We start from the raw sequence: 72,089 nt of genomic DNA on the forward strand, positions 1-72,089 counted from the left end.
ATAAATACCCGATCTTTAAAATATTGTCTTATCATGTATGATTCAGTTGATGATTAATCTTTTTTTAATACATGAAGTAATCTTCAATGAAAGAGTTAACTTATCAAATTATTTAAATTACTTAAATTTATTTTATAGTTTCATACATTGTTGTTAATTCATATCTGTTTATCCAGCTTACATTGGAAGCCATCTTTTGTTAGTATATATTGTAACGTGCGGTGAAGGTGTGAAGAATCGTTTGCCATTGTTCCGTTTCCGGGGAGTGCTGCAAGTTTAACTGACTTGCAACCTGTCGATAGGCTGCGAATAGGATCAACTCCCCGAGAAATCAATAGTCAGTAACAATTCATGCCACTTTGGCGGCAAAAGCGAACTTCTTAGTTTGGACAAAGATTTAGGCAACTACTAGATCACCCCGCATTGTTCCGCTCAGTAGCTTAACCCATAGTCTGAACATAAACACAGGTGCTATCAGTACATACACTACATTGTACTGTCTTATGATGTAATATTCTTAAATCTTATAGCATGTATATAATAAGTAATAAATCAATAACCCTAAACTCAACGAAAAAAATGTAATTATGTTGATATTAGTCCTAACTATTATCAAAGATTACATGTTTTTGGACATTCTCTATCGTTATATGTTATAAGAATAGAACACTATGTTTAGTTTAGTACCATAATGAGGGAACACAGCGAAAGTATAAACCACGAATAGAATAAAATATACAATTTTGATTAAAAGTACAATTTAACACAACGGTGAATTTTTTACATTCCAGTCAAAAAAGTAGTTCATATCTCAAATTCAAGTTGTCCCGATTGGAGATTATGCATTAATTAGATATTTTATGTAACATTCTATGTGAAATATTTATTACATTATTAGTAAAGCAAGTATATAAATATTAACACACTACTTATATATAAATTTAATGATCAAATCTGAAATATAAATACTTCTATAATATTATTCATATAAGAAAGACATGTAAAGTCAGGAACCGTTGTAGACAATTTGAAGCTTACTTTAATTCTACTCGTATGCTTACACCGAGGTAACACCATTTAAAAGACATGCCTCTCCACGTGAGCAAATAAAAGAATAGTAATATATTTACTAGCAGTTGGCTGACTTGTATGTTTTGTGTTCCTTTGCTACAATATTTAAATGCACATGTGAATGACTGCATAAACAAGAACATAAAGAGCATAAAATGTTTTTAACGTGTAAAGAGCCTTTTGAATACAAACATAGTATAAAGACTCTTCTACATTTTAATTTTACATTGAAACCGCTGTTCCACACTGAACTGAAGCTAGTTCTTGTTGTCAACACAATTAATTTAATTCTTTTTGGTATTTTCAGGATGATTTCAGAATCTATCCTATAAAAAAGTAAATTTTAGTATAGAAATACTTAAATGCTTTTACTTAAATTACCTTATTTGGAATGAGACATGTACCCTTGTAAAACATATATATCTTGAAGATATGCATTATCAATGCAGTTTCTTTAATTGCCACGTAGTTCGCTAAAAATATTTACATTTCTTTAGGTATGTAATGTAAAATTAAAAAAACAAATTCATGAACATTTATCAGAATAATATTAATATTACTAATATTTATAATAAAAGAATATTTCCTGATTTATCGATTGCTTAATCAGAAGTTAGAAAAACTATTAAGAGCGAGATATTAAATTTGGTACATAAATTTTATGTTGAGCCCTATATGCTCACTAAGGAATGATTTATCTATCTTAACTTCATAGCTTCTTAGCTTCGCCTCACTGGGCTCTAAAGTTGCAGAAAGTCCCTCTAAAAGAAACGAAATGTAGCAAACGAAAGAGCCTATTGTTTCAACATTATAATATGACAAACAATTGTATGTTTAGTTAATTTAACTAACATATTAATTTTTTTTACCATATGGTAGTGAAATGATACAGTAAGCTTCTCATTTCACCTATTTCTGTTGAGCACATACTTTACCCACACCTTAAAATTGGAGGTTTTATTAAAAGTATATTTGTAACTGTAAATCCTCCAAATAATTAGTATGTAACGCAAGGCAGGTATTATAGACAAAGTAACTATTTACATTTTAATACAGAATTAAAGACCGTTATAAACTCCACCTTAGTTGTTTTATTTTAACAGAAGTATTTGACTCAGATCAGCGTAGCTATATACATTCTTAATTAGTGAAACAAGGCAACCTCAACGTTGGCGATGAAAATATAATAAAATTCCAAAATAAGATTTATTACCTAGTCACTTGAAATACGAAGCTGTTTATCAAAAATATTACAAATTATCTATGTAAAATATGCATCCGTTTCTAAACTACTAAGGGCCCATCACTTATTACTTCAAAGCTAAGAACTTCCGTATTAAGATTCCTTCACACTGGCCAAAAATAATTCAAAAGTTACTTTATATTAATATAGTTAAACAGATAAGATTATTTGGAATATCCTTCAGTGACTTTCAGTTCTATCTCAAGAGTCTTCACAATGTCGTTTAAAAAAGAATATACTCGTAGTGTCCGGTGTTTTTTCAACAAGTAATTGCGTGTGAATGCCGCAGGTAACTACTAGTAATAATATAATTACTAGATCTTGTTACAAGTAATGAATGTTTGTTGCAATGGATAAAAACACAATTACAGAAACGCCAGTGGAAAGTAAATATTGTTGTGGCGACAAATTAACAATTTGTAACGCTACACGGTTACCAGTGTCATTCGTCCCTCATATTGTGTATCATATTACTTGCAGACTAATTAGTTTAAAGTTTGATTAGTCTCGATGTTCTTGTATTTCATTATGGTAATGCGACTGAAAATAAATAGTTAAAGTTTGCCTTGAAAAATTATTTAATCTACAAACAAGATATTGTATTTTTACCAATGCAAAATGTTCATAAATATATAAAAAATTACAGAATTGAGCAATCTGTAAGGTAGGGATATCATTTGTGCCATTTTTGTTTCATCTGTTTTGCACGTAAATTAAACGTAAAAAAAAATTGTGCTGAGGTATTTAATATTTATTGCTAATTTTCTTTAAAGTCAGAAAATGTTAATATATCTCGTTATTTAAAAATATATTAATGACAAATGTAATTTATCATTTATAACTTTTAAATATACGTTTTAGATGTATGGTTATACTGTTAATAAAACATGTTTATTTACAAACGAATAAAAACTTTGGTAAAGTTAGTGCGTCTATTTAGAAAACTTTAGTTTAATTTTAAGTAATCAAAATATCAATAACTCCAAAATAACAATGTTTATAGCACTGTAACTACACGCGAATCAACAGTGGTCATCCACGTGCAACGCGAACTTAATTATTTGTAAAGGAGCGGGTAACTGCTAGCAGTGCTATGAGGAAATTTAGTATACTTTAATAATAGCTTTAACTTAAATTTATCTTTTAAAGATTGTTATAAAACCTAAACTAGGTGTTATTTAAAACGTAGGATTCCTAGAGCTGTGTAAACACACACACACACACACACACACACACACACACACACACACACACACACACACACACACACACACACACACACACACATACACATATATTCTTGTTCGTGAAAGAGGCAAGATCAGCTATGACAAAACTTAAGATAGGAATACATTAAAATGATTATAAATATGCACCCAACATATTTTCTTGGTCATTGGAAGAAGGCAAACTCAACATTGGCGTCTGAAATATAATTGACTTGAACCAGAAATGCTCTAACAGGTGAAAACCTACGAAATTGAGTACGAAACAGCGTGTCTCTACCACTTACAAATAAAAACCAAATACTTCACTGTGAAGTGGTATAAAATAATTGTTTGAATGTGTCTGAAAAAATTAAAACTAAACCTGCAAATTAGTAATTTTAAGCTAAATGAATAAGACTATCTAAATTCTAAAGAGTAACTATAAACATTGTTCTAGGTTTAATAAATTAACACACATTATTGAACGTTTAGAAACAGCATGGAGACAAAAATAGCACTTCGAGAATCAATAATTAAGCCTTAAACTAGTTAAAAACAAAGGCGACATTCTTTGATGAAATAAATATAGACATCATTACGTACCCGCCAGAGGCAAGTAAATATTGTTTCGACTGACAAATTAACAATTAGCAAAGTTAGCCAATTACCAATGTCAAACGCTAGGTACAACATTTCAGCGTATCACTAACACTTTCTGTTTTAAGTTATAATTTATTTCTCTGTTTTGCAACAAAGTGGTACTTCCTGTTCTTACACGTTTTATATACGAACGTATGTTGGTTTTTCAAACTATAGGTATAGTCTGATTTAAACTGCTTCAGTACTGGGAGGCGTTTGACGTAGGCTACCTGCGAATTGGCTAGGCCAATGACCGGGGGTAGTCTGCCGCGGTGTTGCCAAATTTAGTGAAAGTTTACAAGGGCTGTTCAGTGTCTCTTGAATAGCCTCGCCGTCAACAACAGCCTACAAGCTCCGTGTGTCCGTTTAAACTTAAGAGTGGTTGAGTTATTTATTTACTAAACTGTGCAATTAAGTTAATAAAAAACTTCAATTTTTAGCAACCAATTCAGTGATGTTTAGCTTTATTAAGTAAAGTTTAGTGAATTATTTTTAGAACTTATAAGCAGAATTTCATCTTTTATTATTTATTTACTGTAAAGTTTTTGATGGATGTGCAAGAAGAACCGCGGAAGAAGAGAGGGCGTCCTAGAATACATGAAAAACGCAGTACTCCCTACAAGAAAGTTGGACAAGGAGCTCCTTTAAGAAGCCAAGCTCGTGAGTTAGTCTTTAATGTAAGACAGTACTTTATTTCTGAAAAAGAAAACAAGGGCCCCTTACTGCCTCTTAATAAAGCAGTGGATAGAGCCGCAGCTGCACTGTGCATAAACAAAAACACTGTAGTCAGTATTTGCAAGGAAAAAGCAAGTAAAATCAGCGAAGGAGTATGTGTAAAATTAGGGACTCCTAATAAAAAAAGAAATATTGCTAGGAGAGTGACCAGAATTGATACTTTCCAACAAGATGCAATCCGACGGCATATTTATAATTACTATGCCAGAAAAGAACACCCTACTTTAAACAAGCTACATATCTCTCTGAGGGATGCAGACTTATTTCGTGGCAGCAGATCTTCATTACGAACGCTTCTCGGTGAAATTGGTTTTAAATATGAAAAAATCAATAAAAGAAGAATCTTACTGGAGAGAAATGACATTGTAGCTAAGCGTTGCCAGTTCCTTCGAAAAATCAAGAAAGAAAATTTTGAAAGTATTGTATGGATTGATGAGACATGGGTAAATGCGGGCCACTGCCCAACAAAAGGCTGGTCTGATGGTTCCACAACGGGAACGATGGCTGCACCTATAGGCAAGGGAGAAAGGCTGATCCTCCTCCATGCCGGGAGTTGCAATGGATTTATCCCGGGATGTTGCTTACTATTTAAATCTGGGGGTACTGGAGACTACCACGAAGAAATGGACGGTGTCACTTTTCAAGCCTGGTTCAAGGACACGCTGCTTCCACAACTCAGTACTCCATCTACAATTGTAATGGACAATGCGTCCTACCACTCGCAACTATTGGATAAAGTTCCGAATAAATCATCAAAAAAGGCTGAGATGCAGGAATGGCTTCAGCGACATCACATTACGTTCGAAGAAGAGATGACAAAGGCGGAGCTTTTAGAGCTAATAATTCAAAATAAACCCCCAAATCCCACTTACATAATTGATGATTTAGCTCGAAAAGCTGGCCACAAGGTTGTTCGACTGCCACCCTACCACTGTCATTTCAATAGCATTGAATTAATCTGGGCTCAGGTTAAGGGGTACGTCGCGAGGAACAATAAATTGTTCACCATTACAGAAACAAAAAGGTTAACTATGGAGGCAATCGAAAATGTTACCTCTGCTGAATGGAAGAAAGTCGTGGAACACACTAAGAAAGTCATTGATGAATCATGGAACAAAGAAGGCATCATCGAGCAGGATGTAGAACAGATGATAATCTCTATCACCGAAGCCGATGAAGACGACGAGGACAGCGACGAGGAGTCAGAAAACAATGACGGAGCCTGCTTCGTAGACGACATCACCCAGGAGTTTGAGTTATTGGAAGAAGGTGATATGGACATATCGTTAAGCGGAGTTTTTCCGCTTTCTCCTATTGAAGAAAATGTATTGAACTTTACAGAATATTGAAATTTAAGATTACCGTTTGTAATAAGTGTGATGTAGTGGTATGTTGGTATCCAATAAAGTACACAAGTACATCTATATTTAACGAAAAGTACGTTTTTGTTTTTACCTATATTATTATACTTCCACTACTATTTAAATTGATTGAAAATATTAATTCATTTCCATAAAACTATTTTCTTATAGAATTCCAACAGTTTTTTAAACTGGGATTTTTACTAAATTACGGAGGCCAAGATTTTAAGTTTAAAGTATTAAGATTAAAGTTATAGTTATAAACCCATTTTCATTCATGTAATTGGTTTAAATAGTTTTTATCAGTGATGTACGGCCAAATAAAACCTGTAATGCCTATGTTAAGTTTTGTACATTTGTAAGACAATTTTCAGTATTAGGATAAAACAGTATTTCTCAAGAATAATTAATTTTTGTCTCAATTTTCACCAACTTTTGTATTGTTTATATTTTGCGTATCTAAATGCAGAAGACAAGACAGCTGTACATACAATTTCTCATATTTAGCATAGGCCTATATGAGCAAAATGAATACCAATAAATAATGTGACGATCATTATATATGTTTTAATAAATTTCCCATTCATCTTCTTATGCGAAGAATGAGCGTAAACCATTCATGAGTGGCGAGGGACAAATCAGCTGTTTACTGTTTATAAGTGGCGTGGTAGGTTTCGTTCTCGGCGGCAACAATTTGGCAACACTGTCAGCCCCACCATCCCCACTGCCCGACCGTCCCAATACTAAAGCAGTTTTAAACAGACTATAATCTATACCGCCGAGACTGATTCATCAAATTGAATTTTAATTTCCCGAGTAAGTAGGCCACGTACTTTATATTTCCTTAGCAGTATACATTATACTAGTGAATCCCAATGTGCTTTCATTACACGATTTTAGTCTAATATTCCAAAATTTATTCTTGTTTACTTCGATTGCCCAATAATTAAAATCTTGAGTATAAGCGAGTGAAAAGATTCTTAACAGTCTATATATTTGTTAGTTATTTATTTTTTATCATACAAAAGATTAACCCATACACTGATGTAATTAACAATTCCTATTTTCTTAAATTAAATTATCCTTTATTGAGTACCCCATCTTAAAAAAACTAACTATAATATTCTGCTCTTGAAATTTTATCCATTCAAATTACATATCTCGGGGATTTTTTAAAGTGAACCAATAACTGCAAACACTAACATATTTTGACGTCCCATACGTCCATTCCGATCTCTTCACCTTCATTTACTAAGTACTTATTAAATTAGGTACGTATCAAATTAATCTCTTTTGTGTCAAACTTATTGTCAAGTTAATACATTTCTTACACTATTTTATCCCATTTAAATAAGCTATATAAGAATCTGTAAGTTCCAATCATAGTCTTTTTGGACAAGGAAACAATTCTTAACACTTACTGGCTATAAACACTTCATTGTATCCTACTGATAAGTTTCTGCTGACATACTGTGGCTCAAGACTGTAACAAAACACATATATAGCTCACCGTTGTAATAAGACAAATTATGTAGTTCAAGACAGTAACATGATACGAAGAAGATATTTCATTGCTTTGTGTAATATCTCTGACACAAATTGTAGGTAAGTAAATAGTTTTGGTGCAGATTGAGATATCTCAATATTAAACTAAACGCTTACGTAATATTACAGGTCACAAAGAGCGCAGTAACTGGTGACAGAACCGACACATTGTGTCGCGGAAACGTTTTGTTCCCATTGTGTTTTACAACACAACAGTCGGCACATATACCCATTAACATGGGCCGTGCAACCTACTGCGAGTCTAAACGCTTTTCTTAAAACCAGAATATTCGCAAGGATTTTGTTCCAGTAATACTAATATTTTACATAATAATTCACAATGAGACTTATTTTATTTTATGCTGTCCATTTTGGACTGTATATAAATGTTTCATTATTTCATTATTTTTAGTACAAGGTTTAATATGAATGGTCTCGCAAACTAAAATTGTACTCGTAATAAAACAATTTGAAATGTTTTGGCTTATTCTGAAAAACATTGACATCTCCGGTCAGAGTTATATTTTTGTTGAACTAGCAGTTAATAGATTTGTGAAAATATAAAGAATACCAAATAAATCATTTATGAAACAGTTATAATATATTGTATGATTAGTGTTAACTGTAATGAGTTTAAAATGACACTGATGGTTCACTATGATTCACATAAACAGGCGGATTATGCGTCTGCTACATTAAATACGAATATGAACTAAACACTCCAACGATATATAGTGGAAGTACAGTGTGCATTGTTGTAAGAGAACAACAAATAGTTTATCCGTGACAACTATTGTACCCAGCTAAGAGAGTCTAGAGACTCATATCAGAAACTCAACCATAATATATTACATACTGTATGAATATGAACTAAACACTCCAACGATATATAGTGGAAGTACAGTGTGCATTGTTGTAAGAGAACAACAAATAGTTTATCCGTGACAACTATTGTACCCAGCTAAGAGAGTCTAGAGACTCATATCAGAAACTCAATCATAATATATTACATACTGTATGAATATGAACTAAACACTCCAACGATATATAGTGGAAGTACAGTGTGCATTGTTGTAAGAGAACAACAAATAGTTTATCCGTGACAACTATTGTACCCAGCTAAGAGAGTCTAGAGACTCATATCAGAAACTCAACCATAATATATTGCATACTGTATGAATATGACTAATCACTTCAACGCAGTGTAATGTTCAATACTGAAAATGTTGTAAGGGAACAACAGAGAGTTTTATCTGTGACAGCTATTGAACCCAACTAAAAGAGACTAGAGACTGACAGCAGAAACTCCACCATAATTTATTACATACTGTATGAATATGACTAATCACTTCAACAGCGTGTAATGTTGAGTACAGTAAATATTGTAAGGGAACAACAGAGAGTTTTATCCGTGACAGCTGTTGTACCCATCTACGGGAGTCTAGAGACTGATAGCAGAACCTTCACCATAATATATTACATACTGTATGAATATGACTAATCACTTCAACGCCGTGTAATGTTGAGTATAGTAAATGTTGTAAAGGAACAACAGAGAGTTTTATGTGTGACAGCTATTGTACCCAACTAAGACTTTTTAAAGACTTCTGATATATGTATTATATTAAAAAGAATAAATAAAGATAACTTCGTTATTTTAAGGGTATACTACAAAGAAACAAATACTTCATTAAATTTTTTAAGTTTCCTGTTTGAGTTTGCTTAGTGATTTAACATAAACATAAGAAAATTCGTTACTATGTATTCTCTTTCTATTTACATTTTTATGTGTTGTGAATTTAATCAACTCAATTATGACATCTAAAACTAAGTAAAAACCAGTACTCAATCTGTGTTAAGATGGTGACCAGCGTGAGAAATCATTTCAGTTACATTTCCGACGCACGTCTCTAACATTGCTTTGAATTAAATAACATAAATAGTAACTCAAATGTGATATCTGAGACTGAGACCAAGTGACAGTCAGTAATCAATCTGTGTCAAGATGGTGACCAGCGTGATAAATCACTTCAGTTACTTTTCCGACACACGTCTCTAACATTGCATTGAATAAAATAATATAAATATAAGCTCAAATATGACATCTGAGACTGAGATCAAGTGAAAATCAGTAATCAATCTGTGTCAAGAAGGTGATCAGCGTGGATAACTCACTTAAATTACACGTCTCTAACATAGCTTTGAATAAAATAATATAAATATAAACTCAAATATGACATCTGAGACTGAGATCAAGTGAAAATCAGTAATCAATCTGTGTCAAGAAGGTGATCAGCGTGAATACGTCACTTCAGTTACTTTTGCGACACACGTCTCTAACATTGCTTTGAATAAAATATTATACATATAATCTCAAATATGACATCTAAGACTGAGACCAAGTGACAGTCAGTAATCAATCTGTGCCACGATGGTGACCAGCGGGGATAAATCACTTAAATTACACGTCTCTAACGTTGCTTTGAATGAAATATCCTAAAAATCGTATTTAAATGACATCTGAGATCAAGTGACACTCAGTATTCAGTCCCGTGTTTAAATAGTAAGTTTTCAATTGCCCCTTTTTAATAAGTATATACTTAAGATCATGCTTTCTGTAACCATGGTAATTGGTTTTAGTTTTGATATTCTTAATAGGCGTAAGCCCATGTTAATTTTATACTGAGAATTTTCATTAGTCTGCTAAATATTATGTGAATCAATATAAGTGGATAAAAATAGCCAAGCACTTACACCAGATATTACTCTCACTAGTATTTTGATGTTTTAGGGTTCCGTGTTTTGTTATGGTTTAAACATGCTTATGGTTTAAGTTATGCTAATATTAGAAGTCTAAATAAAAGTTTTTATAGTTTTTTTCCCAACAAATAAGATTTAACAAGGTATTATTTATTGTTTTGAGGGAAATTTGGATTAGTTCTGATGAATTAGAATCTTAAAACCCTCCTGATTACAAGTTTGCATGCTGTAACAGTAACTATAGACCTGGTGGCGTTATGTTCTGTGTTGATAAAAGTATTACTTCCTGCCAAATGGAAACTACTGTACAATGATATCATCAAATGTACTTCTATTAAAAATTAACTCAAAAATATCTCTTTATTATAAATAATAGTGGTTTAATTTTACTTCTTAATGTTGTACTCCAACTATAATTACTACTACCCAATCTAATACCTGTTTGAATCATGTATTTGTTAGGAATAGACATTTAAATAATTCAAATATTTCAGTTACTGATATTGGGCTAACTGATTGTTTCAAAAGCCTTAATATTTATTCGATTAGCAATATTAATATTAACAATCGTGCGTACCAGTAAGATTAAACGCCGGGGCGGCAAATCACGAATTTGACGTTACCAACGTATTCTGCTCACCCTGCTGAACAAAAAATATATATAGTACTAGGGGGTGCAAATGACAAATAACATGATTTTAGGGGGTATATTGATAAATGGTTAAGTTCCTAATGTTTTAATGTTCAGTTTGTGTGCTGTGTATGGATAATCTGTTTACTTGAATATTATCTGCGGCCGGGACTGATAGCAGCCTGATAACGTACCTGTTATCTGAGTTCTCCGGGGCATGGGTCAGTTCTACACAAGATATCGTGTTCAGTAGGTCGGATTGAGTGAGCGCGTTTACAATGATGAATCAACCATCCACTAGTTCAACCAACCCTAGTGAATTGTGTGTGTCGGAGTGTTTAGTAGGGCACGTAAAGAGTTTACGTTTTAACCGAAACGAAATTATCTCTTTTTTAATTGAACATGGAATTTTTAAAAATGAGTGTATGTGTTCATCGTGCGGTCGAGTGGTGTTTTTAAACCGGGAGACTTTGTCGTTTCGTTGTGATAGACCACTTTTTTGTTGCTGCTGTTTAGCTATAACCGCCAACACATTAATGGTAAGTGTTCTCTGTTAATATCCATCTATATATTTGAGTTTTTCATGATTTATTTAGTTTTTTAACTTTACATAATTGCCTTTGCATTACATTTCAATTTATATTTTTGATCAGCCCCTCTAGAATTTTATATTTTACTGATAGGTACTATCTCGAGGGATGTTTTTCTTTTATTGGCCGGAGGCACTCGTAATTAATTTTTTTCTCGAAATTAAGAAAAACATTATTAATTTTGATCAAAATTCTGCTCATTTCTGTATTATTTTTCATTTACGTTTGCAAAGATGGCGGCGCAACCGATGATGTCATCACGAGGTTCAATCATTGGCCACAAAAGGTCACGTGACGCTAGACGTGGATGTAGAACATGGAGTTATTACTGAAAAGTTATTTAATTTTTCATTTTCTAGAACTTCGTTATTTCTCATTTCCACCCCATCAAACCTTATACTTTTTTGTTCTATATGACGATTCCAATAAGTTTATAACGCAAAACTCGTATTTTTCCGCCCCGGCCGTTAATATGATAATTACCCAATCGTGTTATAAGTGTGTCTTCTCTGAATAATTGTATTATTGATTACGAAATGGTTAGGTATAAGTTGAGGGACATAGATGAAGAAGTCAGTTTAGCTTATGACAAACTTCATAATTGCATCGTTGAGATTCTTAATAGCAACAGATTAAACTCGACTAACAGCATAAAAATCACTAAGGGAAAAATAATCACCCCATTGATTAAAAAAACTAATTACTTTAAAGAGAAACCAAATTATGGAATATTACTAAAAAGAGATCGTACTGTATAAAATTTGCAGCTTATGGTAAAATTTATTGTAAAAATTTGCAATTAATGACAAAACCAAAAGTGAAATTTTTGGCAAAAAATTAATAATTGCACTGGTGATGTATCACATCAATGGAAAGTAATCAATGTTCTATTTGATGAGGCTTCAAACAAATGCGCTTATCGAATAGAGCTGTCATCAATCTGGTCAATGATCTTCGAACCAAGGGATAAGTAATTACCTGATTAGAGTACAGACTGATCTAGTCAGCGAGCGCTGAACCTTGTACAGTCCTAGCATCATATGCAACATTATTTAACATTCCAAACTCATTTTTCCTGATAACTACTACTGTTTTAGAGGTAATTGGAGTTGTAAACATACTTAAGAATAACAATTACGCTGGTATTGATGGTTTTAGTGTAGAATTCATTAGACATGTCATGAATTGTATTCCTTGTGCATTGGTACATATCACCAATTTAAGTTAACAAAATGCAGTTTTTAAAGAAAACCCAAAACACAGAGCACTGTAGTACCAATTCTCAAAAAATAAAACTCAATGAAATTAGACATTTTAAGGCTAATAAGTTTTTTCTCAGTTTGGCTAAAATTAATGAAATGCTACTCATAATTCGTCTAGACTCCTTCATAAATAATAAAAGACTTTCAATATACATCAGTTTGGGTGTACAAAGAGAAAATCAACAGAGGACGCTCAAATTTGACGTAACTAACGTGATATACAGTACGTTAGACAATAGTAAAATAACAACTGGTATTTTTGTTAATTTAAAAAGCTTTCGACTTGGTAATTCATAAAATAATTATAAATAAACTTGTAAGAGACGGTATCAGAGTCTCCGCCTTAAGCTGGTTCAATAGCTACTTAACTGGGAGAAAGCAGCTATTGAGAATAAGTAACCACAGTCTTAGTACTCTCTCAATAAGGATAGAAGTGCCTCAATGTTCCCTTATCTCTGAAGTTTTATCCTTATTTTTATAAATGATTTATTACAAACTGATTTTAAAGGAAAATTATTTGCATTTTGCTGATGATTTTGCTTCATTTTATTCTCATTCTGATGTAAATTGCTTGGGAGATATTATGGCACATAATATCGTAAAATAATAAAACTGGTGTGAAGTTAGCAGAATGATAGTCATGTTAATAACAAAGTATATTAATTTTAGCCTTTTAGATTACAACATTTCACTCATTTTAACATTTCATGATCATAATTGTAGTTATATTGATTGCAACTGTCAAAAAATAGAACAGTTCAATAACACTATATATATATATATATATATATATATATATATATATATATATATATATATATATATCTTTATATATATATTTCTTGTGTGCGTGTGTATGTTAATGAACTCCTCCTAAACGGGTGGACCGATTTTAATGAAACTTTTTGTGTGTCTTCAGTTGGATCCGAGAATGGTTTAGATTCATAATTCGGTCCAATTTTAATAGTTTATTTAATTAATTTTTTAATAATAAATTGTTGTTGATGGTGGAGTGTTTTACATTGGATCCGCCAGACTGCGCCACGACACGTAATACAAAGTGAACTGTTACTTAACAACTGTGAATATTTTCAGCTGAAGTTCATCAAAGAGGCAGAAACATTTGTTCACATTTAAAATTTAAAAAGTTCATATTTTAAATTTGTAAAGTGCTTGATCAGTAGTGTAATGCAGATTGCAAAGATGAAGTTTCACCAATTGTTCTACGTAAACATTATAATATTACAACACAGCCATAATGTTTTTCTATTTTAATTCCAGCCGACAGTTGGTGCTGCTATCAAATTTGTGCGTTGTTTTGTAACATTCTGTAATTATTGTGTGAGTGCTAATTGTTATAATACATTAATAGAGATTGAAGATGTTTGAAGTGCATAAAAAACTATAGTTATTTATTAAAGTTATTTAACTCATTTTGCAAATTTATTGAAGTGAGTACATTGGTCGCATAGGCCTACCTCAAATAACCTAAGTAGCATACAAATCAAAAGGTTGTGTTTCTGTGTGTGAATATTGTTAACAGTTTATATAATCAAGTTTTAAACTAATTGGATTTAAAATAATTTGTTGTAATTTACATTTTTTTATCTGCAGTCAGAATTGGTCACATAAGTTCAAATTAAGTAGCATACAAATCACATGTGTGAATAACTACTTATTGAATAGTGTAGCAATTGGTTTTAAATTAAATTCTGTTGGCCAGTTCCGATATTATACTGTAATTTTAAATTACTAATTTTATAACAAGTATATTTTTTTAATTTACAACTTAATTTATCGTAATGCTATTGAATGTCCAATATTTTTTGTTAATCCTTCAGGAATGTACATAAACAAATTAGATGGTTTTCCGATAGGGCTGAAGTATAATAAGTGGCCTCCATCACAATCGAATTATTGATATTTCTGAATAGCCTATCCAAACTACTATCCGAATTGGATTATAGTTATTTAAAGGCTGAAGTATAATAAGCAGCCACCATCACAATCGAATTATTGATATTTCTGAATAGCCTATCCAAACTACTGAATTTCATTATAGTTATTTATTCGGTCAAATATAATTAAATTTTTAATTATAAATTGTTGTTGGTGTTGGAGTGTTTTATATTGGATACGACAGACTGCGCTATGACACGTAATACAAAGTGAACTGATACTTAAAAGCTGTGAATATTTTCAGCTGAAGTTCACCAAAGAGGCAGAAACATTTGTTTACATTTAGATTACATTATTATAAAGTGCTTGATCAGTAGTCTAATGCAGATTGCAAAGTTAAATTTTCACCAATTGTTCTATGTAAACATTATAATATTACAACACAGTTTAATCAATAATAGTCTTGAAAGCATAGAGTAAGCATAAACATATAAAAATAACACCACTTCTTATTTCAATATATTCTGTACCCACTTTGGGGGATAGAGATTATCCAGATATAAAATTGGAAGTTTTAGCTTTTAACTGAAATTGACAGTTTGTGCTGCTATCAATGTGTGTGTGTTGTTTTGTAAGGTTCATGTTTCAAAAGTAAATACGGCAAATAACATTAAAATATAATAGAATGAAGTTTTAAAAAGTGTACTACGTGGCCACGTTATAAGTTTATAAAAGCCAACAGGCAAAAAGAAGAAAATAAAAAATTAAACATCGTGTAATTATTGTGTGAGTGCTAAAATTATAATAGTACATTAATAGAGATTATTGGTCGCATTACCTCAAATAACCTAAGTAGCATACAAATCAAAAGGTTGTGTTCCTATGTGTGAATAACTATTGTTAACATTTTAGATAATCTAAAGTTTTAAACTAATGGATTTAAAATAATTTGTTGTAATTTACATTTTTAATCTGCAGTCGAAATTGGTCAGATAAGTTCAAATTAAGTAGCATACAAATCACATGTGTGAATAACTATTGTTAATAGTGTAGGAATTGGTTTTAAATTAAATTCTGTTGGCCAGTTCTGATACTATACTGTAATTTTAAATAACTATAATGAAATTCGGTAGTTTAGATAGGCTAATCAGGAATATCAATAGATATAAAATTGGCAGTTTTAGTAAAATACACTTTTAACTGAAATTCTTAAATATTAAGTGTGCAGCGATTAATCAGTTAATTTTTTGTTTATAAATAAATTGCTTTTTATCTTGGTATGTTTTAAATTGGATCCAGCAGAATGTGCTACGATCGCAGTTTCAAATGTTTTTCTATTTTAATTCCTGGTTTTCCCGACTGTTTGTGCTGCTATCAAATTTGTGTGTTGTTTTGTATAATCGTATAATTATTGTGTGAGTGCTAATTGTAATATTAAATTAATAGAGAATCACATGTGTCAATAACTATTGTTAATAATGTAGGAATTGGTTTTAAATTAAATTCTGTTGGCCAGTTCTGATACTACACTGTAATTTAAAGTAACTATAATGAAATTCAGTAGTTTGTACTTCAGACCTATAGGGAATACTTATTTAGTATATTAGATAAATTAAATTCTGTTGGCCAGTTTCGATACTATACTGTCAGTAGTTTAGATAGACTAATCAGAAATATCAATAAGTTGATTGTGATGGTGGCCGCTTATTATACTTCAGCCTTTAAATAACTATAATCTAATTCGGATCGTCATTTTAGTAGTTTAGATAGGCTATTCAGAAATATCAATAATTCGATTGAGATGGTTACCGCTTATTGCACTTCAGCCTTTAAGTAACTATAATCTAATTCGGATCGTCATTTTAGTAGTTTAGATAGGCTATTCAGATATATCAATAATTCGATTGTGATGGTGGCCACTTATTGTACTTCAGACCTATAGGGAATACTTATCTAAGTATTTTAGATACCGTAGTCTACGTTGTTATACATTTTTATCTAGAAGTTACTTAATTAAAATTACATATTCAATAAGTTACTCATATTCATTGTGTACTATTATACAGAATTTTATTTTTACAGAAAAATGCCACGTCTTCGTGGAAGAGGACGAATAGTTATTCAATCATGTGATTTATATGCTACTTAATTTGAACTTATGTAACCAAACTGTTAACAATAGTTATTCACACATAGAAACACAACCTTTTGATTTGTATGCTACTTAGGTTATGCGACCAATATACTCACTTCGTTCAATAAATTTACAAAATTAGTTCAATAACTTCAATATATAACTATAGTTTTTTATATACTTCAAACATCTTCAATCTCTATCAATGTAATATTACAATTAGCACTCACACAATAATTACACGATGTTACAAAACAACACACATATTTGATAGCAGCACAAACTGTCAGGAAAATCTGGAATTAAAATAGAAAACATTTGAAACTGTGATCGTAGCGCATTCTGCTGGATACAATGTAAAACATTCCAAGATGGTCCACTCATTTAGGAGGAGTTCAGCTCCATACACACGCACACAAGAAATATAAATATAAAGATAATGAAATTCGTTAGTTTAGATAGGCTAATTAGAAATATCAATAATTTGATTGCGATGTTGGCCGCTAACTATAATTCAGCCTTTAAATAACTATAATCTAATTCAGTTCGTCATTTTAGTAGTTTAGATAGGCTATTCAGAAATATCTATAATTTGATTGTGATGGTGGCCACTTATTATACTTCAGCCCTATACGGAATACTTATTTAGTATTTTAGATAAGTTAAATTCTGTTGGCCAGTTCTGATACTATACTGTAGTTTTAAATAACTATAATGAAATTCGGTACTTTAGATAGACTATTCAGAAATATCGATAATTCGATTGTGATGGTGGCCGCTTATTATACTTCAGGCTTTACATAACTATAATCTAATTCGGATAGTAGTTATATAGGCTATTCAGAAATATCAATAATTCGATTGTGATGGAGGTCATTTATTATACTTCAGCCCTATCGGAAAATCATCTAATTTGTTTGTGTATACTCCTGAAGGATTAACAAAAAATATTGTACATTCAATGGCATTACGCTAAATTAAGTTGTAAATTGAAAAAATATACCTGTTATAAAATCGTTTGTTTCAACTTTTTTACCTTCAGATTAAGTAAGTTTTCATTTAAAACATCCTCTACATTTCACATCACTCATGTTATACTCACACACTATCGGTTGGTCGAAGTGTGATTAAATGTACATGTGATGAAGTTAGATATTGTAATAACTTTTTAATAGACATTTTTATCAAAACAGCCCAGATTGTTACAGATTAATCAAAGTTTAAAATTTTCGCATTAAAGACGTGTGTACAGGACAACGTCTGTCGGGTCTGCTAGTATATATATATATATATATTGTTTGACAGGTATTTGGTCTTCCGATCATATGTTAAGTTTAGTTATTAAAACGCATATGTGACAGATACGGCCAAATACAAAATAATTGAACCGTAAAAAGTGAGGGCTCTGTGGTGTAATGGTAGCACATTCACCCGGCAAGTGAGAGATCCGGGTTCGAGTCCCGGCGGAGCAAGTACTTTTTGCGATTCAATGTTTATTGATAAAAATAAAATAAGGCTATTGCCATTTATACGAACTTGATTAATGTAAACAAAAGTCGTTTGACAGGTATTTGGTCTTCCGATCATATGTTAAGTTTAGTTATTTAAACGCATATGTGACAGATACGGCCAAATACAAAATAATTGAACCGTAAAAAGTGAGGGCTCTGTGGTGTAATGGTAGCACATTCACCCGGCAAGTGAGAGATCCGGGTTCGAGTCCCGGCGGAGCAAGTACTTTTTGCGATTCAATGTTTATTGATAAAAATAAAATAAGGCTATTGCCATTTATACGAACTTGATTAATGTAAACAAAAGTCGTTTGACAGGTATTTGGTCTTCCGATCATATGTTAAGTTTAGTTATTTAAACGCATATGTGACAGATACGGCCAAATACAAAATAATTGAACCGTAAAAAGGGAGGGCTCTGTGGTGTAATGGTAGCACATTCACCCGGCAAGTGAGAGATCCGGGTTCGAGTCCCGGCGGAGCAAGTACTTTTTGCGATTCAATGTTTATTGATAAAAATAAAATAAGGCTATTGCCATTTATACGAACTTGATTAATGTAAACAAAAGTCGTTTGACAGGTATTTGGTCTTCCGATCATATGTTAAGTTTAGTTATTTAAACGCATATGTGACAGATACGGCCAAATACAAAATAATTGAACCGTAAAAAGTGAGGGCTCTGTGGTGTAATGGTAGCACATTCACCCGGCAAGTGAGAGATCCGGGTTCGAGTCCCGGCGGAGCAAGTACTTTTTGCGATTCAATGTTTATTGATAAAAATAAAATAAGGCTATTGCCATTTATACGAACTTGATTAATGTAAACAAAAGTCGTTTGACAGGTATTTGGTCTTCCGATCATATGTTAAGTTTAGTTATTTAAACGCATATGTGACAGATACGGCCAAATACAAAATAATTGAACCGTAAAAAGTGAGGGCTCTGTGGTGTAATGGTAGCACATTCACCCGGCAAGTGAGAGATCCGGGTTCGAGTCCCGGCGGAGCAAGTACTTTTTGCGATTCAATGTTTATTGATAAAAATAAAATAAGGCTATTGCCATTTATACGAACTTGATTAATGTAAACAAAAGTCGTTTGACAGGTATTTGGTCTTCCGATCATATGTTAAGTTTAGTTATTTAAACGCATATGTGACAGATACGGCCAAATACAAAATAATTGAACCGTAAAAAGTGAGGGCTCTGTGGTGTAATGGTAGCACATTCACCCGGCAAGTGAGAGATCCGGGTTCGAGTCCCGGCGGAGCAAGTACTTTTTGCGATTCAATGTTTATTGATAAAAATAAAATAAGGCTATTGCCATTTATACGAACTTGATTAATGTAAACAAAAGTCGTTTGACAGGTATTTGGTCTTCCGATCATATGTTAAGTTTAGTTATTTAAACGCATATGTGACAGATACGGCTAAATACAAAATAATTGAACCGTAAAAAGTGAGGGCTCTGTGGTGTAATGGTAGCACATTCACCCGGCAAGTGAGAGATCCGGGTTCGAGTCCCGGCGGAGCAAGTACTTTTTGCGATTCAATGTATATTGATAAAAATATATATATATATATATATATATATATATATATATATATATTTGGTATAGTCGTTTACAGTATGTTGACATGGGAAAAAACATTTAAACGACCTTCTTAGGAAATTATGATTGTCAATAAGAAAGTTCTATTTTTTGATAACTGTTGAGGTAAAGAACTTTTAACAACCTAATACTATGTACTAATCTAATCTAGGATGCAGTCTGGAATAAATGTTTTGGTTGGGCCGTTTAAATATTTACTAAATATATACATTTATCCAACACAGAAGAGATCAGAGTGAGGTGTTCTACTTTGGTTAAGTATCAAAATATATTGTAATCCAATACTGCGTAAGGTTGTACACAGAAACATTTATCCAACACAGAAGAGAGGTGTATCGTACAAGTCAGGATAAACTCGCTAGCTTGCGGCATTGTCAGTCGGTCCTTTGACATCACCTCACAGAAGCGGCTTGTCATGTGTTGTGTCTTTGTACCATCGATCCTTTTATACACTTGTGTCTTGTTTGATTACTTGTCCTTTTGCAAAGTACAATTTATTCTCTTCATATAGTTATACGCATAAAATGTATCTTATTACATCAATAACTAATAAATTAGATTTTTTTTAATCTTTAAAGAATTACAACCGTTACATAGGGTCAGGGGGTTAAATATAAAATCATTAATCTAATATTAAATAAAAAATGAATTTAATTACTTAAGGGTTAAAACATCTATAGGAGTAACAATGATTTTCTGCCTTAAGAAGGCTGTACCTGCTTTCTTTGAGAGTACGGAGTAGTTATGAGGAAATTGTGAATTTTACGATTTTACTTCGTAAATAAAGGGCCAAAGTTTAAAAAAGCTGTTTATTTTAGGATTTAACATACGAATAAATTTATTTTCAGACCAAAAAAATTTTTATTTCAGTCCTAGAATTAGTTATCTGGAAGAAAATTACTCAAATATTCTTTAAGAAAAATCCACGATTTGAGTCCTAGTTTGTTATGGTTACACAAATTCAATTTATAAGGAGATAATAAAACATGTAGAAACGATATGCATATGAGAATAACGCCCAACTAGAATCTCATAACCTGCTCCACCTTAACAAGAGAAGATGAAATGGGTAAGGTTAAATCCTAGTTGCAGCTTTTTGTATCAGACAAGATTAAAAATACACCATGATTTTGTTGTTTATTATTTGTTTTTGACGAGGGATGGTTTAAAAGGATAACAGGATTTCGGACATTTTTCATCGAAATATGTTTAAATATTTAAAGAAGTTTATTTCTAGGATTGAAATATATACTCTTTGTCAAAGTGTAAGACAGATAATACATACATAATAGTATACATGTACTGAAATCTGCAACGGGCAGCCATAAACTAAAATCTTAGTGTTTAGGTTTAGTCTCTTGCTATAATATTTTGGTAATAATTATCTTTAATGTAACGACGGCTTTATGGATGCATTATAATAAGTAATAATCTGTGATTTTTTTTCAAAGGAGATTCTGCTTCCATTTCAGATTTATTCTTGCGTCCTCATATGCCACCGGTGTGTAAAGAGTAACAAACAGAACAAGGAGGAGATTCGATAAAGTAAAAGGTTGATAGCACTGATAAAAATTTGCTACGTCCATAGACAGGATTTTAATCTGCGCTATATCAAACTCAGATTCAAAGTCCAAAATAGACCATACGGTCATTGTCTATTAGATGGCCACGATTTTATTCTCTTAGGACAAGAAGCTTATAAATGCATCTAGTCCTATATTATTTGCGCTGATTCAGGAGAAGACAAGCTATTTTTGATAGGTAAGGTTGGGAGTAGGTTCCCCCTCCTAATCAGATTCACGAGGAAAGTTTTAGGGCAATAATCTCGTCATGTCCCCTAAGAATAAGGGGAAGTCACCTCTGAACTATCCTCTTCAGTAGAAGAAAGCAGGGGGTAGCACACCCTTATGTATAGGCTGACAAGAAACTCTGAAGTTAGGGAACGCCCTAGTGATGTGCAGTATTAGTATAATATATAATATGATCATGTCGTAAAACTATTGCACGTGTTAATATATCATATATATGTATATATATAGTTTTTATATAGTTTTTTACATGATAATTAAACTACTAGATTAGATAACGCCAATAATTAAGGCTATAAATTTAATGATGCTGTGACCTTTCGTAACGTGCCATGACCTATCACATGACAATAACACGCCTATACCCTATGGACTTTACACTTCACATACTTGAATATAACATAAGCAGAATGACTCGAGAACTTCACAGGGAAATGCAAATCAAGTAGCTGCCAGAACTCTTGATTTCTCCAGAGGTTTACTTTCAGTTTATTTAGAAATTTGCTTTGGTTCAAAATGTGTGAGTGTAAGTTTGTATTTAACGTGCAAAACAAAATATACAAACACGAGAGAAAAATGTTTTAAAGCCAATGTTTGTATTTTTTAAACTATTCTCTCTATCACCTAACCACTAACAACAAACCATAGGTCATGAAGTGTAAAAAATCATAGCCCGTCATGTTTAATTCTTAATTAATTGCATACAACTTAAAATGTAAAAGCTACAAAAAACTAAAGAGAAAATTAGATCCGCATGATGTTAGGTTAATGCCAGGAGCAAAACCTTATAATTTCATGAATATTTTAATAGTATGTAAAGTTTTCAATATATTAAGCTAAAATGCACCAAAACCTTTTAGAGTGTTTTGGAGCTAACCCTAGTCCCTTTTTACAAGATAAAGAATTAAAGGTTTACTTTTCTTTTTAGTAGTGGAACTTATTTTAAGTATGGTATTTGTAAAAGTACTGAATCAAATGTAATAGAAAAGTGTGGAAACTATTTTGAAAAATCACTTGAAACCAAGGGAATTTTGCTTTAGACGTGGCAGTGATTTTCTTTTAAATAGCTGCAGTATTAATAAAACCCGGATGGGATTAAATAGGTTCCACAGTCTTCTAAGGCTGATTGTCCTGCAGAAAGATGACTTAAGGACGGCATTATGCTTGGTCAGGAAATGAAAATAATGCTGCCCGTAATCTAGGATATGATTCTGAGAACATCTTTAAACTTGACGTTAAATTCCAAAATAAATGCTGATATGGAGGTGAAAGACAAGATTAATAGTAGTTTCTCTTCCAGGAAATGTACAGCCAACGGTTTTAACAAGCCACTGAAACGAATCGGTAACATATTATTTAGAAAACTATCCGTCTGTAGAAAATTTCCCTATGAAAATCTACTGTGTATAAACAACTACTAAACTAGATAATGGTTAGATGATAGTGCATTTCATTAAAAAGATTTTGCTGAGCGTTAGCTAAAATCTTTAATTTTTTTATGGTTAAAAATGATAGAAACAAGAATATATCAAAAGACTTCATTTTTTACATACTGAGTAAAACCATATGAGATTGTAACATATGACACATTAACATGTGTTCCCCAAAACATTCATCATATCAAAACAGTCACTTGGTGGGTAGAATTTCCTTATTTTAATACTGTTAAACCAAACTTAATAAAGAATATGACTTCTATGAATGTGGATGTTGAACCATGGAATTATGCTCATCATTATTGAAGCCTATCAATCGGTATAATTTATTGTTTCTATGCCGGAAGTACAATCTTCTTTTATTTATTTTCTGTGTGATTTTCTGTCTTTATATTCACAGGACATCTCTAAAGTAAGGTGTTGTACCGTACTCTTACCGTCATTGACGTTTGGTATTGAAATCAGTAATCGTTGTTATTTTCAAAACTGTAATAGATCATTTATATATCTCCACGAGTAGATAACTGTCAATCATAACATGTGTACTTATAAAAATGTTTAATTGTAATAGTAACGGTTGATTTAACATTAACATAATGTAACCTATTTCATCTCACTGTTTAGTTACATTTCTAGAAATTTCTAATAGTTTTCATTCCTACGTGTTAAGTTTTAATATATAAATTGAGATACATTACAATAATATTTCCTTTCATTGCTGATAAAAATTTATCATCTCTAATAATAAATATAAAAGTATCGTATAATATTTTAATTTAGAAAATTTAAAACAATGATACGATAACTTTTTGTTACAAATTAAACATGTTAACCTTCATACAGTAATAATATCTTACATTATAACAATTACACTACGGAGTAATTGAATTCACTTTCCGAGAATGTTGTTACTTGTCACATATAACTTTCATGTACAAGTTGGAATGAAAAGTTAATGGCCTTTGTAGAAAGATAAATTGATACGAACCAATCAGCCTAAGTTGTTTATTTTCTTAAAATCAATACTTCAATTTAAAGTTTCCGAATTGAAGCGTATCTGAATCTAAAATCGATTCAATGTTTATTACTGATTCTAAGTAATTACTTTCTTGTTTACAAAGTTGTTAAATTGTCTGTAACTTGTAGCTTTTTTCACTTACCAGTTCTGTTGCTTTACTAATAGTAGATTGTAGACTACTCTCATTTATAGAAAGTATTAGATGAGACTCCCAGTCTACTTTGAGGAGCATTAAGCAGTACGATTAAACAGTTTTAACCAGTACGAGAAGAATTTATATACTATTGAGTGCTATTAAAAACATTTCGTTATTATTGCAAACCAGTAAGTTGAACAGTTATATAAAACTTCTTACAAAGTAAAAAACTTTAAATTTGTCGACAAGCTTTATAACTATAACTACATTTTGCATTAAATAGATCAGGGGATAGTGATTCTAGTCCAGTTCATAGTTCCCTCTCATCATAGAAGGATAGTCTTTGAGAGAAAGACGCATGAATTTGATTATAAGTATTGGATTTTTCTGTAATTTTTTGGATTGAAGAAGAAATACTGTATTACTATGTCTTGACTTACACTTTTAATGTTTTTATAGAAGTAATGATATTACCAAAATCATTTCACTGTTAAGAATGAACTTTATATTTTCTAAATAGATCACGCAGAAGGAAGTACTCTTCTTTCTTCTTGTAGAAATCACCTTATGTACTGGTTGGGGTTGACGATGATAATCTCATTTGCCTCTTCATTGGTCTCACGAAACTGTTACTGACTTGCTGCTAGTTGAAATGCACAGCAACACGTGCAAATGTATGATTAATTGTATTAGCGAATTGTATCATATCATAGTTGGAAAGCCTGCCCCAGGTGGTACACAATTCTATTGCGTGAACAAAATTTTGGTTCAAAGAATTATACTTTTGACTTTCATAATAATTTCAAGTATTCATTAAACTATCAAATATTTCATTACAATTCGGTATTGGATATTTGATGTTTCTATGTTGAAATAATCATCTAAATATTGGATAATATGAGTATAATACAACAATAAAGTTTGGAATTTTCAAGAAACAATATTACGATTATTGGAGTTTATATGTTTTATTTTTTTCTAGTTTGTTGGCGGGCTAATGGTAAAATAATGTACAGTATTTTATTTATAAATAAAGACATAAAATTGATAATTCTTTAAGAGTAGTGTTTTAAAATATTTATTTAATTACGAAACTAAAAATACTGTGTCTTATACATTAATAGATTGTATTGTATTTGTTTAAATAATTGGTTTTTATTATTCGCCTTCTATGATAATTTAAGCTCTCAAACCTATGTATTTATTTTTTTACGTGCAGATTAAGAAAATGGTAAACACTTTTTGGTTCACTACAAAGTTTTCAAGATATTGGAAGAAAATAAAGGAAACATATCTGCGAAAAATAAGGTTTCTAAGGGGGAACAGAAATTTCTGTTCTAGTATCCCTAAGACTAAATGGTAATTAGACTGACATTTTCAATATCTGGTGAGTGTTTTGGATACAGTATTCGAGGTATAGTACCGTTACGAGGACAGCTTCTGTGGAATAAATATTCATCTTTCTAAACGAAATAACGATTAATAGCCTTCTAAAATCCGGGAATTTCCAGAAGCTAGAAGTAAGGTTGCAATAAGTTCTTTTCCTCTTTATTCGCAACTAAAAATTTTGCCAATACAACATCTTTATGTTTTTAAAGTTTTGAGGGAGTTTTACTTGAGAAGTGGTAATAGAGGTAACAGTTTAATTTATTCTACCAGAAATATAAATCTTAAACTGTTTAGGTTACCAAAAGTCAATAAATCACAATTCAGACAATCTTTTTCCTACGCTGGTCCAAAAATATTTAATCAGTTGACTTTGCACATTAAGCAGATAGAAAACTTTCAGGCATTCTGTGCACAAGTAAAAAATTGGCTTTTTAGAAAACCAGAATTAAGTGGCTATATCTCTAAATGTTGATAACTGTATAATTTAATAAATTTTAACAAGATAATAAGTAAAATTAGTGTAAATAATTAACTATTAGTATAATATAATAATTGAATGATGGTGGATGCTGCAGAAGCTCATATTTTTAGATATGTTTTAAGAAGCTAGACACAGAAATTTATTTTGTTTTAAACCTGTAAGTAGGATATTAATTGTTGTATATATTTTAGATTTTTATTTATTTTTTTTTCTCGCTGACCTCACTACTTGTAAAAGAGGTCAGTGTATGTTTCCTCTCATAGTTAAATTAATTCAGTTTTGTAGGAGTATAGGAAATAAATTATTTATTCATTTATTCAATAAGCCGAAAGCTTTATGATTCTACAAGAATTTTCCAAACTAGGTAGGCTTCCAAAAACAAAAATCTCTGAAGGACAGGAATTCTGTCATTCCAGCTTCCAGAGGCCTTAAAATTGTCAATTTCATGAAACCCGATAAAAATGTATTTCCAAGGGATATGTGCATTTCAAGAAGCCGCACGCATGCTTCCAGAGGACATAAGGTATCCGGAGTCTTAGGATACTCAGAGGTCGAATGTTCCAATAGATAAAACATGTCGTTACGTCTTTAACTCTGGAAATCTAAGAGTACAGGAGCTAACTGATGTTGGAAGATTGCAAAATCGAGTGCTTCAAAACCTCCTACATGCTGAGAACACCGAACCCTCCTAGAAGGTTGAAGTTCTTAGACGTTTGTGAAGCTCTCGGTTAACACTTTCGAGAGCACCCAAATGTGTTTAGGAACTATAAAATTCCTTAAAATGGAAGGTATCCTATTTCTTGAGCTCCTTGAAGTCGCATATTATCATAACTAGCAGTTTTTAAGAGCACCCATGGCTCTAAAAGCTGGAATTTACATAGAACAAACATTAAAAGTAGCTTTACAAGTAGCATTAAGTGAAGCTTCATTATGTTTTGATGGAAGCATCAGAAATTTTAGGCCTTGGTCTTCTAGGTTCTAGGTGGAATTCTAGCTGGTTGACTGTAGTAAACTCTAGTTACTATAAATCGGGGCTTTAAAGGTTGGATTGCTCCAAATTTGGTGTACGATTACAGACTAGAGCGTTCAAAATTTACATATTTAAAAACCTGTAAATCTACAAATTCCCGGTTTTCTGCAAACTAAAGTGGACATCCGCCATGAGTTTGTGACTGTAAGGTAAGATGTCATAAACATGTTATGTATTATATTTATACAACGTATCCTAACCAAATATATCAAAGATATCAATGGGTTTGTCAGAGATTTATACTTAAACAAATTTAAATAATACGTTCAATTTGTGATGTTTCTATCTCAAAAACGTTGTTTTACCACTGTCCAAATGCAAAATATAGGGATATCCCATCGCAATACCAAATTGCTTCGTCTCGCACAACGTATAGAGTGTCTTGGCAACCGCACACGGAACTTTAGTGATTCCTTTGGCCTGAATTTACTCGAGATTTATGGGACTTTTGCGGCTGGGTCGTAAAAAGTTAAAATCAAAACTTATAAATACTGCGTAGAATAAAATAAACTCCGCCTGATGAAAACAGCGTCAACATAAACGCCTAAACTCAAACTTGTAATTGTATTAAAAATTGCATAAAGAGAAGTAATAACTTATACGACTACTCTGTTGCGTTCTGGATACAACTGCAGATTGTTCTGTAACTTTTCTGCTATTCAGTATTTTTTGGTTACTCATAAACTGTTTGAATTACATATTGAAATATTTCGTTAACATTTGTATTTGTAGAGCATTAACTGTTTCACTCAATTTAAAATACATTTAGCGATTTTAAATGTTTTAATACAAGTATTTTATAATCGATGTCAAACTAATAAAAATCGTTATACAATACTGCAATGATTAATATATCAAATTAGGCAATACGTACTCATAGCTCTACTGTCATATTTGTTTACCATATCAATAAACGTGATATTAATACTGTCACTAACAACGCCTGTACACGAACAAACACGTACAGACACTGTATGTCCAGATCCAACTGCTCTTATCAGTTTGTTATCAATTCGAGAACAACAAACACCCAGACACTATTATTATTATTATTATTATTATTATGTACGTGTATCCTAATTATACAACGTATCCTAAAAAATAACATTATATATACCAAATTGTCTTTGTTTGTTTGTTCTGTTTTCACGCGTAAACTATTCAATCGGTTATACTGAAATTTTACATGGACATACATACACCTGTTTGGATGAATATAGGTCTAATATTATTTCGAAAATCCCTGAGGGATATGTCCCAATGGTCTTTAGAGAAGCGAAAAATTCCATCTTAGTCACACGTACAGACAATGAACATCCAGGCTCAACTGCTCATATAGTATTATTCTCAATCTGAGGAAACCAACCATTCTGATAATATTGTAATTATGAATGTGCATTATTGCACACGTAGAATTGATTATTAGTGTAGAGCATTTGTTGTCTAGGAACTGTGATACACAGTTGTTTACTGTGTGGCTGGGAGACCTGTACCAAGCTTTTATAATTATTTTAAAGTTCCGATGTCAAAAAAATGTGTTACAAGTTGTCCATCTTAAACCTCGTTTTCCTTATTATATCGTTACAAGGCAGTTTGCGCCACACCACGCCTAAGAGCTTTCGCCGAAGTTGCATTTAAAATTTCAAAATGCAAAGTCTATAGCTCATTTAATTACCGAGATTATGGACTATCAAGCAGAAAAGGAAATTTACATACTTCAGTTAGGCAGAATGTAAAATATACTGCCTGAAACAATACTGAGTTGTAGAGTTCAATGCTCTTATGGGTGGATATGCACAATCATCGAACTCATTGTTGTCTACGTAAAGGCGAAGTAACATTACAAATTTAAAGTGCATACCTTGTATAGAAGAGCAAATAGCTATTATTCATTTAATGATTTAATATAGATTTTTTTCCCCCGCTGTATTCTACCATCTATGCTTGTCTTTGTAAATTGGCTGCTGCCGTTGGAAATAAATAAATGTGTCCTCAATTCTCTATTTGTTACCTTTCGCTACCGGTTATTAACTGACCATTTCTGGGAAGTAATCTCGGAGAGTAAACGGAGAATCATTATTATAATTATGATGTGGGTGGGTGGCTCTTTTGACAATATCTCAGGTCAGCTACACCAAAATTTATGTGATAAAGATTATGTAACTTCTAAGGGAGTGTACATTTATTTCATGTATGATTTGTTTAGGAACATAGTGAAAAGCAGGGCTCTTGTTTATGCAAGTCCTGGTCAATATTTTCCTTTGTACCAGGGAATAGTTGTAAAGTCCTGCCTTTTATATGTAAACTTAAACTTAATTTACTAATATTTATGTGGTAGTAATAAAAGTATGTAGGGGTAATTGAGTGGAAGATTGCAATCACCAGCTCTCTGCATTGCCGTAGACGACAATTTTAATTGCTCTGAAATGACATCATTCTATTGTCTCGATGTATACAGCTTTACATTAAGGTATAAGATAATTTTACATTTTCTTGCCTTAATGTAGTCAAACATTTGTGAGTTACCGTCGTATTTTAAACAGAACTGAAAGTTTTCGCACAATTTAACTTAAATACATTCAGTGTAGCTCAAAATAATTGAACAATAGCAAATATAAAAAACTGTTAATTTTACAACTATTCCATCGTTAAAAACCTCCCTCTCAGAACTGAAAACGATGCCTTACTGAAAAAAGTATGACTAGTGTGTCACGCAGATACAGTACATATGTACAGAATACATTCTACAATGTACAGAAAATTACTGTAAAGAGAATATCGATACTGTACTTCAGTAGTTTGGGAGTTTTGGACTTACTATTAATTCTACGATGGACTGGTTTGAGCATGTTTCACTACTGTAATTCCGTAGTTAATGACATAACTATGGTATTAAGCAACAAACGCCAAAGAACCTAAAGTTGTTGCATTATATTTTTGTTTGATTTACGAAAACATGATCATATCACCTCATACTATATTCAATATAAATGTCAATATAACAAGGATTGTAATCTTAAATATTTTATATTTCATCCTCAAAAGTCGGTTACCAAAATATTTTGTCAACTATTTCAAATTTATTTTTACCAATGGAACTGCAAAAATGCCCGCACTGGATCGTCTATAATGTGGATTCCATGTTACAGAACAGCAATATTTATTGAAACCTTAATTTATACCACAAGTAAAGCTTGGAATTGCCTTCCAGATAATATTAAAGAACTGTAAATCTGGAAACGGTTCAGTTTAGTTTTGGAAAGCGCGATGGCTTTTACTTGATTTTGCAGTTGCACTTATTCTAATTTCATGGAGAAGTGGAGGTTATTCATTCAAAACTATGCATAAATAAACAGAATTATATTTCTGTACAGATACGTATGTATCCCTGACTTTCGTTACTAATCAAGTAATAAAGTACAAACAATAATATATTATATGGATTTAAAAAATTTTGTTGAACAAATGATTTTATATATGCTCTGCTAAAAACGCTGTGGTATAAAAAAGGTAAATAACCAGATTCTAACGCAAATTTGTTAAAACATTTCTAACTATTGTGTGTTATTATTTATTGAGTTTCAAAACATTGACTTTTTGTTCAATACAATTTCACAGAGATTCTGTAACAATAAACTATTCAGTTGGGTAGAATTAGCTTTGTTCCGAAGTCTGTATGGACGCGAAAATAGCAGAATAAATCTGAGGTCTCCATTCAACTTTTCCCACAACGGTACCTTCAGAATGTATTCAAGTTGTTGCAGGGGATTTGATTTCCCTGCGGATCTACATAGTTTTTCAATCTATTGTATTTTTAAACGTAGTGTTTGCAGCTGCTTGACAATACAATAACTTCTCTTTGGCACCAGCCAGAGTAACAAATGGGATATTGTGAGATATATGTACAATTGGAATACTACAAGTAATAAATTCAATCACTTGTTCTAAACACAAGAACTATTGCATAGATTTCATACTAATAGAAGTAATATAAAACAATAAAAATAAATATTATATGGTATAAGGTGTATAATGTAAATATCTTTATTCTGTTAAATATAAAGATGATACTGTCAAATAAGTCAAAAATAAAAAAACTTGATTATACAATCCTATCTAGGTTTAAGCGTAACATATTTTTAAATAAAAAAGCTGTTTTTACAGTTACCTAAGCAACAAACAAGAATATTCGATTGTGAAAATGTCTTAAGTTTTCACAAGGCAGTACAAAATGACAGGGTAAGTAATGACTTCACTTGTTTCAGCAAGGGGCTAGATGAAAATTGACTATCAGGATCCTTCCGTCGCTTTCTTTCTTTCTTAGATGACCTTCAACTGATCTGGAACCTTTCAATTTTCCTCCTCTCAATTATTCACTCCATTCGAACCATACGATACATAGACTAGGCGGATATGGCCGTACAGACCTGCTGCTCTTTTAGTTATCTGTCGAGGTTTATTTGGTTAGTTCGTAGTAACATAGTCGCTATTAAACATTTCACTGAGAAATTTGCCTTTGAAAACACAATCACAAGCTACATCACTTCTTGACAGCAATTAACTAAAACTATAATAAACATTTGCCATTTCTTTGTATTATGTTTGTTAATGGCGTTGAATGATTTGAAAGGATAACAGGATTTCTGATATTTGCTATGGTTATAATATGTTCCAAAATTGAACACAGCGTTTCGAGGATTAGAGTATCTTCTGCTCCAGATAACCAATAATCTTAAAACTAGGAAACTTATTACTTTACACAAACTAATCGATTTCTAACAATGAATTTCGCAGAAGGTATCTTGACATTGGAACGAGTTGTAATAAAATCTCAAGCATACACTTTAGGCCCGGACTGAGGAGAATAAGCGCAACAAACTCACTGAAGCGAAACAGGCGCACTGCACATCACATGTCTAACGCACCAGGGAAGACGAGAGACGGACGTAAATCAATTTTGTCACTTGTGATATTACGACACATACTGTAAATTAAAGAGTACATAAACGCAACGGTTCGGATGGAGAGCGGTAAAAACGCCTTTTCCTTCCTTTTTTATTTTGAATCTCATAATCATGATGCGTGCTCAAATGTTTTTGGATGATGTTTTTTTTTTTTATTTATAAGATTTGTGTAGCTTTCCTAGTTAGCTATTTCCTTTTAAACTTCGAAACAAATGTGGCCTAAATTTAACGAAATGTTGAAATGGAGTCGGTCTGACGATTTGATTGATAATAAATAATAAGGTTAGGCCTCAACGAATGTACTTTTAATTATCCTCCTCGCGATGTATTATATTCGCTTCAACTTACTTGTGATGATTTTTCAGACCACTAATGTGAGCAACGTTTGCCATGTTGCATGTTCACACATCTACTGGCAGACAAAAGAGTTGTGGAACTGAGTCTTTCCTTTGGGAAATCAACAGACAGTAAACAATTCATGCATTTTGACAGCTGTTAGCCTCTTAGTTTACACATGCGCACTTGTATCCCTGCACAATAGTGTAGGTTGTTTCAGTGAAGTTAACTAAGCCATTGCGTATACTTAGCCGTTAGAGATAAAAAGTTACATATTTGACCAACCATGCAGTTATACCCTGAATGATAAAATCATTGGTACTTCTGGGCCATTGCAAATCTTTTGGTAATGGACAATCCAGCAATTTGGTGTAACTTATGTCAGTTTAATGAAATGAAATTCAAACAGAAACTTTTTGGTTCAGCAGCAACGTAATGCTTGAAATATGAAATTTTTTACATTTTAGTTCAATTTAATGATAACCCAATCGATCATTTTTTATATTTTTTTATAGCATTTCTGAATAGGAATATAACAGGACAGATTTCCCGAGTTTGTATTCAAAATGCAAATTACTGTATATTAATGCCCATAAAGAGTGCTCCGTCCTTAAAAGTCGATCAATGAGACTTGGAGACTAAATTTAACCTTTAGAAGCAAATAGCATTAATTGGGTACAAACGTTTAAAGTCAATTCCAAAATAAAAAGGTAACCACAAATGTATTTGTTCAGATCCGATTAAATCACACGTTTAATTAAGATTATTAGTAATTATTACAAATATTTTGTCTACTTTTATTAAAACGTTACAACACACCTATGAAATAGTGTTATATGTATTAATAATATATTTTCCAAACTAAAGGGCACTAATAAAGGCAATTTTATACTATGAATTTTTAGAGAAAATATAAACAAGATAATATTTAAACTATCAATCAGACCATCAATCTGTAAGAAGGATTGGCCTTACTCGTAAAGCCAAATGATTAAGGTGAGATAAAGATGGATTATAGGTTGAATTTTGAAAATTGAATCGAGTGTCAAACGCAATAAATTTATCATTCCGTAATAAGCAAGTGCATAAAAAATAGAAGAATTATTCCTGATTCAGTAAATCAGGAATTGTCGTTTATGTCAATCTCTTATAGGCCTGGAATGTCGGAGAAAATTAGAAGAGTAAATAGGAAATATATTAGGAACGGGTTTAAAACATACATCATTTTTAGACAAAGTCCCGTAAAAACAATCCAACAATAATAGTACAAAGGATGAAAAATTGAGTTTATATTATAAAATATAGTTATAATATGAAATAAATAAGCAAAAAGATATTTAACCGTCGGGATAAAACAACGGAAAGTTACGGAATAGATTTCATTTATGTTGGTCTGTTTGTTAGCGCGAAATCTTGAGAACGATCAGATCTATAACTTGAAATTGTGCCTGAAGCCTAATTTTTATTAAAGTAGTATCAAGTACGATAAAGGTGCATGTAACGAAATAAGATGTGGCTTAGCGTAAACGAAAAATTTTACATTGGTCTTATTATTAACCAGGATGGCAACGAGAAAATCGCTGGATAAAGAAATTTGTACATTAAAATGACATTTTATTTTGTGACCTAACAACACATGTAGACTAATGATATGAACAAAGAAATTTTATTCAAAACATTAAACTTTGGTTTAAAGTTTATCAATGTATAATGATGAGTTTATACATTACTTGGATATAAGGAGGAAAACTTTCAAATACGTAAAGTTTTAAGTGTTGAAGTATATCAATTTGAATAATAATTAAATTCACAGGAACAAACACAGGCACAAATGGAAAATAAGATATTGAAACATCACATGTGTTTCACAAGAGATAGCTCTAAGCCCTATCTCTTAATAACATAGGGAAATATTTTGCTTTAAATAAACTAGTGTTATTAGAAGTGATCCTAAAACGAACCTGTACAGAATTGATGCATTTAAATGGAAAATTTCACGCCCTTCGGTGTCAAACCTGGAACAATAAGGGCGAATTGATAGGTTTCTTTGTTCGGGTTCAGGTAATCAATCCTGTGCAAAACAATATTTCCGTAAAGGTCGTGTTGTAAAAAAAGACTATAAAAACTCTACCGTAGCTATAACAAGTTACGATGTTATTGTGTTATTGCACTTTTGTATTTAAAGATTGTATAGTATATAATAGAGAGAAAATATTACTCATAAATAAAGTAGCAAAATTTGTACCCATTTATATTAAACATATACAAGTTTCAGAAAATGAACCTGCTAAGTTTTTTTTTTAACTATTACTTCAATTTATTAGCATTCATTGTTCTATTTATTAAAGTATGATAAAGCCCGGACTAAATATTACATGAATAAGAAATACATATTGGTTGTTAGCGACTAAATGGAACAGCCCGAGGGAAAACATGACATGTCGGTGTATTACATTCTTTTGAAAATATTCGTAATAAAGTAAGTTAAACTTAATCCAAAAGCAAATTTAATTCAACTTGTTTTAGGAAAGGGAATTCAATAAGTCAGCGGCTAGATGATTTTAATAAGCTAATAGCTAAATATTTATTGGCCGAAATTGATAATAAAAATATTAAACGAAAACAAATGCAATATTGTTAATTGATTAATGTATACATTACAAACTAAGTAATATAAATTTAAATTATATCTGTTGTAATTTTTAAAACATTTTGCTTACCGGGGACTTCTTTTTTACTCCGAAACTATGGGCTTTTGTTCGTTTTTATACGTGAAATTACGTGCTAGTGTTGAAGGCTCATACCTCAAGAAAATCATGTTTTTAACTAAAATAAAATAACAAAGAATTAAAAACTCGTTTGATCAAAGATGTATTTATATAAAAGTAAACTATTAACTGTACTATGAGAAGTATAGGGGTCACTGATTTTCCGAGAACATACAAATGCTATTGTATTATGTCTGATATTCCTTTAATATTTCGATTGAAAAAATTATATACAGGGTGTCCAAAAAGTCTCGGGTCGGTTAAATATTTTTCAAAATATTTAAAATAGAGCTAAAAAACCTTACACAAAGTTACTGGACATATAGATCTATTTTATCACATATTCTGTGATCCGCTACTTCCTCAGGGAGGCGGCCCGCTAGGAGTCAGAAGAAAATCTTAAACGTAAGCATAGGTTGATATGCATATCAAATAAAAGGTCTTTATTATTAGAGTACAGAGGCGCAAATCCGACCTCAAACGGATAATCGAGTAAAAAATGACAGCCGTTCAAAGATGGCTAGAGTTTGCAACTTAGGTTAATGTAAAAAATACATCTGCCAAAATATATTACAGAAAATCCTTATCGGTGCTAAGCTAAAAGAAACGTCCAACTTTCCCACAAAAATTCGACTGAAAATGATGGATAACTGTGCCTTATTACTAAGTATTACTACACACCATTTACAACATGACAACACACCACACATCTAACCTCATTTGCTAGTACAAAAATTGCCTCAGTATTTTCATAATGAAGTAGCCATTGCTCAACGGCTTTTAACACTGTATTTTTTTCTTTTTCTTTCTTTTAGTTTTCTAGATGAAGGGTTGGACTCATGAGAAAAAGATTATTTTTTAATAGAATTTCACCTGTCCTCAATACCAACATTCCTATCAGTTAGTTGTTCGTAATAACTAAGCTGGTTTTCTCTACTTTCATTGAAGACGGGTGCGAAAATAAAATGAAATGTCAGCAGCATTTATAAAACTGGTACTAGAAACAGGAACTTCAACGTCATTAGATAAATACTTTTTACCACTTCTAGTAAGTAATTTGCAATTACAGCACTGCACCGTCACTAGTTAGGACAAATGTTGGGTTGTTCCCATTATCATCACTAATTACAGTATATTTGTTACTATTTCCAAATTTGGTTTTCTATTATAATCAAAGTGCAGATTAATTCTTATTTTTAATATTATAAAATTTTTTTGGTAATGGGCATTGTTAATTCAATGACATCGTATATAAAATTCTTGATTGTTTTATTTAGTTACAATTTGATTTCTTTAACATCATACTGGAAATCAGTCCAGAACTATATTTCAGAAGACATGTACGGTCATCAGACTAGACGATAGCCTGCTATAAGATGAGATTAATGTTATGACATTGATAACATTACTGTAACCTGTCAGACCATAATACAGCAGTTAGCGGAAGTTATTGCTTGTACCGTACACTGCTGCTGGGAGACACTTCCTCAGACATGTACGATCATCTGACTATCAGTAGCAACATACGATAGCCTGCTGTAAGATGGGTTGATAACATTACCGTGACATATCAGACCATAATACAGCAGTTAGTGGAAGTTATTGCTTGTACCGTACATTGCCGCTGGGAGACACTTCCTCAGACATGTACGGTCATCTGACTATCAGTAGCAACATACGATAGCCTGCTATAAGATGGGTTGATAACATTACCGTGACATGTCAGACCATAATACAGCAGTTAGAGGAAGTTATTGCTTGCACCGTACATTGCTGCTGGGAGACACTTCCTCAGACATGTACGGTCATCTGACTATCAGTAGCAACATACGATAGCCTACTATAAGATGGGTTGATAACATTACTGTGACATGTCAGACCATAATACAGCAGTTAGCGGAAGTTATTGCTTGCACCGTACATTGCTGCTGGGAGACACTTCCTCAGACATGTACGGTCATCTGACTATCAGTAGCAACATACGATAGCCTACTATAAGATGGGTTGATAACATTACTGTGACATGTCAGACCATAATACAGCAGTTAGCGGAAGTTATTGCTTGCACCGTACATTGCTGCTGGGAGACACTTCCTCAGACAGCACAATGAATGTCAGCACAACTACTGTACACTGTTCATATTCACCCACACACCAGGATGCTGCCTATTCATTGTGCAGCGTAATTAGCATTCTTGTACTTCCGTTACTTACTGTTTGTGGTGGAGCAAACATTTGTATCGATGGCAGCAGTGGTTCCATTCTTATCTAGAACATAGTCTATAATTATATGAGCAGATCACAAAGATTTCTGTGATTTCTGACTTTCACATGTCACAGCGCTGTACTATGGTTTGTTTATTTTAAGCTATATTGCATTTATTTATTAGGTTAGTTATCACCTGAGGCAGAGTTCAGACAGCAGATCTCGAAACGTAGTGTTACTGACTTTTTTATCTATGAAAGATGAAAAGTTCGGTTTCGCTGATGTCCATTGCGGGATGTCGACGTCAATAAAAAAAATTATAAAACGTTGAGAAGCCCTGTAATGATGGGAATGTTAGATGCGAGTTTAAGTTTATCTCCAGCTCAAGTTCCTCTTACATGCAGCACCTGAAATTTGAAGCTTTTGCAGATTTTATTCCTTATATCTGCGAGTTATGTTCGTCTGAATAAATCCAAAAGTAGTTGACGACGAAGAACGAAGTAGGTCAAAACGAACTTTTTGCATCGTTTTGCCAACAGATACACAAAAACAACAAAATGTAGTGTAATCTAGGTGAAGAGTTATTCTCATTGTCTCATCAGGTGCACAATTGAGTACACTACGATGTTAACTGGCACGATCCCAAAAAGATTCAGTGGAGCAACCGAGTCTTCTACACATGACTTTGCTATGGTGTCATGAATTGATTCAATGCGAATGTTGACTAACTCAGTTCACCATTAAATATAGTTTTTTAATGCCAAAGAAAATAAATATTCATATTGTGCTGGTCAAACTTGTAGTCCTTAAAATACCTAGCTAATCTTATAATACTGTTTTAGACAACCTGTAAAAAATTTACAAATATTTCACTTTATCATAATTATTTATTATTTTTCAGTCTGAGTGTACGGTGCATTCAAGATACAGTCAAGGGATGTGTTAACCATTAATAAGTTTGCATCAAGATAAAATTGTATAATATGATAAATTAATACTTGAATAGACCAATAAATTTCAATTTATATAAGGAATATGAATAAAATTTTAAAACATTTTAAATTTTTATTTGGAATATCAGTATTCTCTTTATTATTTTAGATTGTTTAAATGAGAGATTTTTAAAGACGTAGCCAGCAACGTGATGGATTATGCAGTTAATATGTTATATAATGTTAAATTAATTTTGTGGTTATACTGAAAGTAGTTGATATATATATATATATATATATATATATATAATATATATATGTAAAGGTCACAGGGCTATCTGCCAGTCTGTTTGGTTATCTTTTTGACAATTCGTTATAGGCAAGTCAAGATACTTGAAGCTAGTTACATATATTTCCCTTGGTAAAGGTATGAGTTTTATTGATTTTGAGGTAAAATCCGATACGTTCTAAAGGGTTTGTGAGTTATCCCCTATATCGCTTTATTAAGTTAATATTAATATTATTATATGCATGAGTATACTCTCTGTTATTCACCACTATGTTTTCTATTTTTTCGTCTTTCATTTTAAGAATAAAGCTTTAAATGTCATGCTGAGTAATACAAAACCAAAATGAAACTAAAACTACTTTAATTACTCTAGTGATCCATAAAACCACTTCACAATTGAAATACCCTTCACCACTTTACTATGTAGAGGGTAGAAACTGTACAAATACGTGGAGGATAGTCAAACCACAGACTTCATTGTTTGTTAACAAACAATGTCGTCGTACTCATTTGTCACCTTCATTAGTGACGTCAGAAATGTCCCTGTATCAAGGCCAAAGCACTGTACGATAATGGTGTATCCACCGCGAAGTAGTATCGTGGTTGTGTAGAATAACATACTAGGTATATGCTCTGCGAATCACGTGATAGGGTAAAAGAAGGACAAAAGATTTGTTAGAATAGCCTGAAATCAGCGAGTCAGGATCCATTCACCAATATGTGCTGCAGCAAGGTGTGTTAATATCATCAGCTCTGGGCTGCGACATTAATTAGACAATGTCATTAATGCGTCTATTCAAGTTCCTACAGGACTTAAAACCAGTACGGAAAACATTGCTGTCATTAACATCTTCTCCAGAACCTAATTGGGCCATTGGTCAATTAACGACATGTTAGGCTAACGGTATAATGTAATTCGTAAGTCTAGTTTTCTGCGGAGAAAGACAAAAGAAGTCGATGGTGTTTCCTTACTGTTTAAAATTGTATGACGCCTAAAACACTAGAAAGAACTCAACGAAGATGGGTTCTCTTGAAGACGAGTACTTGTTTATGGAAACAAGTGTGACCTTTATTTCTATTTATGATGGCTGTGCCATGGAATCCAGGCTTTTGGTAAACCCAAATCACCAACATATTTTCTTACTCCAAAGCCGTAAGAAGGCTTTCTTGGTTTAAACATAGTACGGGTTTCCTCAGCTTCATGTAGCTGTGAATAATATTGCTTTCGATCGCTAATAGAATTTAAATATACTTGGTCATAATTTCTTGAAATACTTCCGTTACGTTGAGCTTAACACATAAAAGAATATATCTAATTATATTTTGATCCCTTTAAAAGAAAGCCAGAGAATTTTAATAAGATTTCCTACGCACGCCTCTACTCTAAACATAATTAATCAATCATTGGTAAACAATAAGTATAAACTATCTATTCACATTTATAATATCCAACGAATAAATTATATACCTATACATCGATACTCTTTGTATCAATATTTTATTCCTTTTAATTATGTGTGAATACATTTAGGTGTTAATTATGCGATAAATCTACATATTAGCAATCTTTATCCATATATTTTCAGTGAAACCGTGAAGTAAAAATTGTTTCACTATATTTAATTCTGACTCTTTGTTACCTTGTGTTAAATTGGTTTATATAATGAACCTACATACCTACTGCTTTATATAACAAATTATAGTATCAAAATTGGTTGAAAACTGGAATGGAAATAAGGTATTTAGTTTGAATAAACATACAGAGGTACGGAATATTTTGATATTTTCACTGCATATCGAGTGTAATACTGCATCAATACTTGCAGACAATTTCACACTGACAGTCATATGTACAAATAGACAGAAAAACATAAACATCGAATTGATCTGTGTCATGTTGAATGTTTTACAACGTTACGCTTTGTCAATTCCATCAACAATTTCAACTAACTATAAATTTGTAGCCAAATATATATAATGAATATGGGTAAATGTGAATTAATTTTCATGACGATTATATCATTTACAGCAACCACCTTACTACTTATAGTTCTTAACCCGTCGGTATCAAGGAGCGTTAGAAACTGAAAAGGAAATAATTTAAGAGGTAAAATGTTCAACATAAATGTCAACTGTCCCTAATAGTCTGAGTCTAATACAAAAAACAGTAATTTTTACTGTATGACTATCTGTATGTCTATAATATCACAAAAACCCCAGATATTTGAACTTTAGTACAAAAATCACAATTTAGAGCCATTTTGTGAAGTAACGTTAAAAAATGTAAAAATTATCATATAACCTTAACTTTTTCTTATTTTTAGATTTCATTTTACCTTAGGATTCTGACCCCGGTCTACATACATGTTTCCTTCTAATCCTGATTTGCACATAAGTCATAGAATATTCATGTAATGTTTGAGTAACATCCTAACTATAATCATAAATCCACTGCTTCACCTTCCCAGGTAAGATTGAAATGGGGCCATAGTTTTGGACGAAAATATGCTTAATTGGTTAAGATGACTTCAATATACAAACCTTTCTGGTATACAAACCTTCAAAGGTATAAAATCAATGCTGAATACTTGTTTTACCGAGGGGCTAAGCCCAGTGGGTCCAATCGGGTTAAACAATGTACTTAAGATGTGGATTCTCAACATGAAACGTTATACAATTTTAGAGAACATTGGACTAATATGCGGTCGCTATAGTGATTACAGACAGACAGACAGATGGATAGCAAACTTAAAAATTAGTCCGCACTACGTTAAGACATTAACAAACTATGCATTCCCGGTTAATCCTATATTAGGACCAAGTCTCTTTATTACACATATTAGGACACCAATTATTTTGCAAAGAACTGTTTCCTGTTGTAATATAATACCCTGTCAATACTGTTACAAACCGTCACATAGAAACCGACCCGTAGGTAAACAACGAATAGTGTTGGAGTGACCAAAAACCAATTACTACGGTTGCCAGTTCTCGAGTTCCGAGACAATCAGGGAGAATAATTGGATTCTGACAGTGAATGCAAAAGTCAAATGAATAAATCAATTACTGAATTACTAATGTCTACACATGAGACGCAAATTACAACACGGTGGTTTACAAATGTGATTAAATTAATGTGTTTACCCTAATTTCGGATTCTTACGCATATCATTGCAGAGGATGAGGGTCTTTATAGTTGGAGTGAGTTGAGATGAGTTATATTCCTACTTACGTCTTTAGGTGCTTCAAAATAGTTGAATTTATGTAGATAAATAGACGCGCCATGACTATATAAGAAGTATCGTAAAACTTCATAGAGCTATACTTTTTTGGCAATCTTCAAACTTCGCTAGACCTTATGAGTTGATTTTGAATTCGTCATGTTCAGCGCTAAGTAGCCCTATATTCTCAGAACACAAGCTCTCTGTAGAGGTAATTTAAAATATAACTTGATGTCCATCCAAAAATGAAATGTCTCGGGATGTAGGCCTACACCAGGAAATAGACCTTAACCTTCACAGCTGACAATCATTTATTGTAAAAGTTGCTATTATTAGCTAAACACGTGTCTCATTAAGTGGATTAATAATTACCTTGTAGGTATCATAGTCCTATTGCCTTTTACACGTCCTTTATATCAACGCAATGTCAATGGTCGCAAAATGGTGCTGCCAGAAATGATAACCACGAAATTTTGCTCACAATCCTGCCTAAAACAAACCCAAATTAATTAGCATTAAGCCGAGATATTAATCAATAGCATAAATCAATATATCACCATAAAGGTTAATCACGTCCAGATACACTACTAGCTAAAATTAAAAAAAAAATATAACAACTTATATAGTTGTACTTTTATCACTGACTGTACAACACTTTATTATTGATATTTACAACTATCGACTTAATACATATTAATTGTACCCAAAATCAATACCTGTAACTGTATATTTTAAAGTAGTATTTGTAAATGCTTTGTGTATTCCAATCTCAATTCTTCCAGTCTTCAGCAAAATTTTTGAAAAAATTTTCTATGAAAAGCTTGCAAGCTTTCTAGAAAATAACAATATCCTAAATCCGGAACAATTTGGATTTAGGAAAAACAGATCCACAATAGACGCGGTGAACAATCTTTTGGACAATGTTGTCGATGGATTGGAAGGACGAGAACATGTGCTCAGTATATTCCTCGACCTATCCAAAGCGTTTGACTGTGTGCATCATGAAACACTTTTGCTCCAGTTGGATAAATGCGGCGTTCGGGGTCTCTCGCACTTATGGCTCACTTCTTACCTCAAGGATCGAGACCAGTGCGTTGAGGTATCGAACGTCGTCTCAAACAAAATTAAAATGACCCATGGTGTCCCTCAGGGCTCCATCCTTGGGCCTCTTTTGTTCCTAGTTTACGTCTGCAGACTGAATTCAGTGATCCAGCATGGAAAACTGGTTCAGTATGCTGACGACACAACTCTCTGTATCAAAAACAAATCAACTCAAGACCTGGAAATCACATCCTTCATGGAACTGAATGCATGCATTCAGTATTTTGCTGAATTGAACCTGAAAACAAATCATTCAAAAACAAATGTCATGTGTTTTAGCCTCCGACAAAATGATCACGAAGTTCAGCCTGCCGTGTTTGTGGATGATGTGCTTTTAGAGGAAACTAACTCCACAAAGTTTCTGGGAATGTTCCTAGACAGAGGACTGACCTGGGCTGATCATGTTGACAATGTATGTGCTAGAGTGGCCTCAGGCATATATGCCTTGCGGCACCTGGCAAAGTTCTGTTCCCCCAGAGTTCTGAAAATGGCATATTTCGGCCTGATTCATCCACACTTTACGTATGGAGTGAGACTCTGGGGAGGTTGTGCCAAAAACAAAATGGAAAGAGTTTTCAAGCTCCAAAAAAAGGCAATCAGAATCATTGCAAATTTAAATTACAGAGAGTCGTGTAGGGAATCTTTCAGGGAGTTAGAATTGCTGACTTTGCCCTGCCTTTATGTTCTGGAGGTGATCATGTACTGCAAATCAAAGTGTGATTTGGTTCGTGGCGGTAGCGTTCACCACTATGAGACGAGAGGCAGGGACAACTTCCGAACTCGGCAATACAGACTGACATTATCACAACATCTCCCTCAACAAGTTGGTGTCAGACTAATAAACAAGCTCCCTGAAAGTGTCAAACTTTCCGCCAATCAACATCAATTCAAAACTCGTCTTAAACGCCTTTTGGTGTCCAAAGCGTTTTATTCTGTCGATGAATTCATGGTCAGCCGCTGGGATGTCTAAATCTAAATTTAACTTGGATCTGAAGTCAGTTTGAATGTGTTTGAGTGAATGCATGAATTGTAAGTATGAATGTGTTTTAAACGTCTAAGCCTGTGGTTTATCTTACTTACTTCTGACTTTTGCAATACAATGTCCATTGTCAAAATGCAATAAAGAGATTGATTTGATTTGATTTGATTTGTATTAATTTAACTTCAGCTTGTCTGTGTTACCATTAAAATCACTGCCACTCATTAAAGCATATTAATATGTAAGAAATACAAATTTATAATAATTAGTATTATGTAGAACCAAATATTATCCAGTAGAAGAATACCGTTTTCTAGTTTTAGATGGATTAAAAAATATTTCAATATGTTACAGTTTTTATACCTCACGGCATTATTTATCAGTATTCATATCTTGTCACGTTTGTTGAATATTGAACAGTATTATGTAAATCTTAAGTAAAGCACTATACAACGATATTACTATGAGGTACAGAAGTAAGAGCAGATATAACAGACATGTTGTGTGTGAATGGTCTAACAGTGAACACACCACATGCTACAGATGGGCTCTATACAGCACTATATCATAACACAATGATATTACTATGAGGTACAGAAGTAAGAGCAGACATAACAGACATGTTGTGTGTGAATGGGCTAACAGTGAACACACCACATGCTACATATGGGCTCTCGGGGGCGACGTTGTGTGTTGTTGTGAATAACAAGATCACTCTTCAAACCACGGAATTTTAAACCGACATGAAAGAGGAGGGACTCATTTCGCATCTAACTTGTACTGAATTTTTACGATTTTGTTTACTGGACTGAAAATATACACGACTAACTTCTCGGTCTGGGACTGAATGAAATATTCATCTTGTAGCTAATAAAATAATAATATTTAATTATCAAAATTTAGAAAATGAAAAAGTATACATCATAAATTTGCATATACCATTGCATATAGCTTGTGTGTGCATATTTATATAGTTAAGATAATTTTGAGTACTCTTTATCCACCGTTGATTTCAAAAAAATAATATTTTTTTAAATTTCTGTTTAACAGGAATTAATCATTTTGACATTTGTTTAATCGGTACGGATAAGTAATTAGTGTACAAAGTATTTCGTTTATAACTATTACAAAATGGCTCTAAAGCATGCCTGTTTTCTACAGGAAATATTTCTATATGGGAATTTGACATCCCAATTTTGGAGATACAAATTTAACACAAGTGTACAATCTGCAATATTCTGAAATTAAACTAAATCTAATTATTTTAGTTTCTACTAGAAATCGACGGACATATTATTAAGTTATTTGCCATTTAATTAAATACTATTTTTCGATTAATTACAGAATTTTCACTAAAAAATTTGTTTCTTACATTTTAAATACTTTATTCACTTTCCAACATTCAACAATGTAAAATGTAACTAACTCAATACTTGAAGCGTTTTAGGATTAAATAATTTTACTTCGTATGTTAGCATCTCTGAAAGTTTGTGCAAAACGCATCAACTCTGCCATTTAATTAGAGAAATATTTTATTCGCCATCCGCTGCTTATACATTTCAAATTCCATGGTTATAATCTTATGGCTACATTTGCTCCAACGGCAAAGACTTGTAGCTACTAAAAGTCTGAATTTTTATAATTTAGTTAAGTAACGAAACATGAAGAATCGTGTTATCCTATCAGGCACATTAATAATTGCCAGTATATACTACTTCTCTCTCTGTATATTTGCATAAAACTTTTTAACAGTCCAGAAGATTTCATTGAAGGTAATTGAATTGATTAATTATAAATTGTTTCACATATTGAAATTTCTAGACGTGAATATGTTTTTCCAACTGAATATGTTCCTCATTCCGACCCTAAAATGCTGTACAATTTATCCTATAATGTTAGAGTCATTAATAACCACCATGTATATACGGCATACAAAATAAATATTGACTATACCCCAAATTAATTTCAGTTCCAAGAAGTATTAATGAACAAATATTACTGAAACAACGAGGAGTCATATGTTTATAAGTACACCGTTACAGCGGTGTATCGAAGCTCACAACAAAACATAACGCAAAATCATACCAAACAATCCAACAAAGTAGTTTTATTGTACGTTTTATCTTGCCACGCGACGAAATGGTGATATTATTGTCTTCCATTTGTTTACTCAGCGATTTTCTTGTTGGCATCAGTGTTACTTATAATGTAGATGTAAAATTTTATAATTATATTTTCACCTTGAACTTTGATTTTTGGTCCCAAAATCATTACAGCTCCTCTTTGGATCAAGAGGAACCTATGTACCAAATTTGAAGTTTCTAGGACCTTCCTATTAAGAGTAATCGCTAGGACGGATAGGTAGATGATCAGAGAACGGCATTGTTTAAAGAGGACCGACCCTGTGGATCTGTAATAGAAATACATTATTTGTTCATTTAAACACGTGTCAGATGTTTATCCAACATGCTCGATCAGACAGCGTGGGATGTACCTTTTAAATATGGGAATTAGTTATTCATCAGCCAATTCTGAGGCAGAGGAAACGCCAGAATTTCAGGTGAGGTGTGTATCTCAATTTCTGCTCCTTTTCTTTTAATGTGGAACTGTGTTATAGATGTGATTTTCATGAGAGACTGAAAAAATAAAGGTTTCCAAAACATACAATGACGGAATGTTGAGCAGAGGAAGGTCTTTTAATACCCGTTTGTATTCTTGGCCGTTCCTTATTCATAAAATTAACTTTAAAGAAACTTTCTAAATTGTTAGGTTTCCTCATTTGTTCCAAAGAATATTTATCCAAACAATCCATATATCAATCTTAATTTTATGAAGAACTTGTTCGCCTGTAAATACCAAAGAAGTTTATGGTAGTCGTCTCATTAGGAATGGAATGATTTTATTTTGGAACATTAAAAATTAATGTGAGTGCTCTATTTCGAATTTATTAGATGATTATCCTTAAATTCCTTTAATTATGACGAATTTTAACCCCATTATAGTAGAAAATACATGTTCAAATACATGTCTATTGTATCAGAAATTATGTTTACTACGATTGGCACAATTCATATGGCTATAACACCTTTCAAGATATTCATAAAGATGGCACAGTTTAATATATGACGTTATTTAAAGGTGTCAAAATCATAACAACTAACTCTTGTGTGACTTGTTCCAGAGATATACGATTGGATCTTAATTCATGAGTTAAGTAAATATATATATTGATGGATTTTACATAAAGTAAGTAAGTTAGGAATTTATGAATGATGTACTCTTGCAAAATGTTAAGCTATGAAAGAACATTTAATATTCTTCTAAGTTTAGCTTGAGAAAATTATATGCAGCTTCCCAAGCAAGTCGATTAAGTAAGGCAAGAGTAATGAATAACTCGTTTGAAAGGATTAATTAAAACTAATGGGCATCCAGCTCTGCTGAGTTGTCCTTACGATTTCAGATGAGATATAGTAAGTAGCTATTCCTTATTAAACGGCAAACGCAATAGCAGATACCACATTTAAATAACTAAATTATGATTTATATTTAATAATTTTATTAACGAATTATCTTACTAAAATAAAACGAATAAACTTATACCACACCGATGTATAGGTTTTTAATCCAATAAGTACATTAATAACTAGACACTCGTAGTTTACTCAAGAACTTGTTTTAAAACTTAAAAAAAATTATACAACACTATATGGTTCTGTACTCAGATCTTCAGAAAGCAGAATAAGAATATGAATGAAAAATACACACAACAAATTAAAAATAACCAAAAAAACACGCAACTAAAACTTTCAAAGACATTTGTTAGATCATTAATGGCAAGAAGAAAATTTTGAAAAGTTATTTTTATCTTAAATTTAAACCAATTGGATATTTAGATTTTAAAACTAACTGATGGGCTTGTTTGAGATTTTTTTAATTTTTACCTATTCAAATTTCTTCAGAACAATGGAAGACTTTAATATTCCATTATGATTATAACACTCTTCAATTTCGTCTTTTTTGTGCTCAGCAGTATTTTTGCCCAATGGCTTCTCCTTGTTCTTATGAAAAATATCAACTCTGTGCCACGTTACTCTGACTCTAATGTGATTATATATTTTCCTAATATTATTTGTTACAAAATTTAAAATTAATTATATAAATTACATTCTTAGAGCCACAGATTATTTTGCTAATGATCTGAAGTGTTCAACCAGTTACGCTGTTTTTGAATTCCCTAGAGTTTTCCGTAATTTTGAAAGAACCGCAACGTGGTTTGTTGCACGGTTTATATCCATTAGTAACGGGTTGTTGTTCTTTAGATAATTTAGGCTGGACAGGTTTGTTTTTAGAATGTGGAGTTTTGTGAAATATTAATTTAGGTGCTTTAGCCATACAATTTTGAGTGTCTGAAGAGGAGAGTAAGGCCTTATGGGTTTAGTTTTCTATCCGCTGTGTCAATCATCTCGTTAGTGTCCTTGATCTGTTGACTCAGGATTTAACAATTAAGGACTTAAAAAGACTTCAAGCAAAATGTTTATTGTCTGTGTTTGTTTGCTACAGCCTAAAACAAGAATTACCTGAGAATGGAAATTATAATCTTACTACTTTCCCTATTAGTATAGGTTTTTGTTATACATTACATATAACCTAATTTTGGCGAAAAGAAGAAAATAGCTACTAAATTGTGTACTTAATATTTTAAATGAGGTACAGGGAAATTTAATTTAAAACTGATAAAACCTTCAGGACCAGAATGTAAAATACAATTGTAATGGACGTTTTGTTTATTTTGACAGGAAAATAATGAGTTTTCTTTATTTGTTCACTAAATGTACATATGAAATGGTTGCAAATATTGCCTTCTGATCCATTATAAAACAGTATCTAGTTTTAAGCGCTAAATACCGTTTTAATTACTATGTGAGGACTCTACTAACGTGACATAAATTTTAGATAGTTCCTACCCATGTGAACATATATGGACAATGTGCGTCTGATGGTGGAATAGTCCTCAGAACAATCAACTAAAGTCTACTCTAGAATTGATGTATATGAGGTTTATAACATTTTACGTTTTTTATATATATATATATATAATCATTTAATGTTACAAAAACAAATCAGAGAGTCAGGTAGGTAAGCTTTAGAAGAAATTGCAGTGTTGACTTTGCCATGTCTCTGCATATTGGAAACGACATTGGTTTCCATGAACAAATGTTCCTCGACCAGAGGTCAAGATATAAACATGTATGAGACACGTGGCAGATCAAACTACCGGAACTTTGTTTAGACACAGAACGGTGGTTTATGAACGCCTGTCATCACAAGCGGGTGTTCAATTTCTCAACAGACCACCCAATTCAATCAAAGATGCTCCAACGCATAGGGTGTTACAGACTCGCCTAAAACGCTTCTTGGTGTCTTAGGCTTTTTTAAATGAAGGTGAGTTTTCTGCTTTCAACTGGGAGGCTGCCCAATCAGATGACCCTACTGTTCGATGTCGGTTGCATTGGTGATGAATGAAAGAGACGTAATTGTAAAGACTGTATGTTTGATGTGTATTGTTCTATGAATGACAGAAATTGTAGGATATCCATATTAATTTACGTTTGCCATACGATGTAATTATTGTCACAGCAATAAAAATGATTTGATTTTATCTGAATGAGAACTCTGGAATTATAGAATACAATTTTGGGCAGAATCACTTAAAGTTATTAGTATCAACAAACTCACTATTGAAAACATCTAATTATAGATTTAAACAGTATTTTTCGTTCAAACAGAGTAATACAAAGGAGTATCTGCCAGAACGCAATGAAAGAGTTATCACTCGGTCGGACAGAGAGAGGGACGGTCATTTTTTACCTTTGACCCTAAAAATAAGTACAGTTTTTTTTTAGAAGAAGAGCAGCCTATGTAAGAACTTTCAAGTAAAAATAACGTAGCTATGGTCGGAAAGGTTGGTTTAGTAACATTGCATCAAGTTTCAAATATTAGAACTTTTCTATAAGGATTTAATGCAGAGGTGAGCAGACACATAGACTGGCGGACAACAAAAGTACTTTTAGAAGTTCCTGTTGGGTCTTTATTAAATCATGGGTATAAAAGAACACAGGACACATATGTGTTTGACTAAAATATACTGTGGTACCAAGTGTCAATAACGAGCATCCAAATGTGTCAAATAACCAATCAACATTCATATTTCAAAAACAACTATTAGTAATTTATCATAGATCCTTGATGAAAGTTACACTAAGATTAATAATTAGTATTATCATAAAAAGACGTATTGTTTACCTCAGATAGTATCTTTTCTCAATGCCGGTTAGGAACAGTACCATTACGTTACATCGCGGCTATGTGTCATTTTTAATGGTAACAGGTAGCGATCTGTACAGCTATAATGGTAGTAGAGAGTGCAACTATTGTAGCTGTTTCGTTACACTTTACCTCCGTGCCATTGTTAACAGCGGAAAGGGTGTTATCATTGCAGCAATCAAGTTACACCGTGACTTTATTCACTTTTGAGTGGAATAAATGTTGCAGTTGATGCTGTGTAAAGTTTTATAGTGATAAGGGAGGGTGTTTTGATTGCAATTGTGTTTAGTTCAATTGCAACTATGAGCTTTTGAAAATTTAGACTCTAGCAGCAATGCTTTCCATGCGTTTTACTTCAAAAAGTACATAAGTTTTCAGTAGTACGATTATAACTCATAATATGCCTAATTCTATTCAGCAAGCGGACTCGGTTATCTGCAAGTCAGCGGTTGGTGTATCGCTCTCGAGTGGATGGAAAATAACTATAAATATTCAGAAAATTGTTTTTGTTTGTTACAAACACGGTAATTGTTGCACTATTTTCACGATGCTTCCTTAGATAAATTAATGATAAATGCTATCTAGCTTGAGCACTGCTCACAACAATAGACGTTAGAGTTTAAACGACAAAATATATTTTTAAAGTACGTGATAAGTAAATATCTATTTGAGCTCATTTGGTGGAGTTTGAAGATGAAATTTCATATGATTGTATAGTTTAAGCAAGGCAGGGCGATGTCATTAAAGCCAATTTTATTATAACTTATGAACCGTGTTTTTTTATAATATCTTACCCATACATTAATTTGGAATTTGATGGTAATGAACAATATGCTTTGCTTTTGTTAATAATCTTATCAAATTTGTAAAAATTTAAATTACTTTAAGTAGACACCACGTGAAAGTGTTCAATCTAACTTATTGTTCGTGTTTATCTTTTACGATAGCTCTTAAGTTTAATAATAAACTAGCAGTTACCTGCGGCTTCGCACGAAATTTCCTTCTGGAAAGCAGGGACATCAAGTGAATGTTCTTTTTAAATAACATTCTAAACACACATGGGATAAGTTATATTCACTGAAAGCCATTCAACCTTCAGATCCATTTTATATTTAAGTTTAAAGCTCGGAGAGGGAAACCGTTTTGAGTAACTGTAAAATTACTGTAATTTCTCTACAATAGTCCATGATATTTGATTGAAGAGCTGCTATAATTGTAGTAACGATGGGCTCGTTGAGGAATCCTAAGGTTGAAGTCCTTAACTTGTCAGCTAACACACTTGTCATGAATTAAATGATGGGGATCTAACGTAACTTATAAACAAAAGTAGATATTATTTAGGAAACTATGATTTCAAATCTCTCTAGAGAGAGAGAGATGATAACATATAATATTAAACAAGAGTTATATTTTTGGTTCATCACATATTTTAGTGATGACGCCGCTACATAAGATAGCTACCTTGAGGTTTCTTTGAACAAATCACTCATACTTTATCTTGGCAATACACTCATATTTTGAAAGATTATGATCAAAGTATGACGGTTCCGATTACAAATGAGAGAGGAAATGCACTGCTAAGACCGTTCTCGGATCTTAATGCAAATTCAGCTGAACTGAACGTCCATTAGTTTTAATTAAGTCTTTCAAACGAGTTATTCATTCATTACTCTTGCTGAATTGACTTGCTAAGGGCGAGTGACATTCTGGTTCTAATTGGACTGAGATTCACTCAATCACTCTGCGTGTAAAAATACTGCTTGCTTGTTTAGCAAAATGTTGTCAGCGAACTAAAGCAAACATAGTGAAATATTTTCAGGACGTTACTGAGTTCATCTACAGTATTTTTAATATGAATCTTTTAGATACGGTTTCAATTTTAAGTGCAATGCTTAACTATTTTATACAAATAAAATATATAAATAAATAAAAATTGTAAAGTAATTTACGGTTCTAAAATTATATTATACATATAAATTTGTTTCTTCCTTATAAAATAAATATTATATAGAAAATAGATTAACTACAGGAACAAACACGTAGTAATGTTAGAATTTCAAATTTAAATCTTCAATGATACGATATTTTTCTGTGAATTATGATAAAGACTCTGGGGTGATGTTGCAATATTGTTGCAATAGAGGTGTAATAATTAAACATTCTCATTTTGTATTAGGTAAAATAATTAACAAACATAGTAAAAAAATATATATAGTTGGTTCAAACCTTAAAGGAAAAGGAAGAAAAATGGTGTTATTTGCAATGTAAAGAAGACAATAAACACACTTTATCACAATCCGGTGAACGGGCTGGACGCGCTTTCGATTTACAGTTCACCAAACAGTGGACTTTTCATTCACAGAGGAGGCTTTTACACCGGTCAACACATCTCGAGGGTTTGGGTGTCGAAAATTGTATTATACTTTGTGAACTGTGGAATAAGGTGATTTTTTAGTTTTATTGTTTTCCTTTCAACCTTCATAACTTTTGATATTGAGTAGATTTAGGCTTAGGGCATAGAATCCTTCAATTGAATGAAGATAAAATCGAAATTTGGTGTGTGTGTGTGTGTGTGTGTGTGTGTGTGTGTGTGTGTGTGTGTGTGTGTGTGTGTGTGTGTGTGTGTGTGTGTGTGTGTGTGTGTGTGTGTGTACGTGGTGCTAGAACTGGTTCAATGGATTAGCCGGTATGTGTCTATGTTTATATAAATATTCTCAACTACAAAATGAAGTAGTCGTGTGATTTAATACAGTCAAATGTAGCGTTTATGAAAATTATAATTTCCAATTTTTTATGTTGTAGAATATACCACAGTAAATTATTAAATAACAGTAGTAAATATATTACAAGTTTTACAAGTTTGGTTTTCCTTTGAAAGAATGAAGAATGGGAGTGTTTACAGTATAGAAGAAGACAAAACATACTGCGAAGAGAGATTGTTACCTATCAAATACTATGTGTATTATTATTTATTTATTCGTTATATTTTGCATTTTTCTTGTGAATTATAATCTGAAGACTCTACATGGATAGTTTTCGTGTTTTAATACATCTAACTCCACGGTGACTCATTATAAGTAGAAACTGTAGTATTACTATTATGTAACTAAGGTGTGCTTTATTTATATGTGTATACACATTCACAATTTTGTTCATTAAGTAAAATCCTGGATAAATTAATTGGTTTGTCTTGTTGCCACGATGTTGTAATAAAAAGTTTATTTACTTTATAATTAATGCAAGCCAATTGATATTAGTGGTTAAATTAATGAACCACGTGGTTGTGCGGTTACAATACAATATTCACACAGAACAATTGATTACATTTAACAGGCTTTCCCAATTAATATTTCGCAACTTTAGAGACCGAGATCGGATTTTTAACTACTGTAGAGACTATCGGGGCGTAGCCTGGAAGGAGTTTTGAAATAAGAATAGGCTTGTCCTATCCATCCCACGTACCTAAGAATGTCCATGTAAATGTTCAGTACAATCCGTTGAGTAATTTACGCTTGAAATCAAAATAAGCAAATAAAGGCACTTCCGAATTTATAATATTATTAGGATTAGAATGTAATGTATTGTATCGACAGTGTGGTAGAGAACTATTGAGTATTTCACTGGTTTTGCGTAATACGGCTTCAATTCCGGGGAATGGAGACTGAGATTGGAGAAAGGAGGGTATTACGAAGGGAAAGGGAGGATTAATTAGCATTAGAACATTTATTCGGGATGAGATTTAGTTTTTTTATTTCAGGGCGGGCTCGAACATCCTCACGACGTGAGTTAATTACTGTATTTCTCCATTACTGTAGGAAAGCATGTAAAGGAAAATGCTAAATTTCACATTACTTTCTCTTTTTCTTACTCAAATTTACTTCATATATTCTTAAACTTTTAAGTACGAGACACAACATGAAACACACTTTTCGTCTCATATACATTTATATACTTACAAGTATAAATGTGGGTGTTCAAAAAGTTCGGGAACGGTTAAGTATTTTTGAAACAATTTAATATAGATCTAAAACCCTGGTACAGACTTACTGGACAGAAAAGTCTAATTTTAAACATATCCAGGGACCCGCTACTTCTTGAGGGGTACGGCCTGCAAGAAGTCAGTAAAACATTTCAATTGCAAGCATAGGTTAGTGTGCACATCAAATTAAAGATCTTTGTTAGCCGGAAATGGCAGCCGTTTAAAAATGACCAGTTTACATATAATTAGCAAATATAATCAGCCAACTGTATGTAAACTGGTTATAGGCCAACAAGCCATCTAATACAGTGGGCGATATCTCTAATTTTAAACAGCCCTGTACCATGTCGGCAACAGCATAGGGCAATTCTCACGTGGAAATATGATTGTTTTCGTGTCCCTGCTTACTTAATTAGATATCTCATATCTTTATATTATACAAAAATGGTGTCATTATAATCGTTTACGATAATCACAGAAACTACTGAACCGATTTCAATGCAATGTTGTAGATATGTAGTGTTTGGTCCCAACTTAAAATATAGTGTATCTCGATTAATAAACGTGCATTTTTATTGCTAATTGAAACTTTGACTTGAAGTTTTAGTGTAATAAGGTTGGATCCACTTCTAGAGCTTGTAAAATGTATTGTATTTACAGTCTTGAAAGCATTGACATCACTTCTTATATCAATCTTTCCTGCCACCGTTGTTTAGTATGTAGTAAAAAGATTAGTACAAAATATATGTTATATTTATATAAAATATATAATATTTTATGTTTTAGAAAATAATAAGTATGCATTAATTGGTTAGATTGCATTACCTAATGTCTATTATAAAAGCCATCTTATTTTCTTTTGACAGAAGTAGCCTTCTCTTTTATGTGTATGTATTTTTTTTCTTGATCGGAAAAACATTCAAAATTTACTATGGAACAAAAAATTCAATTACACAGTGGTCATAAATATACACATTAGACAGATTTTTAGATTGTGGCAACAAGGCAATCTCAAAATTGGCGAACGAAATATAATTCACTCGAACCAGAAATGATCATACACGTCCAAAGTCTGTGAAATTTCGGGCGGAGCTGCGGGTAACTGATAGAATGTAAATATATTTAGAGAAATAGACTTAAAAAGCAGAAAATCAGCCGCGCAATTCTTTATATTAATCCTATAATAACCAAGCCACAGCGAAGCATGGCCGGGTAAGCTAGGTTTGGTTATAAATATGCAACATAAATATTATGAAATTCGTAAAAAAAAGCAATAACATTATTTTACTGGATATATAAACAGAAATTTGAAAACAGCATCATTACCTCCTAAGAGCGGGGAACCTGTTGTTGGATCAAGTAATATCCGAGCAAATCAATACTCGCTGGTTTGAAAGGAGTTGAGTGGAAGTGACATATATTAGCCCTTTCATGCCCTAGGTAATAGTTCACGTTCATAATTTCGACAAATTGTGCCTCCACGGCTTGCTCAGAATAGCTCTTTGTGTTTCCGAGAATATACGATTTAATAATACCTAATTGAAGGCATTATGGTTTTACCCTGTAATAGATACATTGCGGTCAAATTATTGGAAGTTTAATATTACCTAACCATAGGAATTTTAGAATACAGGATCACTATTCAGTGATAAAACTTTAAGTCTACTTCACACCATCGTTAAATTACGCTACGTTAATTGATGCAGCCTTTTAATCGCTTCCTGTTTTATAAATTATGCAAACTAAATGGACTATTTGCAGAAGATCGCTTCCTGAACTATCTTTAAAAACGCGTTTCGTGGGCCGCGCATGCGCACTGAGACATCTGCCACACATGCTCTGTGTTGTTCATTGTTTGTTCAGTTGGCTTTCAGTTTGGCTTTTTATGCCGGTTAACTTATGAATTTACATGCTCGTCTGTAAATACGTAGTTACTGGTGTAACTAACACTTCATTATCACTAATAGAACTGTCACCGTTTTTCAACTAAGGTTTACTTTTGGAAGATAATGTTTTACCCTACGATAAACTTTGCAAAATGGTCACTTAGCGGGCTAAAAATTTTCTCCTTAAAGTTTAAAATGACAAATGAAATAGTAGTGATCAGTACCAACGTCAATTGATGAATGAATAGATTATGTAAAGTGTAAAATTTCTTTGTCACGTGACAGATATTGTGTGTAAAGCTCTACCGGCGAGCAGGCAAGATAGAGACTAATTAACCCTTATCACTTACAAGGGGTGGTGGAATTCCGTCATCTCACAGGTATTCGGTCTCAAAGATAGTTTATTCTTAACTCTTGGTGTTAGGGAGAATATTAAAATAAGTTCGGTTACTAAAATATGTATTGTTTAAATTTAAGTATTTTCTCAGGTGCGATCATTAAGGAATACACCCCACTGTAGTTGGCAACCAGGCTCTTTCATATCGTGATTATTATCTAACTTATTTCTCATACGAGTGGTCAAAATTACGGTTCAATGATGTTAGACTGAGTAGACTATCTGGTAAAATTAACCCTCTTATTATTATTACCAAATTTAATATATAATTAATAGATTATTATTATTTACTTTGGTCTCTAGCACTGAAAAAGACGTGGTGAAAGTAACAATTTTAGTGGTTAAAAATTCCTTTATTCCAGTACTTCTCATATGAAAATTGAGAACATGGAATAAATTGCATTGATTACAAACAATCAAAAAATACATACTTGATAGCGAACTGATGATAACAAAAAAATAACAGTTTTTCCATTATACAGAGCTCACCCTAATGCGTCTTCTACAGACAGTAGAGAGATGTAACCTGTAAGCAGTTCTACTCTGTGATTAAAATCAATATACTCTTAATTGCAAGTTAACCTGTTTAAGCTTGTTATTTACGATATATGGCTTGAAATGATAATAGATTTTTGGAAATTTTCAACTGTTAAATGTTACAAAATCCATAAAACTAAGTTTCGGGGATTGAAATCTACCTTCTTTCTTAGGTTTAGAAACATAAACCAGTACTTAATTCCAACATCAAGGGACAATGGAATGCCACTCAATAAGTTTTGTATTATACCTGACAAAAACCAATCTAAGGGTTTTTCATAATACAGAAGTCATGAGTAATAAATAAACATCACACCCGCACTAGCGAATGTGGGACACTAGACAGAAGAACAATGTCGGCATTTCCTGTGGTACCGAGGTGCATCTTCTGAAACAATGCGATAGTAAAGTCAGACGACTCCGGCCTAATAATTTGGTCCTAAACATCGTCTTGGTGTTTGTAAAAATTTTATTGATTGAGGCTTGTTTGATCATCAAACTCTTTTTAGTTTCCTAGTTAACACTTTTTAAATATTGCTACCCAAAGTGGCCTAATCTCAACCAAAGGACTTAGGGTTTATATATTACATTTTTAAACCTAATTAGGAGGGTAGTTTTTAATGCCTGTACATAGTGTAATGCATTTTGTAACATATAACGATGGCAATGTCCAAAATAAGTTTTTTGTTGTTTTCTTTTTAATTTGAAACAATGAAAGAAAAAATAATCCGCAATTAAAACGGAAATAAAATGTAAAAATATAAGTATACTTAGCTAAAAAGCTGAATGGAATGTTAGACACAATTAGCCGTGTCAGTACAATCAAGTAGCAGAAGCCCGGTATTCGTTCATTCAATCTTTTTACTGTATTTACTTTGGTGGCCATGTCAGTCGACCATTCCATATTACATTCTAAAAAGTTTTAGTAGTTAGATAAATATATACAAATCTAGTACTAGAAAGCTCTCTTATAATACACGTGTTAAAATTATATTATATGGTTCAATCTACTGTTAGTATTACTTAATACTATAATTTATAGTTATTATTTGTTATAAAATGTTATATGCAAAAAATACAAGTAACACAATAAAGGTTTATTCAAAGACTCTGTGATTTTTATTACATTTTGACTCCAATATTCCGTTATGTTCTAAGTGGGGTAAAACCAGTAGCAATGTGCAAAGATCTAAGAATTTAAATATATTTTTTGCAACTTAGAAAGCGTTAGAAAAGTATTTTTTATGAATATATTAATACGTTTTTAATTCCACTTTTTGTGAATCAAATTACTTGTTTAAATTGAGGAATAAATATATGAAACACACAAACACATTTGAATATGTACCTCATGTAATATCCCACATACAATGTAGGAGCTAAACCTTATAATTTAATCGAATATATGTAATAATAATTTTTATTTATTCTATTATTACTACTGTGATCATACACTCAGTCCAAAAGTATAAAACTTAAAATATTGAAAGGTACAGTAACAATTAAAATACAGTTTTTTAATATATTCATAGTATGGCAATTAATTAATTTAATTAATTAAGCAACTTTATACGTGCATAATATATGAGTGTGTAAAATTATACATGTTTTAAATTATTAAACATAGCGACCTGTAATAGCGTACAATAAATATACATCGTTCAATATTTATTCAAATCCGCATCATATTTAAATTTGCGGATTACTTTGAAAGGGTGACTAATATATGATAATGTGATGCCTGCCAGTTTCAAGCTACGTCATGCCCCTAATGGAAATGTAAATACGTTACATTGAAATGTAGATATTGCGGCCCATATTTACCACGGTGTCTGCGTCTGCCAACTCCCACATTTCTTTTGTACAGATGTTATGTAATGTTACAATATAGAATTAGTGCCTCAGAAACATAACCATACAATATATGTATAGTAATACTAATAAATGTTTATATTTAAATATATTACAATTATTGGCTTTATTGGATTTGACCACACAATACCGCTGGTACAATGGCAATCCATATATTTCCTAAATATAATTCCGGTCTCATTTGTTACGTAATATATGAGATGTTTCAAATACCATATGACAATTTGGATGTGTAAGGTATTCTGTATATTTTAAGAAATGCGATAATGGCTCGGCCTAAGTTAATTTTACCGTTCTCCAGTAATTATTTTATCAGCTGGAACCTAAATTTAAATTAATACATCGTCTCATATGTTTACATCAAGTTGGAAAATCTTAATAAGAACTGCTTTGATTTAGTTTATATTTACCGCATTTTAACGAAACGAATATAACTTTGAGGATATTTAATAACTCGAAATATTTGTTGTGATGTCAAACATATTATTGTAGAAACTTAAGAAAGCTGATGTAAGTGTAAGAATTGTTTTTTTTATTTTTATTATTTAAGGAGAAGCGGATTCCCCATTTAAGCCTTATTCTGTCCGTTCTCATGGGCCACTTGCCTGTGCGAAAATCTTATCGAACAGAATAAAGGGGAGTGTCCATACAGTACAATAAAAAGTGCTTCGGTCACAGACAGGATTTGTACTTGCGCTATCTCTAACTCAGACCCAAAATCCAACGTCTTAGACCACTCGGCCATCTGCACTCCCATTTATATTCCTTGATGTATAGTCACGGCTCTTGTATTTGTAATCTTACTCGATTTTAATCGTTTTGTTTATTCTTGCTGTAGGCACTTAAAAGTTTTCCTTTTAGAATGATAAATTTTTGTGATAAAACAGTTTTTCAGTGAAAAATTAACAGCTACAAGGAGCAAAGAAAAATTAACAAAATTAACATATGAAATTAATATGGGGAGGACGTTGCTTTGATCATTAAATCCCGTTTCTGAATTGTCTGAAATTGTTTTTGTTAGCATAATACGTTATGGTTCATGATGAAAAGGATTGGTATAGAACAAGTGGAAATATCAAAGAACTAAACGGAAACGAACACAAGTAACACCTTCAATAAATATGCTGAGCAGATCACTCACCATTAGGGAAATTTTCTCCATTATTAGATTCCCTTTCTGATTTCCCAGCGAATCGTCTCTGAAAATCCTTGTTTCTTTTATTACCTTGTCAAAGTTTGTTTATAGTGTTTCACTGTAAATTCATGTCCATTATTAATTTTGTTTAACAAATAATCCATTTACATTTTTAAATACAAAAAAATTCTCCTTGTTCGGTATACGTATTTGCAAAAAACTTTAACTTGGTTTTTTTTATTAAAGCGCATTTAATGATTAATTTCATCAAAGGGCATTTTTTACAATTTTAAAATACATAAAGATTATTTAAACAATCAGCTGAAGGGACAATTTACTTTTTATTAATATAAAGTACGGAACTCATGCATTAAACAGCCAGACAGTATATGTGCACTTGAACGATGTAGAAATGGGGAAAATTTGAACGTTTTACTTTTGTAAATTTAAGAAAGATATATTGAACAATAATATCAATTTTTAATTGAAAACATAAAAATTATAAATATTTTATAGATGGTTATTGTAGTTCTGCATAGTACAGAACAGTTATCAAACAACGATTTTGATTATTCAGACCTGCTGTGAATAGCTTACGTCTGGCCGGTACCGGAGCCTCCGGCGTCGACCGGATATCGTCCCAAGGGATAGTTCCTGCAAAATCCTGGAATGTGATCACACACTCACCTAACCATATATTCCTAGAAAAATCCAGATTACTGAACCTTTTTTGTATGAAACTTTCATTTACAGATGTAAAAATTTGAAGGCACGGAGTAAAACATTAGGTGACACCAGTCTGTACCTTAGGTAATAGCAATAAAAATTTAGAATAAATAGTTGCAAATACTAAATATACTGCAATAAAATTAAAGACGTCTTATTTCACCAGGCGAAGTTAGGGCTCTCTCTAACACTTAACCTGGGGACCAACGGCTTACCAAACCACGGCCAACGGCAGGGCAGGCGGGCTGCTCGCAAGGACAGGATCACTCAGCGGTCACCCATCCAAGCAGCAGCCACGCTTGACGTTGCTTGATCCGGTTATCTTGCGATAACCGTTGTTCCAGCAACACTGCGCCATTGGCAAATGTTATGGTTGCAAGTTGTGTGTATAATTTGCAAGCATTTGAGGTACATTGAAAACCGACAGTTGTGTTGGATAAAGATTAATGTAAAAATACCGCCTACTGATGTTAAAGCAATACATTTATAATACACTAATTATCATATTATTACAGAGACATGTGAACACCTTAAGAACGTTTTATTCAGCAGTAGCATACCAGTTTACGATAAAATGAGTTACGGTACATACGATTTTACAAATATATAACTAACTGTGAAGGAAACAGATTTTTTCGGGACATTTGGCACTGTTCAGTGAAACAATAAATCAGTAACACTACGTTTCGAGATCTGAAATCTGATCTCTTCTTCAGGTAATAACTAACCTAACAAATAATTACAAACTAGGTTAAAATAAACAAATCATACCAAAGCGTTGTGGCACGCCTAAGTCAGGAATCACAACCACCATGTTGTTTGTCAACTTCACTAACTCTAAAAACATGCACTTATTAAAAAACTATACACAACACTAATAATTAAAACTGAACTACAGAATACAGGTCACAATACGTCTGCATTCGTCTACCAACAGCCTACGAATGACCATAGGGCACTAGTCAATGGCAATCGGCACGGCAGACAAAAATAAGATGGCAGAAATAAAAAGGAAGGGGGACAGGAATGGGCCCTTTTATTATTATTATTGGTTCATGCTAGATGAAATTCTTAAAACCATATTGTGACTCCGCATAACCAATTGGTCGTTGATATGGGTTTCTCACATTTTTTAATATATTAAAAATTAAACCTCAATTGTAACATTACATTCCTTAAAGTCCAGCTAAGTATGAAACCTTTGCATATATAAAGTTGAAAAATTCAAAATCGAAATACAAATAGAGCAACCTTGGTTAAAGACCTCAAATTATATCAAGAAAATCTTTATTTCCAATACAATAATTATTATTCGTCTTTAGTTCATAAAGGTCCTATTCTTATTCTGTACTGAAAATAAAAATAATTGTTTCGTAGGTTGATTATTAGATCGCTGAATTCTTGGTGTTATTTTAAAATTTTTCCTTATTTTTAAAATTGGGGAAATAAGTCAACTCAAAAGATTAGGTGGCATATCCTAGTTTGCGATCCTTAAGATAAAGTAATACAAAAATAATAATAAAAAGAAATCTTAATACTAGGAGCACAATCTTTATATAATAGTACTCTAAAATTTACAACTAACAAATATTCAAAATATTAAATATAACTACATGTTTTTATAGCTAGTTATTGCAGTTGGTTTAAAGGTATTTCTAACAAACATTTCTAAAATTTCTTCATTTATATCAGAATAGGTTTTTGAATAAACGTGTTCTTTTTAATTTTGGCCTTTAGAGAAATTAATAATTCTCATACAAGTTTTTTTACGTGGCATTGGTTTCTATTTTTTATTTTTATTAGGTACGATTGCCCATATGCTCCTATTTTGTGAAAATTTGGAACATTAAAAAAATAAAAAAGTCTAATAAACGCGCATTAAAACATCTGAACTAATTTCAAATTCTAAACAGATTCTATGGGTTAGTTATTTTATTACAACCAGTTCCATGTTATTATTTCACTTCGCACATATTGTAAGAATGAAATAAAAGTTAATAATTTTGTACTATTTATGTTTTACAAGTTATCAAAATATGTCTACAGAAAACTCCTTTAACAGACACCTACAGCAAGCCGTCTGACACCAAAAGATACGCAAATTCAATTTGTGATCTCACAAAAGCCTCCATTTCCCAAGAGCGTCTGTAGCTCGACATCCCAGCTCCCAAAGTGACGACTTTGACTTTATAGCTCTGCAAAACCAGAAGTAGAATATAAAATGTCTGTATCAGAAAGAGACTGAGATTCCTTTCGCCTTTGAAACCTTTAAATATTTAACGATTTTCGAATTGTAATATTATACTGGGTAATTGCAAACTGTTGTTATAACATTGATTGATTGAGTGATTCATTCACCACAGAGGATTTAATCAAATTAAGGGTGATATATTAAATTATATATGAGTTTGATTGTGTAAACAGAGATTTATTAATACACTTTGGTTGTGTAAATAATTACTAATGATATTAAAAATATACACAAAAAACCCCTAAATCAGATTATTCGTAAAAACATTGTGTCTGAAAGATAAAAAATAATGTTTTATACAGAATGAGGTAGTTTACTATTATTTTTTCTTAAGAACTCATATCATCCTAATCAACAACTGTGACAGCGTGTGGTATTAGTTTCATTGAAGGACTGTATTACTAGAGCTGAGAAAACAATAGTTAATTATTACTAGTTAAGAGAATTACTCGTTGCTGTCATGATGCCCATTAGACCGTTGTAATTATTCGATAAATTCCAGCTAAACCTATGAAATGTATTACACCATACTCAAACTCGATACTGTTTATATAGAATGAAGTTTTATTCAAAATTTCAATTTTATGGGTAATTTCGTTCTAGAAATAAACTTCAGGCTGACAGACAGGCCGGAGGAAAACTTTGCCAGCCTCCATTAATGACAGGCTTTGCTAACGCTCAGCCAATAATAATACAAATATTTCGACTATTTGAGTGTAACAGACATCAAGGGTTTATGGTTGAACATCTACAGCATTAAGACATGTTAAGATACGAAAATGAGCGTTTTTTCCCAGTAATCATCATTGACTCAGATTACTGAAGTTAGTGAATTAAAGTTTAAGAGTTACCTCCGAAACAATGAATCAGTAAAAGTCAGACTCCTAAGCAAATATTTTGGATTGTAAGAGACCTAAAGTTAGGAGAAGGACCCTTTTAGAGGCTTTTCTTAAATGATTTTTACCACAAAATGTATTGATACGGCAGAATATAGTGCGGTCAGTCAGAAAAATGAACTTTTTCAGCCCCTCGACTAGTAGGCTTCACTAACGCTTGTAAGACATATGTATTATTAGTAAAATAAAATTCATAGAATAGATGTACAGATAGTTGCTGGAAAGGAAGTATCGTATTGCAATTCGAGACAAACATCCTCCGGATGTAAGTAGATACGCACATCCGCCCAGACGCCGATGGTGAACAAACAGGAAATGCTTATTTGTAAAAACCGTGCGACAATGTAAGGGACAGCCATGCTGATATGGAAAATTGTTACTCACCAATTATGATGGAGAGATTTGGCAGAGGCGTGGTCAATGAGCTGGCGGGAGAAGAACATCAAAACTGAAGAACAAGGAGGAGAGGTGGAAGTCGAGGCCGGGAATTCGAAAAGTGAAGTTCGGGAGTGTTTGTGTTCGTGTGCGGAAAAATATCTCTAGGCGTAATAAGTGTGATGTGAAATAAAATGTAAGTAATTTTAAGAACTTAGTATATTTTAGGGTTCATTAATCATTTCCAATTCCATATCTATTTAAATGTTCACAATTTCGAAAATGTAAATTTATGTAAATGTTTAGCTATTTTAAAGAAAGTTTCTCATGTTAGTCCATGAACTCATTATTATTGCAACACTACAAAATTACTAGTAAATGTTATAATGAATTAAATTTAAAATAAATTGTAATGAATAATTTAATATCAAACATGTTTTCAAAGTATTAAGGTATTAAGGTTTGTGTTTAATATGTCGATTGACGCAATCAATTAATCAAATTAATGAAATGTTGTCACAAATAAATGTGTTGGTTCATTTGAGGGTATTTGTACTGCCAATCTAACCTATTATTAAATCCTCTCACAGCAACCCTTGCTCATAGTATGTCACAAACTTAATCTTAAACTAAACCAACCCTACAAAACCTTACATGGTGGAGGCGCTAAAACTCGGTTGGCATTCAAATTCCTCACATGTGCAAGCACATAGTTTCATAGGCTAAGTATAAATTAGAACTAAATAATATTTATAAGAAAGTATTTAACGTAAATAGCCTACTTCAGTGACAAACCACTCATTTACCTGAAAGATAAATTAAATTTCCAATAACTCAAAAATATTTTCAAACCCGTAATTAGAGTAACGCCAAGTAAACTAACGAGGTACGTCAATGGACATGTATAATTAAATGGGAACCATACTACATGAAGATTTAATACCATTAGACACATATAGGACTTCCAAAAGTGACATAATAAAAATATTAAATGAAAATGGAATACTATCTAGAGACACATACACTGTAGCAGACCTCAGACCTATCCTAGCGGCACTTAAGAACTTAACACGTATAAGCGCAAGTCACCCTAATATTAAAACCATATTTAATAATTTAACTACACGAAAAACTCACCTAAGTGAAGAGGACAGGGAAAACTATAAGGATCTAGCTACAATCGAGGATTTTCTAGTGCAGAGAACAAATTTATACGACATAGTACATAACCCTGAGGCGGACATCAAGACACAAGCATCCCCAACCTTAGCACAACATTACGAGCCACTCACACTACCTGACAGAACGAACACAGTAACCATGGGGGAAAACATACCGTTAATATCAGCTGGGACTTACACAGGTCTCCAGAGCGAAAATCCACAAGATTTTTTAGACAAATTCCTAGTGGCAGCAACTTCAAACAGATGGACAGACAACACTAAAGTTAATTTATTCCCAGCGCATTTATCAGGCACAGCACTAACTTGGTTCAAATACTACAAGCAAAAACAACGAAGGGAAGCCATACAATGGGATCAACTTGCTAAAAGTTTCATAGAGGCTTTCACTCCATTAGCACAAACCCAGAGTCTACAAATGATTTTAGAACACAAAATACAGGGAGAGAACGAGCCAACACTAACCTATTTTTTAGATATATTAACAACATGCCGAAGATATGACCCTACAATACAGGACAAGCAAATTATACATTTTATCATACAGGGACTAAAACCAGAAATCTGTGAACGAGTTATAGGCCTGAAAAACGATACCTTAAGTGATCTAGAGAATAATTTAAAAATTACAGAACAGCTAGTTCTAACACAAATGAAAAACAAAGAAAGGTACAATAGGGTTGTAGCAAACAGACCCTATAGTACACCCTTATATGAACAAAACATCATCCATAAACTACAAACAGAAGTTAACACCCTAACCAATTTAGTAGCTACCCTAACTACAAACCAAATTTCAAATCATAACCACAGGTACGTAAGGTCTCCATCCCCGTATGAAAACTCAAAATATAAGCCAAGATATGATAGAACACCTAGTCCTCACCAGAATAGACATATGGAAAGCCCAAACTACCCCAAACAAACCCAAAGGCCACCTATGATTAAACACGTTACTTTCAGTGATAGGAGAAGACAAAAACCATTCCCAAATACAACCTGCTAGACAAAATAGGTATTGCACTATTTGCCGTAAAGACAACCATAATACTGAACAATGTTGGTTCAAGCAACGTTCATTAACTTCTCAACCCCAAAGTAACCGCTTAGCACCTAAAACCAACAATACACAAGAGCTGTTCTGCAGGTACTGCAAGCGAACAAACCACAATATCGAATCATGTTACAAGTCTAATTATTATAAACAGAATCAACAAAAAAACGGGAAATAGGGGGAGGTTATACTAACCCTTACCGAACTTCCCCCTTACTAAAAGCGAAAACAAATAACACTATAGATTTTAACCAAAGGAATCGACAAACTTACAAATGTATAAAGTCTATGACATTTACTCCAACTAACCCCAAAGTAATACCACTATCAACCCCTGGAAAAACCAGTTCAGAAGTGATATTTAAAGCCATAGATTATAATCAAGAATTCCCACACTTAAAGAAGATGGAAGAAATTGAACAACCTATTATGCAAAAGCCTATACACACCATAAAACTTCAATCTGTCTTCAATCCAACACCAACCCTAAGCGAACCAAACCCCTCGGGGACAACACATATAAATAAACCCAGCTTTACAAGAAACCTTGCAGTCTCAGAAAATTTCACACGACAGATAAAACCTAGTGTATTAAAGGGGGTAGCGCACGTAAAACAGGACCCAGATTGTAGTATGGGGGAGGTAAACACACATACTGGATTGGAAGAAACCATTGAGATAGACACTATACAGATTTTAAATCACATAGAGCAACAGAAGAAACAGAATATGATAGATTGTACTAACTTGCAAGAAATAACGCAAGACAGGATACACAGACCGAGGAAAAATAAAACATTATTATTAGAGGATATTTATGAACTCATATTTAATTGCGAAAATAAAACCAAGAAGAAGATACCTGTCCTAACAATAGACGTAGCCTTGACCACAAACCCTCGACATCCAGTACCCTGCATTATAGATACAGGATGTAACATAAACATTATTAGAGCAGACCTAGTTTGTGAAACAAAATTAAATACTAGCAAAATACCCTCGTTGATATCGGCTAACGGTATACCATTAACAGTTTTGGGTTCAACAAAGATCGCCATAAAAATTGGCAAAGTAATACTTGAAGACACGTTTTATGTGACACCTGATCTAAACAGCCCTATATTGGTAGGAAACATATTCCTATTTCAGAACTGCGTGGAGTTAAACTATAAAAATAAAACAATAAAAATTACCAAATATCAGATTGAACATATAATACCTATGAATGAACAGTGGCAGTTAGACATCAAGAATTTTAAAAACACACAGGAATTAGAAGTACAGCAAGTAACAGAGGTAACAGCCCCACAAGACATAATTATTGCACCACATCAGCACATTAGGATTAGCTCTTTAAAAGGTATAGAGTCTCGAACAGCCATCGAAACAGATAGGAATCTAAGAATAAAAAAGAAATGTCATGCATATCTTACAGAAGGGGAAGATGGTACAGATACAATTGTAAATATTTATAACGCATCAAATTTCCCAAAAATGATACCCGCACATACTACGATAGGACATATACATTACCCAACTCTCGAAGCACAGCCTACCCTGGAACACCATACCACTACAACTGACACAGGAAAAACAATATTGACAGATAAGGACGGCATAGTATTTGATATCTCACCACATTTAACCCTCCAAGAACACAAACAAGTCCTTGACGTTTTACAAAAATACAGACACATATTTACAACAAAGGTAATCGATTTAACTCCTGCAAACATACCTCCTGTTCAACTCGAATTAAAACCAAATACGAAACCTGTAAACTCACCACCGTATAGGCAGAGTAAAACAGAAAGGGAAAAATTAAACAAATTATTGGACGATTTAGTACAAGCAAAAATATTAGAGGAATGTCAGGATTACACAGAATATGCAAGCCCAGTATTTTTAGTGAAAAATAAAGATGGAAGCGACAGAATGGTAGCTGATCTCAGGAAGGTTAATGCACAGTTGAAAACAGATGCCCACCCCATTCCTTCAGTAAACCTGGTTTTAAGCTCTTTGAACAAAGCGCACACATTTACAAAATTAGACCTTAAAAATGCATTTTATTCCATGGAGGTTAGGAAAGAAGATAGGCACATCCTAGCCATAAAAACACCTGATAGACTTCTACAGTTTTGCCGACTGCCGATGGGACTTTCAACTTCAACCACATTATTTAGTAAAGCCTTGAATGCGATATTAAACCGTCACCTTTATAATAAAGTCATCTGTTACGTGGATGACCTAATTTGTTATGGTGACTCATTTGAAAATGACTTACATAATCTAGAAACTATATTAGAAGAACTAGAAAAAGCTAATTTGAAACTAAATACAAAAAAGTGTAAATTTCTCTACAAAAGTGTAAACATTTTAGGACACGAGGTATCAGGGGAAGGCATTTTACCCCAAAAACAGTCAGTAGAAGCTATCACCGAATTTAAAAGACCAACTTGTGTAAGGCAAGCGAGACAATTTTTAGGATGCTCAGGATTCTTCCGCAGATTCATCCAAAATTATGCCAAAATAGCACAACCCCTTACTGAGATAATAAAAGATTCAAATAAAACATGACATTTAAATGGACGGATCTATGTGAACAGGCTTTTATAAAAATCAAACAAATTTTGACAAACCCACCATTACTATCACATTGGAAGGACAACAGGGAAGCACACATTTATGTAGATAGCAGTTTGATTGGATGCGGAGCAGCGTTAGTACAGTTAGATGAAGAAAATAATAGAATGTACCCAATTTATTACATGTCAAAAAAATATTCAAATACCCAAATGCGTTACAGTAATGCTGAACGTGAAATGTTAGCACTAACTATGCTGTGAACTACTTCAGAGAATTCACGCTTGGTAGACAAACAACAGTTTTATACGGACTGTGCCGCATTACAGTTTTTATAAAAATTTTAAGCACACTTCCACTAGATTAAACAGATTAGCACTGTCATTAACAGACTACGACATTGTAGTAAAACATAAACGTGGCGCTACAAACGTGTTAGCAGACGCCTTAAGCAGAAATCCTTTAGAACAACCTTTGGATGAAGAATTTACGGACGTGTGTTTAACTGTCAATACTTTAATACAGACAAATCTACCCCTACTACAAGCTCAAGACAGTTATTTGAAACAAATACGCCTTGCGATGACCTCACCTGAGGCGGTAAATAAAAAAATCAGACGGGCTTCAAGACATTACGAAGAAATAGATGGATTGTTATATTTCAAAACTTTCAACGGACGAGAAACTAGAAACTTATTGGCTATACCCCAAAAACAAACACAAGAAATATTAAAAATATTCCATGACAACCCCTACACGGGTGGACACTTATCACATTACAAAACAGCTTCAAAAATAAAATTACGATATCACTGGCCGAATATGTACCGTGATATCCTCCAATATACAAAAACTTGTGAAGAATGTCAACTACGTAGGCCAAAAACGAACAAAAATTACGGCCTACTACAACCTATTGCACCCTCCATAAAACCCTTTGACAGAATAACAATAGACTTTGTAGGTAATATTACACAAAGTAATGGTTACAAATATATCCTAGTTGCAACCGATGCCTGCACTAGAATGGCATTTGCGACCCCTTGTAGAAATGCAGATGCGAACACAGTAGCGCAAAAATTATTAAATCTATTCTGCACATTTGGATTTCCTAGAATTATTAATCATGACAGAGGAACACACTTTATGAATTCTGTAATTTCACAGTTACTAAATGCACTCGGGATTGAACAAAGGCCAGGCGCTGCTTATATGTCACAAGTACAAGGTGCGGTTGAAAAATACAACCACACGCTAATAAAGGCAATATCTCATTACGTTGTGGAAAAACCCCAAACTTGGTCAAAATATGTACAAATAGTTACATTTGCCTACAACACGTCTGTAAACATTTCAACAGGCTACACACCGCACTACCTCATGTTTGGTTACGAAGCTAACTTACCGTCTGACTGTATATATTTACAGGTTAATCCCGAAAAAATGGTGTTGGAAAATATAGAAATTTTAGAGCAAATACGCAAAGATATGCCGAAAATCATGAAAAAAGCCCAGGAAGCGCAAAAGAAATACTTTGACCGTGACAAAACTCATTTGGATTTAAACCCCGGCGATGAAGTCTTGGTCCATTTCCCGAAAGACCACACAAAAAAATATAGTAAATTTCAAACACCATTTAGAGGTCCTTTCGTTGTCAAGAAAAAAATTAACGAAGTGACATATGCAGTAGAAATTTACCACAGGGGAAGGTTAACAGAACTGGTTGTTAGAATACATACATGTTGCTAGAATGAAATTATTCTATAAGAGAATATAAAACAAATATGAAGGGACTTGAGCAATAATAAAATATTCAAGAATAATATATGCAATATTTCTCATGAACATCACTATGCACTCACTGCCTTGTAGAAAAATTTGAAGAGAGTGAAAAGTATCTTCGCAATACTTTCATAATATATGAGGTTAAAAAGCTACCACATAGTCACGTAAGAATCGCTTTAAAGAATAGGTATTATACTCCAGGAGTTGAGAGACCGGTTAACTTGATTACGGTTTGAATGATTCATTATAACGTTATATAACCTTGAGAGTCACTGAAGTAAGTCTAACAGAAATAAAAATGTATATTAAAATCTCGATGTTGTGTCGGAAAACGATAGAGAATAAAGACATAAAAGTTTTAGAAAATTAAAACGCCTAACTTTGTATTTTAATGTGAGGTTTACTGTAATTTAGTGATTAAGTGATAGGTTACACGTACCAAAGATATTGGTATAGATAATCCCAATACACAGGACACTAACACAGCACACACGACACGACACGAGCAGAGCCTGTAACCCACGGTAACCGTACTTAGACTGGCTAGTAAGACTTGACCGTGACTCTGGTATGTCTCCCAGGCAGATAAGTTTTCTGCTAACTCAACTAACTTCCCACGCTATACTACACCGACTATGTTGTGACTATGACTAGGGGGCATTGCCTTGTACCAGCGGTCTGGGTCGCCAAGGGCCCTGGTGGTTCAGACAGCTTAGTATGCAAGTAATGTTTCCCACGTACTCGTTTACTACAGTAACAAAGCGTACTCTAACTTGACACAACGTACATATTATACTTACCTGAGGGATACGTG

Source organism: Homalodisca vitripennis, chromosome 1, assembly GCF_021130785.1.
Source record: "Homalodisca vitripennis isolate AUS2020 chromosome 1, UT_GWSS_2.1, whole genome shotgun sequence".
In the NCBI taxonomy this organism is placed as follows: domain Eukaryota; kingdom Metazoa; phylum Arthropoda; class Insecta; order Hemiptera; family Cicadellidae; genus Homalodisca; species Homalodisca vitripennis.